This window comes from Vulpes vulpes, chromosome 8 (assembly GCF_048418805.1).
Source record: "Vulpes vulpes isolate BD-2025 chromosome 8, VulVul3, whole genome shotgun sequence".
Classification (NCBI taxonomy): domain Eukaryota; kingdom Metazoa; phylum Chordata; class Mammalia; order Carnivora; family Canidae; genus Vulpes; species Vulpes vulpes.
In genome coordinates, this window is record NC_132787.1 from 1,888,023 (window position 1) to 1,951,246 (window position 63,224).

Here is a 63,224-nt window from a genome sequence, read left to right on the forward strand (position 1 = left end):
AGGTGTCCCTCTAGCTCACTTTACTGTAAAAATACAGCATATAATAGAACATACAAAATATGTGTTAACAATTTATGTTATTGGTAAGGCCGGTCAGTAGTAGGCTATTAGTAGTTAAGTTTTGGGGGAATCAAAAGTTATATACTGATCTTTGACTGTGAGGGGGTTGGTGCCCCCAACCCTTGCATTCATAACATGTATTCATAATTCAGCATGTGTGCAAGCATGTGTCTAAAAGGGTGTCACTCATTTAGGTGTGTGTTAGAGTCTGCGTCCAACTCTATTTTGGGGCTTCTACTGGCTGTTCCCTGGTGATTCTAGGGTAGCCAAACCTGCTATAACGACAACAGGAAAGGGTTAGGAGTCCCTTCGGTGTAGGGCTGTCAGCAGGAGCCCGGCCCAGGAGGGTGGGCAGAGGGCAGCGGTGTGGAAGGGAGGCAGCTTCCTGAGGAGTAGGGGGATAGACGTCTTCCACACTGGCCAGTTTTCACTGTCTCTCCCCCTCACCCCATCCCACCCCCCAATCTTTCCCAAAGACCCCTAAGCATTAGAGAGAACTGAGGCAGGTTCCAGACTCAACCCCTCTAACCTAGAAATCCCACCCTGATACTTCTAGGGGAGGGAGGGAAGGGAGAGGTCCCTGTGGTTCAGCCCAGTCCTGGGGTTGAGAGATCAGAAAGGCACCATCCCACCCCTTCCTTCAGGGGCGTCCATCTCGGAGCTCAGCATCTGGGTGGCCATGGGCGGAGGCTGAGGGGCCCCCAGGGTGGTGGGGGGTGGTGGATAGAAACCAGATGCCTAGGGGGTTTATACTGGAAGGACCAGAGCCGCAGCCTCTACCCGCCCCTGCCACATGGCGCCTGGGTCTGGGCTGCCCCACCCCCTGGGAGGCTGGGCTGAGGGAGGCCTGCAAGGGTGGAGGCAGGTCCCTGGTCAGGGCTCCCAGTTGCTGCCCCTAGCCCCTGGAGGCGCTGGGAGGGGGCGTGGGGGTCTGGACCCAGGAATGCCAGGGCTTCAGCTGGGCAGCAGGACTGTCTTTAACAGGGGTGTGGAAGCAGTCAGGTCCCAGGGTCCCCAGGGAAGCAGCTGGGGGCTTCAGGCACCCCCCTGCCTGGCTGTGGCACCCACCTTTGCGGCGGGGAGGGCTGTGTGCAGCACCGGCCGCGTAACACACCAGGGGCCCTGGCTGGCATATTTCGGGAACCCTGCTCCTTCCTTTCCCTTCCCAGCACCCTGCCCCTTCCCAGGTCGGGGATGGGCCCCCAAGGTTGACCTTCTCTGCCGCCCACCTCCTCTCCCCAGCCCTGCACCTCCATTCATCCTGCCTTGTTTTCCATTCGGTCTCTTCCTTTCTCCCCCATTCTAGGCTGAGCTCCAACCCCTTCTCTCTCACCTGCCACCTCTTCCGGATGCTGGAGTCTAGACTTTTCTCTGCCTCAGTTGCCTGCCCGGTCTAAGGGGTCTCAGGCTCTTCCGCTGGCTGGGCAGTAATTTCCCCAAAGCTTCCCCTTCTTCCTAGCTTCCAAGTGGGGGGCCCTCCGGAAATCCATTTGGCACCTCAGCCTCAGATGCCCCCACCAGGGGGAGACTGGGAGGTCACGGGGACACCCCACCACGGGCACTTCCTCTTGGGCAGACGGGTGGGGTGGCCCGTGTAATCATCGGACACAATTATGCGCTATTTATACTCCATCCCCGCCCCCCACCTGCGCCGCTGCTTCACCCTCTGCCTCCTCCAGACCTGGCCAGGCCTCCGGCTACTTCCTCGGCCTTCCAAGCCATTGTCTCTATCTTTGCTCCTCCCGGCCTGTTTCTTTTCCTTTTCCTCCCCACCCCACCCCCGTGGTTTTTTTTTTTTTTTTTTTTTTTTAAAGCCAAGCACCTGGTCTAGTGTCGCCCTCTTGTCTCTTTCTCTTTTATGTCCCACAGCGTCTCTTCTGATTCTCTGGGGTTGTTCTATTTGTTCTCTGTGTCTCTGGGTCTTTCTGTTTTTTTTTCTTTCTTTCTCTTCCTTCCTTCCTTCCTTCCTTCCTTCCTTCCTTCCTTCCTTCTGTCCGTCTTTCCTTTCCTTTCCATTTGTCATTTACCCTGGTTCTCTAAGCCTTTCCCCAAATACTGGGCCCACATGGTTCCTTGGGGGGATTCACATCATGGGGCTGGAATCCAAATGCCTAGTCCTGAACTTTGATCCTGCCTGCTGGTTAAACTGTGCTTAGCACTCCCTGGACCTCCAGGTCTTCATCGGGGAGAGCAAGAGAGGCAGGGAAGTGGGCACTCGAGGAGAGAAAGTAAGGGAACTGTGCTGGGAAGTGAGGCGAGTGGAGGACAGGTCTCCGAGGGGTTGAGGGCTATGCTGGGGAATAAGCCGCAAAGCAACAGCAGCTGGCAGGGCCCCTCCGTGGGAGAGATGCCACCTTCCTTCTTATCTTCCCCACTTTGATGAGAAGTCACCGTTGGGAAGTCCTGCTGCAGCTCTAGCTTCAATTCTGCCTGCTGCAAGAGAGCACTGCTGCGTGGCGGTGAGAGAAGGAACCGGGAGCTCCCTCCCAGGAAAGCATGACCACTCAGAGGAAGAACCATCCAGCAAAGGATGGAGATTTGACGTGTGGCCAAGGGGAGCCTGGGGATGGTAACTGGCGAGGAATAATGGAGACCAGGGCTTATCTTCTTGGGAGTTAATCCAAAGGGGCTAGGCGGTTGGCACGGGCATGGATGAGTTGACCCGGTGACCTTCCACCTCCACCCTCACTCCTGCCCACCTCCAATTTTCTCAGAATCTGAAGATCCAGTGTCTGCCCCATAGAGTGAGGGAGGCCTGGGTGCTCCTTTCTAGGAGTGAAACTGAGGCAGGGGGAAGATTGGGGAACCCTTGAGCCTGTGCCAAGGCCAAGGCCTCTTCCACTCTGCACCCCTCCTCCAGGCCTGGCTCACTAACTAACCTACCTCAGTGACCCTAAAAGTTTAGGGAACTGAAGCCTCCACCCAGAGCAAGGCCTCCCTCCGGCCTCACATGTACACACACACACACACACACACACACACACACACACACACACGCCCCGTCCTCCCGATCTAGGGTGACTGGGGACGCAAGCATCTCTGTGGTCAGCCCGGGGTGTGTGTGTGTGTGTGTGTGTGTGTGTGTGTGTGTGTGGTGTGTCCACCTCTGGCGTGTCACTGTGCTCACTTGTGTGCGAGTGTGGCTGTGCTCGGTCAGGACCGCGGCCGTGGCCGTGTGGGCAGCACTGTGTGCGCGGACGTGTGCACGGATCATCCCGGGGCTGTCCGTGAGTGTGTGTGTCAGTGTGTTCCAGGCTCTCTGTGCGAGTGTCGTCCCCGATCCCCCATCCCCCCCCTGGATGTCTAATTAGTGGTTTGGGGTTTGTTCCTTTTCCCTCCTGCTCCTTCCCTGGGCGGCGCGGCCTCAGCAGCAGTAGGCGCGCGGCAGCAGAGGCAGCAGCAGCGGCAGCGGGGACTCTGGAGCAGAGGAGGACCCCGGATCGCGGCCCGAGTGGCACGGGAGCGGGGCTGGCCCGGGAGGGGAGCCCGGCCCCCCGGCGCGGGCCCGCAGGCCACCCCTCGCCCGCACGCCCCCCGCCAGAGCTGCGGGGAGGACAGCCCCAGGACGCCCGGCCCCGGCGCCCCCAGGTACCTGACCCGGGAGCCGGGGCCGCTGGGGGCGGGGTGTGGGACACCTGGGCCGCCGGCCCTCCCCGCCAGCAGCCCGCCGGGACCCCTGACAACGTGCCCCCCGCCCTACCTCCTCCTGCTTCCACCCCTTCCCCAGCCCGGCTTCTCCTCTCCCGCCCAGATCCCTTCTTTGGGGAGCTCAGCAAATGGAGCAGGAAATTTGGACCCTCTGCCTCCCTCTCTCGCCCTGCTCATTGGATCCGGAGCCTTCTCCGCTGGGAAAGCTGTAATTAGAGGGTGGATCCCTACAGACAGAGCACAGCCCCCCCACCCCCACCCCCCAGTCCCTTCTAACTTTAGATCTCTTCTCTCCCATTCTCCCATTCTCCCTCCCTCTCCCTCTCCCTCTCCCCGGCTCGGCTGGCTCTCTCCATCTGCCTGGCTCCTTGGGACCCGGTCCCCAGCCTCAGGATGGCGTCCTCCCTGCTTGAGGTAACTGTCCCCTCCTCCCCCCAGGACACCAGCGACAGTCCTACTGGCCCTAACCCCTGCCCGCCCCCACCTCCCAACTCACACAGACAGTGGCTGTGGTGCCTGTCACTTCCAGGGTCCCTCTGATGAGGAGAGGACAGGGCTCTGCAGGGAGCAGGGGGCAGGAGGGAGGGCGGGACAGAGGGGGCCGGGGTCAGAGAGCAGTCAGAGGAAGATGAGAGGGGTCAGGTCAGGAGAAGGCACGCACCTCCACCTCCGAGGTCCCCGCCTGCAGGCCAACCCTGAGGAGTGGACGGGGATGGAGAAAGGAGGAAGAGGAGGGGTGGGGGCAGCTCAGCCAAGAGTGGGGACAGCGAAGGAGAGGCTGGGGGGCGGGCACCAGGCAGCAAATGGGGACAGTGCCTTGGGGGCCCCGGGTCTGTCTCTGGGGAGCTCCTGGCCGAGCCTGAGCGGCAGCCGGTCTACCCTGTAGGTGGTCAGGGGCTGGGCCTCTGGCCCAGCGTGTGAGGGATCAGGTGAGCCCCGAGAGAAGGGAGCGGGCAGTGCTGTGCATGTGGGGGGGCTGGCCAGAGGAACCGGCCCGGGCCTGACGGGGAACCCAGGAGGAGGGCCAGGGTCTGAGGCCGCCTGCCCGGCTCACAAATATTTAGCTTTCAGCCAAAGACAAACTCAGCTCTATTTTGGGAGTGGGAGGCTCCAGGGCGGACTGGGCCACTTCCCCTACAGGCTGGGACCCCAGCCTTTGGCACTGGGGTTGGAGGGAACCAGGGTGCCACGGAGGTCAGGTTCGGGGTCAGGGGTTCCGGGGGACTCCAGGTGCGCAGTTGGAAAGGAAGGACTCGCAGGCCCTCGCGGCCACTCAGCACGGCCTGAGTTCTCTCTCCCTGCTTCTGGGTCGCTGACTCTGTTTCTCTGTCATCTCTGTCCTGCCCCGTCTGGGTCCTTCCACAGGAATTTGGAGCCAGAAAGCCCTCCCTTCAGGTCAAGCACCTTCAGTAGCCTTGAACGTTCCAGATTCCCTGGCCCCTCGGAAGCCCCCATCTCTGCTCCCGGTGCCCGAGCTCAGCCCCAGGGGTGACGGGCCAGACGGGAAGCCCACTCCTTGGGCCTGTGGGGGGGGTGGGGTGCGAGGTGGCGCGGGACCGCTGACCCCGCGTTCACTGGCCTGGGCCCAAGCATTAGCAGGAACACACGGCCTGCACGTGGGGCAGCCTTTGTGGGAGCGCAGGTGCGTATGTGCAGCGGCCCCTGAGCATCAGTGGTCCAGCGGCGAGCGGCAGCGGGTCAGGCTGCGTGGAGCGTCAGGGAGAGGCAGGCAAGCCGGGGGCATGGACGCGGCGGCCCTGGTCACGGCTCCGTCAGTCGGGCCCCCAGGTGTGCTGTACCTGCGCACCGAGGGCGGGCTGCTCGCCTGACATCCCCTCGTCCCCTCGCCAGGCCCCACGCCGAGCTCGCACTGACACGCTGCGGTTGGTCTGGAGGAAGCCTCGGGACGAGGTGCCTGGACGTCCTGGGGCCTCCGGGACAGGGGCAGTGTCAGTGGGCGTGGGCGCCGGGCCAGGGCTGCCAGCGTGGCACTGGGGCCCGGGGGAGGGGCCGGCCCAGGGGCCTGCAGGAGGGGCGCAGGACTGGGGTGGCACTTGGCAAGGGGAGCGCGCCCTGGAGTCTGGGTGTTGGTGTCCCTCACTGCCCGGGAGCTGGAGATGCCCCCGCACGAGGGCATCCAGCCCCTCCGCCTGGTGCTCCTGCTGTGGGGGCACTTAGGCCCTCATCCGTCCCCCTTGCCCACCCAGGGAGCCCTCTGCCCGAATGGGGGGGAGGGCCCTCTGGCGTCCCAAGAGGGACGCAGCTGCTGCCTGACGAGAGGCTCACCTGGGCGCCTGAGCTGCAGGGCGGGAGGCAGGAGGGAGCAGTGGTGAGGGCCGGGTGGGGATGGCAGCTGGAGGTGGGAGGACGGGCCGCGGGCGGAGGCTGGCGGCGGAGAGCTGGCGCTGGACCCTGGAACTCAGGTGCCCACGGGGAAGGCCAGCGGGCCCTCAGGTGGCTGTGAGCTCAGCAGGAGGTCCGCTGGGCACCCCGAGGCCCTGGGAAGAGGGGCCCCCTTCCCGGCACGTGTGGGGAGAGCTGGGACGGCCCCTTGCTCTTTCTCTGGAGAGTCCTTGTCAGTGCCTTAAGCCCTTTTATTGTGTTAGCAGAAGGTGGGGTGGAGGTAGGAGGGAAACAGCTGGAAGGCGGCCTCCTGGGCTCCTGGGCTCCTGGGCAGTCAGCTCCAGAGCATGTGGCCAGGCCTGGGGGCGCAGATGTGGGTCGCTCGCGGGTCGCCCGAGCAGCCGAGAAGGGACCTGAGGCTGTGGTGGACCTAGCCAGGTGCCCAGTTCTTGGCCTCCAGAACCGTCTGAGCGGGCCTGGCGCCTTGCCCCGCTTCCCTGCCCTCAGGGGCCCCGGGGCCTCGGCTCCAGGGCTGGGGTCTCCTGTCGGCCTGGGGCCGCTTGCCTTCTTTCACCCTCCTTCCCTCTCCCAGCTGGGTGGGGTCCCTGGGCTTGGCTGAGGCCCCTGTGGCCACAGTGTGAGGGCCGGGCGGGGGGGACGGCGTCGGCGTTTTTAAAAATAAACCGACCGCAGGGAAACCAATGGAGCCGGGCTGGGCCGGGGGGAGAAGCGGTCAGGGGGAGAGGGAGGGAGGAGTGGCCTGGTCTGGGGGTTTTCTGGGGCCCAGCATCATGGTGGTTTTCTCTTAGGTAGGAGAGCCGTCCTCCTCCTCCTCCCCCCCCTTTCTGTTTTCTTCCTCCTCTTTCCCTCTGTTTTCCTCCGCCTTCCTGGCCCAGGCTCTCTCCATCACCTCTTTGTCTGCTCTCCTCTCTCTCTCTGCCCTTTGTCTTTTCACCTTTCTGCTCTTTTGGGCCCCTGCCCATGTCTGCCCCTCATGCCAGTTTTCCTCTCTGTCCCGTCCCCCCCCACTCCCCACCCCCCGTGGCTTTTTTCCGTCTGTGCCTTTGCAGGGTCCTTTGCTCCTCCGGGCTCTGGGTCTCTGCCTCTCCCCTTTGCACTCTGTTTCTAACCTTTCTTTTCTTTTCTTTTAAAGATTTTATTTATTTATTCATGACAGACACAGAGAGAGGCAGAGACACAGGCGGAGGGAGAAGCAGGCTCCAGGTGGGGAGCCTGACGTGGGACTCGATCCCGGGACCCCGGGGTCACAACCTGAGCCAAAGGCAGATGCTCAACCGCTGAGCCCCCCAGGCGCCCCTGTTTTTACTTTTCTGCTAGAGTTTGACTCCTGCCCCATCAGCTACCCTGCCTCAGCTTACCCTCTGCTTGTGAGATCAGAGGCTCCTGGGAAACTGGGGAGGACACAGGGCTTTTCCCATAGCCAGATTTCAGGAAGGCTTTGGAGGCTCGAATTTGGGGGTCCGTGGGTCGAGGGGACAGGACTGCAGAAAGACGTGGTTGCACAGGGCAGCGGCAGGTTTGCCCTGGGGAGCAGTGCGGGAGTGCTGAGCGCACACACCCTCGCCACGGCCTGGCCCAGAAGCCCCAGACTGACCTGTAGGCCTGGTGCTCGGGTTCTGTCCCAGCTTTGCCGGGAAGGCACCAGGTACATCAGCTTTTGAGGATCCCGTCAGGGAACTGTGCGGGCTCAGCTGCTGGGGGGGGGGGGGCGGCATCCTTTTGGGTGGGATCCTCGATAATGGCTGCCTGTACCCGGGATTCCGGAGGGTACCTCCTGCTGGCCTGTCCTGGGGCTGACGGCGGGGGTGCCCCGAGCTCCCGGGGGAGGGGAATCTCAGGGTGGCCTGGTCTGGCAGGAGCAGCATGATGGGCAGGAGGGGCATTTCGTGTTTCTGAAAGAGCCCCGCGCCCCACATCTACGCGCCTGGAGAGGGACCAGCCACACGGGCCGCGCGTTAGGGGCCGCTGGACCTGGGGGGCTGTGGGCGGCCCTGAGCCAGGATCTGGGCCACCCCAGTTCCCGGCCCAGGGGCTGTGAGGACGTCGGGCCCCTCCAGCCTTCCCAAAGGGGGACCAGTCGGCTCCACAGAGCAGGAGGTGCCCACTGCCCGCTTGAAAGACATTCTTGCCTCAGCCACAGTCCTGGTTTGGCGGCGGCCCTGTTCCCTCTCAATGTCCCAGTGTCTCCGCGTCGCTTCCTCTTGCTCCCCAGCCCTCCAGTCCCTGCCAAGAGATTCCTTACCAGGGACATAGGCTGCGGCCTCAGGGAGACCCGGCCACTCGCTGCCTCGGTCAGGAGCTGGAGCGGGACAGGAAGTGGGCTCGGGGGTAAAGCTGAGAAACTCTGGGGGGGCAGCTGCCCCCTAATACTTCGCTTTCTTCCCATGTTCCTCTTTGAGTCTCAGCTTTTCTCCCCAAGTCTCTGACCACGGCCCCGGCTCTGAACCCAGTTCCAGGGGTAGGACCCCTAATTCTCACCTCACCTCGGTGCTGTGTCCGTCCCTGCGGCTGAATAGCCAAGAAGCGGCTCCTGTTCCTCTGAGGCCCAGCACCTCCCAGCAACTCCACAGTGGCCTCCTGCCTCTGCTTCCTGCCTCCAGCCTCTGCCTCTGCTTCCAGCCTCTACCTCTGCTTCCAGCCTCTACCTCCAGCCTCCTTGCCTCCGCCTCCACCCTCCAGCCTCCAGCCTCCTGCCTCCTTCCTCCAGTTGCTAGGCTGCCTCCAGACCTTGCTCCCCTCCCATGACTCTTTGGAGCTCTGCCCTGGGGCCCACTGCTCACCGGCCCCTCCACCCCTCCCTCCCATCCTCTTCCACTCTTCTTGGGCCCTTGGCTCTGCTCTCCCTCTGCAGAGTCTGCCTCCCTTCCCGCCTCTCCGCACCCCCCTAAGCAGCGCTTCCCTCTGCCCACAGGAGGAAGCTCACTATGGCTCCAGCCCCCTGGCCATGCTGACGGCAGCGTGCAGCAAATTTGGCGGCACCAGCCCCCTGCGGGACTCAACGACACTGGGCAAAGCAGGCGCAAAGAAGCCATACTCCGTGGGCAGTGACCTTTCAGCCCCCAAAACCATGGGGGACGCCTACCCAGCCCCCTTTTCAAGCACCAATGGGCTCCTCTCACCTGCAGGCAGTCCTCCTGCCCCCACCTCGGGCTATGCCAATGAGTACCCTCCTTTTTCTCACTCATTCCCTGGACCCACGGGCACCCAGGACCCCGGGCTACTAGTGCCCAAGGGCCACAGCTCTCCTGACTGCCTGCCCAGTGTCTACACCTCCCTGGACATGGCACATCCCTACGGCTCCTGGTACAAGGCAGGCATCCACGCTGGCATCTCGCCGGGCCCTGGCAACGCTCCTGCTCCCTGGTGGGACATGCACCCCGGGGGCAACTGGCTAGGTGGTGGGCAGGGCCAGGGTGATGGGCTGCAAGGGACACTGCCCGCGGGCCCCGCTCAGCCTCCGCTGAACCCCCAGCTGCCCACCTACCCGTCCGACTTTGCCCCCCTTAACCCGGCCCCCTACCCAGCTCCCCACCTCCTGCAGCCGGGGCCCCAGCACGTCTTGCCCCAAGACGTCTATAAGCCCAAGGCGGTGAGCAATAGCGGGCCGCTGGAGGGGGGCGGTGCGGCCAAAGCCCCCCGGGGGGCCGGCGCGGGGGGCGGCGGCTTCGGCGGCGGCGGGGCGGGCCGCTCCTCCTGCGACTGCCCCAACTGCCAGGAGCTCGAGCGCCTGGGCGCGGCGGCGGCGGGGCTGCGCAAGAAGCCCATCCACAGCTGCCACATCCCGGGCTGCGGCAAGGTGTACGGCAAGGCCTCGCACCTGAAGGCGCACCTGCGCTGGCACACGGGCGAGCGGCCCTTCGTGTGCAACTGGCTCTTCTGCGGCAAGCGCTTCACGCGCTCGGACGAGCTGGAGCGCCACGTGCGCACGCACACGCGGGAGAAGAAGTTCACCTGCCTGCTGTGCTCCAAGCGCTTCACCCGCAGCGACCACCTGAGCAAGCACCAGCGCACCCACGGCGAGCCGGGCCCCGGGCCCCCTGCCGGCGGCCCCAAGGACCTGGGGGAGGCGCGCGGCGCCGCGGAGGAGGAGGCCAGTCAGACGCCCCGGCCCCCCGCCTCCCCGGCGCCCCCAGAGAAAGCCCCCGAAGGCAGCCCCGAGCAGAGCAGCCTGCTGGAGATCTGAGCGGCCCCTCCCGGCCTCCCGCCCCCGCCGGCTCCGTGGACGCCGCTTGCCCTCACCCCCTGGGCCCCAGCACGCCGCCCTTGGGGCTCTTGCCAGCTGCCCCCGCCCGCCGGCCTGGGGACCCCCCAGCGCGCCAGAGCCCGTGCTGCAGACCCTGCTCCCAGGCCCTCACCTTGTGCCGACTTCTGTCCTCCGGCTTCCCAGCCCCCCCCAACACTCCCTCTGCTCCTATCGCACCGCCTCATTTCCCTTCCATCTGGGCTCCCCACACTTGCTCTCTCCATCCCACCAACTCCCTGGCAAGCCCCTTTCTGCTTCCCAAGCTTGTTTACCGCGATTGCTTAGCTTCCAGTCGTCCCAGCTTCTTATCCCACTTGCTTTCCATGCTCCAGAGCGTTTTGTTTGTTTGTTTTTGTTTTTACAAACATAATGATGATGATGATGATGATGATAATTTATTGCCCCCTGGTGGCCTCTTCATTAGGGGCCAGAGTTAGGGGGATTGGGGTTAGCGACCTGGCAGGGAGCAGGGTGCCAAGAGGGGGGCAGACCAGTGGGGATCTGATCCCAAAGATGGGGTGACCCCAGGGTCAGGGAGGCTGCCCCCGGGCCTGTATATTTAACCCCTATGTTCCCAGAGAAATGAATACTAATAATAATAATTCTATTTATCTAAGTTATGATGACAGGTCAGGTAGAGTGAGCTGGGGAGGGAAGGAGGTCCCGTTTCTGCTATGGAAACTGTAGCTAAGTGTATCTCTGTATAGAAAAAGCGTTAGTGGAGATCTTGTCAATAGAATTCCTATCATCAGGGTCTCAGTTAATGGGGTTTCTCTTTTAATAGAATCTCTGCTAATAGGGTTGGTTAGCTAGATCTCTGTTAAAGAGTTGATGGGGTGTCTCTCAATTAGGGATCCCTAATGTTCCCAGCCCCAGCCAGAAGCTGTGAAACCTCGAGTCCTATGGAGGGGAGGACTGGAATGTACCCCAGCTCCCTTGACCCCAGAGCAGGTTCTTTCCACTGCCCCTCCCCTGACACCATGACCCCATCAGGCTAATCCCCCGTTGCCATGGTTATGGAGAGCTTGCAGCTGCCATCCTAGACGCGCTCGTCGGGGAAGCCCACCTCACAGGAGGAGCACACTGGTTTGGAGGTGCGTCTCCTCAAGAATAGGCGGGAAGGCTTTCTCTGGGATCAGATTCAAATAAATCAAGTATTTATTGAGTGCCCATTCTGTCCGAGGCACTGCTAGGCTGGTGCCTAGAAGCCATGAGAAAGAAGAATTTATACAGCCAGGAGGACAGAGGTCCCCAAGCTGATTTGGGGTTGCATCCAGGGGCCCCCCCCAACCTGGGATTCCCAACGCTCCCGACTCCACCTCTGGTGACTTTTAAAGCCGCTTCGTGCCTTTGAATGCCTTTCCTGTGACTTTGGATCCTCCTTTTCTATCTCCTGCTCCCTCAAGGCCCCAAGTTAAAGGGTAAAAGCCGCTGGGGCTTGGGGAGAGGGTAATATTGTGGAAGGGAAAGGATCGTGCCCTCATGGAGTCTTTTTTTTTTATTATTATTATTATTATTTAATAAAAAGTTCGATTTTAAATTTTGTCCTGGTGAGAATGGAGGAGGAGGAGGGAAGAAGAGTGAGCCACGGGAGCCCTCCTCGGCACCTGGAGACTCCCACGGGCACCCCACGGGCACCCCACGGTGCCCACGGCGGGCGGGGTGGGGGGAGGGGGGCCGGGGGACAGCCGGGGGGGGGCGGGGGGACCGAGGGCTCCCCCCCCCCCCCCCCCCCCCCCCCGCTCGCCCCGGCCGGGCCCGGGCGGGTCGACGGCGGCGCGGCCCCAGGGGTCCCCAGGGCGGCCCCCGCCTGGCACGCAGCCGCCCCGCCCCGGGCTGCAATCAGCCGTGCCCGCCGCCGACCGGAGGGCGAACAAAAGCCACTCTGTGGCGGCGGCCCCGGGCCACAATAGGGCTTTGTGCGGCCCGGCCCCGGGCTCCCCCGCGGGGCTCCGTCCCCGGCCGGTCGGGGGCGCTGCGGGCGGGCTCGGGATGCTCCCCCCCTCCCCCCCGGGCCCCTGCGCTTCCTCGAAGGCGCTTCCAGGAGGGCGGGTCGGGGCCGGGGTCGGGGTCGGGGTCGGGGTCTCGGGCTGCCCCCCCCCCGCCGGGTGCGGACCCCCTGCCCTCGGGCCCCGCCTCGAAGGCGCTTCCAGGAGGGCGGGTCGGGGTCGGGGTCTCGGGATGCTCCCCCCCCCGGACCCCCTGCGCTCGGGCCCGCTTCGAAGGCGCTTCCAGGAGGGCGGGTCGGGGTCGGGGTCGGGGTCGGGGTCGGGGTCTCGGGCTGCCCCCCCCCCGCCGGGTGCGGACCCCCTGCCCTCGGGCCCCGCCTCGAAGGCGCTTCCAGGAGGGCGGGTCGGGGTCCGGGTCCCGGGCTGCCCCCCCCGTCGGGTGCGGATCCCCTGCCCTCGGGCCCCGCTTCCAAGGTGCAGAGGGCGCCCCTCCCCCCCGCCCCCCCCCCCGCCGCCGGGCCGGCTCCCCGGGACCCCGGGCCCCGCCTGTCCGGTGCCAGCCCCCGCCCGCCGCGGCCCCGCGGCCCCCTCCCTGCCTCCCTCCCCCCTCCCTGCCCTCCCCTCGGCCGCTTTCATCTTCCCCGGACTCCGCTTGGGGTTTGCTGGGTTCTGGGAGATAAAAACCGCCCCAAATAGCGGCGGCGCGCCGCCAGCACAAACAGGGCCGCCGGGCCGTGCGCCCGCTTGGCCGCTCCGCGCCGGGCGAGCTCCGGGCACCCGGGCTCCGGCGGCGCCCCCGCCTGTCCCGGCGGCCCGCCCCGCCCCGCCCCGCCCCGCCGCCGGCCGCGAGTCCCGGGCGTGGGTGCCGCTGTCCGGGGCCGCCGCGCCCCCTGGAGGCCGCGCGCAGGGCGCCAGGCGCGGGGTCGCCCCCAGGACCTGCGACCCCCGACGGCGCCCTGGAGGCGCGGCCCCGGCCTCCGCCCCGCCGGGCCCGGCAACCACCACACAACCTGCCGGTAAAAGTCAGGCCTCACCGAAGGGAGGTGCAAGCTGCGGCCCTGTCCGCAGTGATTTTTGGGGGGAGGTATCTGGGGTTGGATGGTGGCACCACTGAGCACAAACCGAAGCTGCGTGGAGGGTTCTCCGGGGCCCCCACTCACTGTCGGAGTCGGGGACTCCCTCCCTTCCTCCAAAGCCCGCATTAGCGCTCCCCCTTCCCCCCAACTTCTCAGCAAGTTACTCCCAACTACCCTGTTTATACTCGATGCTCCTTAAGCTTTCTGTGACTTTCCAGGAGACAGTGAACTAACCTAGAAAATTAAACCGGGGCTCCTCGAAATTTGGTCCGTGCAGTTATCCTGTGGGGGGGGGGGGGGGGGGCTCGTGGAAACACAGCTGAAGAGCTCCACCCCAGAACCTGCACTTTAGCAAGATCCCCCGGTGGGCCTGTGCTCAGGGACATTTGGGAAGTACCAGACTGCAGGAGCCCGTGGCTTGCTCCGTGTTAAGGGCATTTTCAGAGCAGCTTTCCGGAGCTTTCTTGTTTTCTGACCCCGGAATAATTCTCCTGGGAGCAACTTTTCATGCAGGAAGGAGGAGCACACCCAGCCCAAGAATGCTAAACTCAGGATGCACCCTAGGTTCTCCAACTAGACTGGCAACTCTTGGGAGTGGGGACTATGCCTTATACATTTCTGTGTCCCCAGAGCATGGTCCTTGGAATTGCTCATTTACCCTTGTTTAAATGAACAAACCAGGGCAGCCCAGGTGGCTCAGCGGTTTAGGGCCTGCCTTCAGCCCAGGGCCTGATCCTGGAGGTCCGGGATTGTGTCCAGCATCAGGCTCCCTGCATCGGGCCTGCTTCTCCCTCTGCCTGTGTCTCTGCCTCTGTCTGTGTGTCTCTCATGAATAAATAAATAAATAATAATAAGTAAATGAACAAACCAAAGCCCAAGGTGACTCTCTCTCCTGGGGTCATGGTGGGGTCGGCCCCCAAGGACCTGTGAACCCCGACTGTGCCCTGGGAGGCGCGGTCTGGCGACCACCCAGCGCACCAGGTTCACAGCAGGTCACCAGGTTCACGGCAGAGTTGTGCCCAATCAAGTGGTTGGTACTTACAACGTATTGAATGGCTTCATCTCCATTATCTCGTGTGGGAGACAACCAGGGGAAATAAGCAGGACTCTGCAAAAGTGAGGAGGCTGAGGCTCGAGGAATTCAGAGACTTCCCTAAAGTCACACGCCTGTGAGAAGAGGAGCCCTCATCCTGCATTCGACTTCCAGCTTTTGGAATCAATTTCCCTCTTCTTCCTCAAGATTTACTCATTTGAGACGGAGAGAGGAGAGAGTATACTCTAGTCCCAGACCGGGGTTGGGGAGAAGGGCGAAGGCAGAGGGAGGAACAGGCTCCCAGCGGATGGGGGAGTTCCAGGTGGGACCCGATGGTAGGATCCTCCGATCATGACCCCAGCGAAGGCCGACTCTTTACGGAGTCACCCAGGTACCCCTCTTTTTCTTTTTCTTCTTCTTTTTTAAAAAATATTTTATTTATTTATCCATGAGAGACACAGAGAGAGAGAGAGGCAGAGACACAGGCAGAAGGAGAAGCAGGCTCCATGCAGAGAGCCCGACGTGGGACTCGATCCCGGGTCTCCAGGGTCACGCCCTGGGCCCAAGGCAGGAGCTAAACCACCGAGTCACCCAGGTGCCCCTCTTTTTCTTTTTTTTTAAGATTTATTTTTTACGTGAAGTCTGCACACAACATGGGGCCAGAACTCAGCACTCTGAGATCGAGTCGAGGCTCCAACGACTCAGCCAGCCAAGCACCCAATCTCACTTTTATTCCTACACCGGAGCGCCTGGCTTTGGTATTTTTAGGTACAAAGTCCCTGCGCCTCTCCCTCCTCGAGGTGCTAGAACAGTACCTCGGGCTGGCTGTAAGGCTCATACACGCACTCTGCGGTAACACTCAGGGAATGTCACTTTTGCAGCTCACTCGCCCTTCCCGTTAACCCCGGGCCCGAGGCTTTGGAGGCGCGTCCCTGTCCCTCCAGGGTCTCCCGTGACGTCACTCCTCCCGGGGGCTCGCTCGGTCATTTCCTCCGGACGATGCACAGTCCTGCGAGGGTTTAATCAGACGCCTCCCTGAACGTGGCTTGTTTGCGGCTTTCCGAACGCGGAGGCGGAGTGGGGAGCTGTGCTGCGGCTTTCGGATCTGGGGGGGAGGCAGGCTCACCGAGGACCCCGACACCGCCGCTCCCGCCCTTCCCCAGCGCGAGCCCCGCCCCGCCGCGCTCCCTCCGGCCGCCAGGCGGCGCGCGAGGGCGCCCTGGGTGAGGGGCCGTCCGGGACTGCGCACGCGCACGCGGCCCGCGTTCCGCTTCCGCTCACTTCCGGCGAGTTTGGCAGCGCCGTTTGTCCCAGGCGGCTACCCGTAGGGATCCGAATCGAGCCCGGGAACTAGGACTTAGGGAGGCGGGATCCGGGAGCTCACCGGCTGCGGGCGTCCTCGGGACCGGCAGGATGTGCTCCCTGGGGCTGTTCCCGCCGCCGCCGCCCAGGGGTCAAGTCACCCTCTACGAGCACAATAACGAGTTGGCGACAGGCAGTAGCTATGAGAGTCCGCCTCCCGACTTCCGGGGCCAGGTGGCCGGGGCGAGGAGGGAGGGGGTCCGCGCGGGAGGGGGGCGGGGCGAGGAGGGGGGCGGGGCGAGGAGGGGGCGGGGCCCGCGGGAGGGGGCGGAGCGGGGAGGGGCGGGGCCGGGCGGAGAGGGGCGGGGCGAGGAGGAGGAGGGGCGGGGCCCGCGGGAGGGGGCGGGGCTGGGCGGGGGCGGAGCGAGAAGGGAGGGGGCCCGCGGGGGATGGGGCGGGGACCCGAGGGGGCAGGGCCGGGCGGGGAGGGGGTGGAGCGGGGGTACCGGAGGGGTCGGGGCCGGAGCGAAGAGGGAGGGGGCCCGCGGGGGCGGGGGCGGGGGGACCGGAGGGGGCGGGGCCGGGGCGGGGCCGGAGCGAGGAGGGAGGGGCCCGCGGGGGCGGGGGCGGGGGGACCGGAGGGGGCGGGGCCGGAGCGAGGAGAGAGGGGCCCGCGGGGGCGGGTCCCGGGGTATGGCCCGGGGTCGCAGGGCTCAGCCTGGCGGACGGGGAGCTGCCCGGCCGAGGCCTGAGACCCCAGGGGCTGGGATGCAGTGTAGGGCCGGGGTTGCAGGGTGAGGGAGGTTGAGCGGTTGTGGGGCGGGCCTAGAGGGAACGAGAGGATGGGGGGGCTTCAGGGGAACTGCTGAGCAGTTGGGGACTATCTGGGAGAGCTGGGGAGGCACAACCCGGAGCGTTTTTTCCCACGGCGATCCCGCGAAGGAAGAGGGAGAGAAACTGCTGTTTATTGAGCGTTTGGTGTGTAAGAGAGTCTGAGTCCGGTGTGCTTCGCCGATGCCCTAAGGGCCGATGATCACAGCAACTCCGTGAAATGGGCTGGTTTTGCAGATGAGAGAGCTAAGCTCCGCTTCCCTTTCCCACAAGGGCTGGGTTTGTGGGGATGGGAAACAGGCCTCTTACTCGTAGCCCAGCCGCGGTTTGGGGGTGGCCGGGAGTTCTGCAGCGATCGCAGGAGGAGACTGACTCGTTGTCCCCCCCTCGCACTCCTGGCCTATAGTGGATCAATCTTCCTGTGCTGAACCTGACCAAGGATCCCCTGAAGGCCCCTGGGAGGCTGGACCACGGCACAAGAACGGCCTTCATCCATCACCGCGAGCAAGTGTGGAAGAGATGCATCAACGTATGGTGAGATGTGGCAAAGGGTCTCCTGGACCCTGGTCTGCAGATCCTGGAGAAGATGGGGTCACCACCCCTCTGCCTCCGGCTGCCACGCCCTCTCTCGGTCTATGTCCGATGTCATTCACTGTAACAAATTAGTAGTCCTCCCTGGGGAACCTGTGGACAGTAGTTCATCTCCTCTCCAGGGACGTGCTTTGCTTTCTGGCATAAGCGAGCCTGCTCCCTGCCCCTTCTTCCGAACCTTAACCTGAAGCTCAGCAAGGTTAGGTATAACGTTGCAGCGCACGATCACATACTTAGGTCATTCAGTTAGCGCGTTTAGGAGTGGACCCCTACCGCCTGGATTCAGTTTGTGGCCATGTCACTCTTTAGCTGTGTGATTTTGGGTGAGGTACTTGATTAACTTGGTCCCTCACTTTCCTCATCTGTAAAATGGGACCCATTTTACAAGGTTGTAGTGATGACGAAATGAGTTAATAGATATAAAGCACTTAGAGAACAGTGCCTGGCACGTACCTATTAATCCCTTCCAGGATTAGTTATTATCACTGACACGTGTAGGATAAATTCCTACAAAGCCAGTAGGTGGCTTCAAAGGGGATATTCATTTGTAATTTTTTTTTTTTTAAGATTTTATTTGTTTATTCATGAGAGACACAGGCAGAGGGAGAAGCAGGCTCCCTGCAGGGAGCCGGACGTGGGCCTCAATCCTGGGACTCTGGGGTCAAGCCCTGAGCTGAAGGCAGATGCTCAACCGCTGAGCCCCCCAGGCGTCCCTTCATTTTCCATTTCAAACCTGCTTCTACCTTGTGTTTTTCCTCCCAAGGGATGGCCTTACCACTCATTCAGGAGTGAGTGGCTTGAGTGTAGGCTCTGGAGCCAACAGGCAGGTTGAATCCTGATGCTGCTCCTTCCTACTGAGATCACATTGATGATATTAACCTTTTCATGCTTCTGTTGTCTCATCTGAAAGTGCGAGTCTTGGCAAAACCTATTTTGCAGGGTTGTGATAGTGGTTGACTAGATAATGTGTGCGAAGCATCTAGGCCAGCCTTGGCGTACTGTGTGCAGTTTAACTGCTATAATTATTACCTAGGTGTTTCCCTTGATAGTATTCTTACTAATGTCTAATTGGCTGTCAAATTCTGTTCATTCTACTTCAACCTCTCAAATCTATCTGCTCTTCTCCAACCCTGTGGGTTCAGAGCACTTTGGTCTTTTTTCCAGACTTCTGAAGTAGCCTCTTCACCCATCTCCTACTCTCTGTTTTTGTGCTCCTCTAATTTTTAGTCATACTGATCTTTCTTTTTCTTTTTCTTTTTTTTTTAAGATTTTATTTATTTATCCATGAGAGATACAGAGAGAGAGAGGCAGAGACACAGGCAGAGGGAGAAGCAGGGTCCATGCGGGGAGAGATCTGATGCAGGACTCAGCCCAGGACCCCAGGATCATGCCCTGAGCCAAAGGCAGATGCTCAACCCCTGAGCCACCTAGGCCTCCCCCAAAGACTATATATATATATATATATATATATATATATATATATATATATATATATATATAATTTTTTAAGGGTTTTGTTTATTCATGAGACACACACACAGGCAGAGACACAGGCAGAGGGAGAAGCAGGCTCCATGCAGGGAGCCCGATGTGGGACTCGATCCTGGGACCCCAGGATCATGCGTTGGGCTGAAGGTGGCGCTAACCCGCTGAGCCACCCGGGCTGCCCGCTCTTATTTTTAATACGTTATTGAATGAGTATAACTTGTAGAGGGAGACGGAAGGGATCAGAGTAATCTGACTCACGGTTTCCTCTCATCAGGCGTGATATGGGCCTTTTTGGGGTGCTGAATGAAATTGCAAACTCGGAGGAGGAGGGTGAGTACTTCCTCTCTAGCTTTTTCTAGTTTTGTGGTTGGCATCTCCCCTTCATATTCTTCCTAACTCATCCCAGTGCCTCCTGGCCCAGGCCCTTTCCCTGTAGCCGTGTTTTTCCTGCCCCAGTTGTCTATGCTGGTGCCATCTTTTCTCCTCTCTGCCTACTTCCCATACCCCAGAGCCCGTGTCCCAGAGTATGGGGAATGTTTGCCCTTTCCCTGCTCGTTCCTTATCCAAGGGTGCTGGTGACAGCCCTGTGAATGGTTTAATCAGAGCTGCTTCCTCACCCCCACAGTGTTCGAGTGGGTGAAGACGGCATCCAGCTGGGCCCTGGCACTCTGTCGATGGGCCTCCTCCCTCCATGGGTCCCTGTTCCCCCATCTGTCCGTAAGTTTGGCTTCCTCCCCTGGCCCTCTGTGGCTGCCTCTCCTCCACTCCCACCCTCTTCCACTTCCCGCCCCTGAAGGTCAGGGTGGGGTGGGAAGACTGTAGAGGGTGGGCGGGGTCCAGCTCCCCTGTGGAACGTTGAGGGGCTGAGCTTTCGTCCCAGGCGTCCTCTATCCGCTTTGTTCTTACAGCTCAGGAGTGAAGATCTGATTGCTGAATTTGCCCAAGTCACAAACTGGTAAGTGTGCAAGCTCTGAGGCTTGTGTGGGACGGGAGTCCTTGGAGCTTCCCTGGAGAAGGAAGTCAAGGCAGAGAGCCCTCCCCACCCCTTTCCTGACTGTTACCCACATTCTCACTTCCGAAGAAAGAAATAAAAAGTGAAAACCAGTAATGGCCTCGTGAGAAAGGGAATCTGAGCCTCTGGGCTGGGGGATGGGTTCAGACTCCTCGTGCTCACTCCTGCCGCAGGTCCAGCTGCTGCTTGCGGGTCTTTGCCTGGCACCCCCACACCAACAAGTTTGCAGTGGCTCTGCTAGATGACTCAATCCGTGTGTACAACGCCAACAGGTATGTGCTCACCTGCTGGGCGGGCTCTGACTCTCTGTAAGTCAGTCTTCCTTCACCAGCCTTGGTTCCAGGACTTCTTGGAGGTTCCTGGGCCTGGCCCACAGCACCCCTTCTAGAACCAGGCTCGGGTTCTCTACAACTGACTTGGGGTGTCCTATTTCCAGATCTAACCTTTATCCTATCCTTCCGTCTCACAAGCCCCCGGGCCCTGGGTGGTCAGCCTTCTTCTCTTGGCCTTCCCACCTCAAGGGAGCTCCTGTCCCCTGAGCTGTAGTGTCGCTGCCTTGACCCAGGCCCTTCACCTTCACCACAGCACTATAGTCCCCTCCCTGAAGCACCGGTTGCAGCGGAACGTGGCCGCTCTGGCCTGGAAGCCCCTCAGTGCCTCTGTCTTGGCTGTGGCCTGCCAGACCTGCATTCTCATCTGGACCCTGGACCCCACCTCCTTGTCTACCCGGTGAGTCCCAGCAGCATCTGTCTTACCTTGAGGGTTGAGGCTTGTGGCCGTGTTAGCGGAGGTGGGCGGCCAGGTCTGGAAGTTCTTTATCTTCCCAGGGCTGTGGGAGAAGCCAGCATAAGGTCATTGTTGAGCTGCTGGGAATGTTGTAACGTAGAGAAACGGACAGAACTAGGAGCTTCTGGAATTGTGGGGACTGTGTATATGTGGATCATAGAGTAGGAAGACTGCTTTTTCCAGAGAACTGTCAGATGTAAAGGCAGTGGGGAAGGGAATTAATAAAGACATAAGTCAATGGGCAGCCCCGGTGGCACAGCGGTTTGGCGCCGCCTGCAGCCTGGGGTGTGATCCTGGAGACCCGGGATCGAGTCCCACGTCGGGCTCCCTGCATGGAGCCTGCTTCTCCCTCTGCCTGGGTCTCTGCCTCTCTCTCTCTCTCTGTGTCTATGAATAAATAAATAAAATCTTAAAAAAAAAAAAGGCATAAGTCAAAATCAAGGAAAATGGAAAAAGAATCCCTACAAGAACTAAGTAAATATAAAATCAGAAACTGGTCCTTTGGGGACACCTGGGTGGCTCAGTGGTTGAGCATCTGCCTCCGGCCCAGGGTGTGACCCGGGGGTCCTGGGATCAAGTCCCCGCGTCGGGCTCCCTGCGTGGAGCCTGCTTCTCCCTCTGCCTGTGTCTCTGCCTCTCTCTGTGTCTCTCAGGAATAAATACGTAAAACCTTAAAAAAAAAAAAAAAAACAATTAGTCTTTTAAATTATGGATAAAGAAGAAAACCTTTTGGCTAGCCTTGTTGGGGTAAAAGAGAAAAAGCACAATTTTTCAGAATGGGAAAGAAAAAATAACTGCAGATATGGAAGAAAATAGAATTAGAGAATATCAGACACAAGTTTAGACCTACAAATCGAAAATTGAAAGGAAATACTTGATTCTTTATCAAAATCTGTAACTAAATGGATTGTATAAGAAAATGGATGACCTCTACTACTAAAAAAAAAAAAAAAATGCCATGCTGAGATGACTTTATGAGAGTTCTCTCTTCAAAGAAAAGATAATCTCCATGTTGCTTGTTTAAAGTAGGCTCCGTGCCCAGGGCGTGTGGGGGTCGACTTCATGGCCCTGAGGTTCCAGTCACATGCTCTATGGACTGAGCCAGTCAGGCTCCCCTCCATGTTATTTGAATTAGACTAGACCACAGACAAATTTGGAAATGTTTAGAAATCAGGCTCTTGATTTTTTCCCTTTTAATAAAATTTGGCAAAATTTTAGATTTTTAGGATAGCTGCAAGGATAGTACAGAGTTTCCTATACCTGTCACCCAGTTCGACTACTGTTAACATCTTATGTTACCTTGTGACATTTGTCAAAACTAAGAAACTGCTGTTTGTACGTTATTAACTGAACTCAGACTTCAGATTTCACCAGTTTTTCCATTGATGTCCTCTTTCTGTTCCAGAATCCATCCTGATTTATTTTTATAAAGCTCAACCCTAAAACCCAAACCTGACAATTAATATAAGACAATATTTGAGCATAGATTTATAAATCCTAAAGAAAATACTAGTAAGTAGAGTCCAGAAGTGTGTGTATATTATTTTTTATTTATTTTTTTAAATTTATTTATGATAGAGAGAGAGAGAGGCAGAGACACAGGCAGCGGGAGAAGCAGGCTCCATGCACTGGGAGCCCGACGTGGGATTCGATCCCGGGTGTCTAGGACCGCGCCCTGGGCCAAAGGCAGGTCCCAAACCGCTGCGCCACCCAGGGATCCCTGTATATTATTTTTTAAAAATTTTATTTATTTATTCATGAGAGACCCAGAGAGAGAGAGAGAGAGAGGCAGAGGGATAAGCAGGCTCCATGCAGGGAGCTCAACGTGGGACTCAATCCCGGGACTCTAGGATCACGCCCTGGGCCAAAGGCAGGCACTAAACTGCTGAGCCACCCAGGCTGCCTCCAGAAGTGTGTGTGTGTGTGTGTGTATACACACACATTTTAAAGATTTAATTTATTTATGATAGACAGAGAGAGAGAGGGGCAGAGACACAGGAGGAGGGAGAAGCAGGCTCCATGCAGGGAGCCCAACGTGGGACTCGATCCGGGACTCCAGGATCACACCCTGGGCCAAAGGCAGGCACCAAACCGCTGAGCCACCCAGGGATCCCCCAGAAGTATATTTTTAAACAATCTTAACCAAGTAGGATTTTTCCAGAAAGTAGACTATTTGTCATTAGGAAATCTATTAACATGATTTATTACTTTAGAAAATTAAAGGAGAAAAATGCTTATATCCATAAATGCCCTTCTTAAAAAGCAGACTTTCTCGTTGAAAACAAAGTAAAATAGGAACACAAAGAGATGACCTAGGAGTATTTACTGAGAAAAAGTAAGAGTGCTCAGAATCAGCTACCAGGTCAGACAGTGAAATACGAGATACTAAAGGTATCGCTTCCAGTCCTGTCAAGATCAAGACAGAGATACATTATCACTGTTATTTTTATTTAAGGTTTTAAGTAATCTGTACACGGAGTGTGGGGCTCAAACTCACAACCCCAAGATCGATCACATGCTCTACCTCCTGAACCAGCCAGGTACCCCCCATTATCAGTTATTAATGTTATTTTTGGAGATTTTAGTGAATGCAGCAAGACAAGGAAAAAGGTTTAAGATTTTATACATTTATTATGAGAGACACAGAGAGAGGCAGAGACGCAGGCAGAGGGAGAAGCAGGCTCCATGCAGGGAGCCCGACGTGGGATTTGATCCCTGGAAAAAAATATTCTATTTCCAATGTGTAGTTACTGAGCTCCCTGAGAATGAGTGGTGAAATGTATTTAATCTACTAGAGCCCTGGAGAGAGTTGTGGGGGAACATTAAGCAAGGGCTGAGTAAGCGCAAGAGACACTGCCGGGACAGGAGTGTGTCGTCGTAGAAGTGTCAAATTAAGTGGACTGAAACCAGAATTCTGCTGGGTTTTATTTTTCTGAACTGGACAAAGTGATATGCTGAGTTTTTATTAAAGAATAAATGTGGGGCAGCCCGGGTGGCTCAGCGGTTTAGCGCCGCCTTCAGCCCAGGGCCTGATCCTGGAGACCCGGGATCAAGTCCCACGTTGGGTTCCCTGCATGGAGCCTGCTTCTCCCTCTGCCTGTGTCTCTGCCTCTCTCTCTCTCTCTCTCTGTGTGTGTCTCTTGTGGATAAAATCTCTAAAAAAAAAAATTAAAAAAAAATGTTTGGGGGATCCCTGGATGGCGCAGCGGTTTGGCGCCTGCCTTCGGCCCAGGGCGTGGTCCTGGAGACCCGGGATCGAGTCCCATGTTGGGCTCCCTACATGGGGCCTGCTTCTCCCCCTGCCTGTGTCTCTGCCTCTCTGTCTCTGTCTCTCCTGGATAAATAAATAAAATATTTTTTTTTTAAATGTTTGATAATATCCAGTACTAGCAAGACTAGGAAAGGGGTACTTTTTTTTCTAGGTGAAAAAACTGTATCGTGGTACAAACTTCTCAGAAAATTATTTGTTGGCATATTTAGTTTTTGAAAAGTGCAAGCCTTTTTTACCCCAAATTCTGGACACATAGTAACATGAGTTCATAAGGATATAGATAAAGGGAATATTTCTTGCAACGTTTTGTGACGTGTAGAACGTTACAAACAATTGAAACGTCCGTTCACGGAGACGGAGGGCACCCCTGAGGGTATGTGTTCGGGAGAGAGGCGGTGGAGCCACCGGGCACTGAGCCGGTCTCTGGGCCTGAAGAAGTGGCTGGGAAGCCCCCGGGGTTGTAGGTCCGGCCGGGTCCCTGGCTCTGGGGCGGTCACAGCTCGGGTCACAGCTCGGTCCGGCGGCTCTGGAGGCACAAGGCTGAGCCCCGCGCTGCATCCTTGGGACAAGCAGAAAACCCCGCAGGAGCAGGGGACTGTGACCGCAGCCGGGGAGGCAGGGTTTGCGGCCCAGGAGGCGGTGCTGGGAGCGTGTTTGGGGGCGCAGGCGCAGGCCGCAGGGTCGGGTGGCTCCGGGTGGCCCGGGTGGCCCTGGCCGGTGTCGTCTGCAGGCGACACTGGGCGCTCGCCCCATGCACTCGCTCCCGTCCGTGGGCCTCGTGGTGGGGACTGGGCGCCTCTTACTCTCTGGTTTGTCCTCCCCTCCGCGACCTCCACATCCCTCACGGAGACTGGAGGGGCTGCCGGCCTAAGTTGCGGGCGTTCCTGACCCCGTGTCCCCCGTGTCCCCTCGGCAGACCCTCTTCTGGTTGCGCCCAAGTGCTCGCTCACCCGGGGCACGCGCCCGTCACGAGCTTGGCCTGGGCGCCCAGCGGGGGACGGCTGCTGTCCGCGTCGCCCGTGGATGCTGCCATCCTGGTGAGTCGGTCCCCACCCCGTGGCCCCCGCGGGAGCAGCCTCCATCTGGGGGACATGGGGGCGGGTGTCCTGTGGGAGGAGAGGCTGCGCCCGGAGCGGCCGCGGAAACCGTCCCTCCTGGCCTGGGCGTCCCTCGGCCCCGAGACAGGACGGGGCGCGGGGTTTGCACCCTCACCCCCGGCCCCCCTGCCCCAGGTCTGGGAGGTCGCCACCGAGACCTGTGTGCCCCTTCCCTGGTTTCGGGGAGGCGGGGTCACCAACCTGCTCTGGTCCCCGGATGGCAGCAAAGTCCTGGCCACCACCCCTTCAGCTGTCTTCCGGTGAGTGGGGGGGGGATGACTGGACGGGGAGCCCCCAGCACGCCGAACCCCTGCCCTGTTCTCTCCCTCCGCCCGGGACTGGCGGAGGCAGGGACAGCGGCTTGGACCGCAGAGGCCCGAGGTCGTGACGCGCTTCTCCGGCGCAGGGTCTGGGAGGCGCAGATGTGGACCTGCGAGAGGTGGCCGACCCTCTCGGGGCGGTGTCAGGTGAGGGGGCCGGGCGCCCCAGCTGGTCTCCCGCGCCCCTTCCCGCGCCCCACACGCCAGTGACCCCGTGCTCTGCTGCCCGCCCCCAGACTGGCTGCTGGAGCCCGGACGGGAGCCGGCTGCTGTTCACCGTGCTGGGGGAGCCGCTCATCTACTCCCTGGCGTTCCCAGAGCGCGGCGGTGAGTCAGGGACCCCGAGCAGCTGCTCCGAGGGGCAAAGGGAAGTCGAGTCCGAGACCTGAGAGGCGTCGGGGCTTATGGGGGGGGGGCCGGGGAGACGCCTGGTTCCTGTACCCCAGAGCCGCTGCGCTTCTTGCAGGGGAAGGACAGGGGCGCGTTGGAGGCGCGAAGTCAGCCACCATCGTGGCCGACCTGTCGGAGACCACCGTGCAGACACCGGACGGAGAGGAAAGGTGAGCTCTGAGCTGGGGCAGAGGGAGGGGCAGGACGGGGTGGGGGGGGCAGGACGGGGTGGGGGGCATGCTGAGCCCTCCCGACTCTGCCTCACAGGCTCGGGGGAGAGGCGCACTCCATGGTCTGGGACCCCAGTGGGGAGCGGCTGGCCGTGCTCATGAAAGGTGAGTTGGGAGGGGCTTTGCCCAGGCCATAGCCCTCGCCCGGTTCGTGGAGGGTGTGTCGCGGAGGGTGCCCGCGTCCTGGTGCAGTTCTCTGCCCTGCCTGGGGTTCCGCCCCCGCCCGGGGTACCTCGCTATCGCACTCATTTTCCGTAGGAAATCCACGGGTCCAGGACGGTAAACCAGTCATCCTCCTCTTTCGCACTCGGAACAGCCCTGTGTTTGAGCTGCTTCCTTGGTAAGGGCCGCGCAGGGGGCAGGCCGTCGGGTGCGGGCTCCCTCCCAGCCTCCCCCCAACCCGCTCACCTCCTCCCCCAGTGGCATCATCCAGGGGGAACCCGGGGCCCAGGCGCAGCTCATCACGTTCCATCCTTCCTTCAACAAGGGGGCTCTGCTCAGCGTGGTGAGTAGACAGGCTGCTGGGCTTCTGGGGGAGGGGAGCCGAGGACAAAGGCTGCCCACCCCCCCACTTCCCCCCACCCCCATGTGGGCTCTGATGGGTCTTTCTTGTCCCCTGCAGTGCTGGTCCACAGGCCGAATCGCCCACATCCCTCTGTACTTTGTTAACGCCCAGTTCCCCCGCTTTAGCCCAGTGCTTGGCCGGACCCAGGAGCCCCCAGCTGGGGGCGGAGGCTCTACTCACGACCTGCCCCTCTTCACGGAGACGTCCCCAACCTCTGCCCCGTGGGACCCTCTCCCGGGGCCATCGCTTGGCCTGTCCCACTCCCCTCACTCCCACTTCTAATAATAATAAAAGTCCCTTCATTGTTTTCCACTGTTACGAGACTTTTTTTCAGGGAGTTGGACTGGGATCTAGTGAAGGAAAAAAAAGTGTGGATTTTGGGTTAAGATGGCTTTGTTGCTTTTTGTGATTTTGGGCAAGTTATTTAACTCTACGAACTGGGTGGTTTTCAGATGATTTGGAAAGCAAAGCAGAAAACACCTACCATAGGCTTTGGCATATAATAGATATTTCACTTTTCCCAAATTTTGGCAATTCCCCAAATGGTACAGGGCAATAATGGGGCAAGGACTTGATCAGTATGACACAGATGACATTTTATTGGGCTAAGGGGGGATTTGTGGGAGGCTGAGGTGCTGGGCGCTGGGCCAAGGTGGCACGGGCCATGCTCAAGGCACCTTCTCGGGTGCGGTGGCCACCAATGAAGCCGCTGGTGTGGACAAAGACGCAGCCAGGAATCCCACTGACCTGGTCCAGGGCCTCGTCCCGAAGACCCCGCCATGGCTCTGGCAGGGGCAGCCTACAAGTGAGAAGAGGAAGCTGGTGGGAGCAAGTGGAGGCCCTGGGGGGGGGGGGGGGGAGCATGGCAGGGGCCAAGGCTTGTGGCCCCCTCAGATAAGGTGGGACAGGCCTGAGGCCTGCAGGTGGTCCTTTAGGATCTTACCGGCTCTGGAACGAATGGGGCTCCTTGGGCACACACTGTACCCGCCACTGTCCGGCCTGGTCAGTGTAGATAACAAAGGCGACAGTCACCGGGGGAGAGAGCCCAGATTCCAGGTGGTAGAGGTGCTCCTTCCAGGGGCATCCACCTTTTGCCAGTTCCACGATCTCTCCACTTGGGTCCACCTGGAAGGGAGGCATGGCTGGAAGGTCAGGCTGGAAGTGGGAGCCCCACTAGCCGGCAGCCTGCCAGGGTCACTAAGCCACGAACCCCAGGGCCTGCCTGGGCCTGTACCTGGAATCGCTGGGCCAGGGCCTCCTGCACCAAGGCCCGGGCGGGCAGCCAGCTGTGCTGATAGAAGTCTACTCTCTGTAGAAATTCCTCTCGAACTAGGTCCATGGCGCGTTGGAACCCGGCCTGGGAATCGGGATCAGAACCATGGTGCTGGCCCCAACTTCCAGCGTGGCTAGGACTGGAGGAGGCGACCACTCATTTCCTCCCCCAAAGTACTCACGTGCCTCGTGGTCTCCCTCGTGGTCTCTGCCCCCGGGGCTCCCCTTACCTCGGTGTCTTGGTTGGGCTGGTTCCAGGTGGGGTTAAGTCTCGCAACCCGGGCACTCAGTGTGGTCGTCAGCACGTATCTAGGCTCTCCCTCTTCCCACTGGGAGATCCCATTGTCCACCGCATCCACCTCCTCCACGAAGTTCTCGTACATCTAAGGCAGCAGCAGGAGAAAATGCTCCAGGGCACCTACCATTTGCATCAAGTTTTATAGATTTCAAAGGATGGGCGCACCCACCAGTCTGCAACAACCCTGTGAGGGTCTCTCAACGTTCACCGGATGAAGAAAGGGGGAACTGGGGAGGTCAGCGGCTTTCGGTCAGATCTAATCGTGCTGGGCTGGAGTTCAGATAGCCTGACTTCTAGTCCAGCGCCCCCTCCACAAGCGCGCAAAGCCTAAGTCAAGGCCAGCACATGTGAGGAGGGGGCTGCTGACTTCGGAGCCAGGAAGGTCTCAAGTTCCAGGAGAGGCTCTGGGAGTGGATCCCCGTGGCCAGGACACGGTAAAGCTCCAGGTGGGCTGAGCAGGCTATTCAGTTGACCTGGTAAATGAGGCCCACGAGAGTCTGGCCGAACTAGAGTCAGGTGGGAGAGGGAGTGCTGGCCGAGACCTAGGAGCCGGGATGTGGTCCCAGGGCAGCCTGTGATGTGCCACATGGTGGGAGCCGGGGCTGCATCTCCCAAGGCCACAGAAATAGTAGGATAGTGCCTCAAGAGTCTGGGGGCAGAAAGGACACGGCACATCAGTGTTTCAGTGCTTGAAGCAGAACGGCCCTGCGTGTAGGCCTGTAACGGCAGCACGGCTGCGGTATGCGGGAAAGCGCTCCTCGGGAGAGCGGAGAAAGACTGCTTCCTGCCCAGCATCTTTTGGTCTGGACCCCAACCTGATGCTCAGTTAGAACTTGGGGTAATCTCTCCCTGCTTAGAAGCCCCTCAGCAGAAGGGAAAATTGACTGAGGCGGTCTAAAAACCATAGTATTCCCCAAACTCTGACCCTATGGTTCACATTTCTTCACCTCTTTGGATTGTACAAATGCTGTGTCACAGGAGGCAGAGGACAGGTGAGCTACGAGAGAACCGAACTCAACGGCCTCTGCAAAAGCCAGCATTGATGGAAACTGAAGCTTGACCTCTGAACTTCACAGGAGTGGGGGCAAGTCGGTGTCCTTAGAATCACGGATCTGACCTGCGTGCTGGAGCCACTAGCCCTATTCCCTTTCCTGTAGTAGAAGTGTGTGGAGCTGCTTGCAAAGCAAGCAGGGGGAGCCTGACGATACTTTCTTCCCCCCCCACCCCCACCCGGCCACCCCTCCTGACGATACTTTCATAATCAAATCCTTCCCAGCTCAACTTCCGATGCGGGGGTCCAAGATCTGCCCCCCTCACCTTCAGGGAGCCAGAACCTCAAGCCAGGTGCTTCCCAAAACCAGCTGCCTCCTCTATTACCAAGCTGTTGAACCATCATTTTTTATGATGGCCGATCAAGAAAAGGACCGCGAAACACTGCTTTATGGTTTTCAAAGCCCTTCCCTAAACTACCTCACCTTCTCAGAGGTGAAAAGGCAAGCCTGACTGAGGGAGACGGTGCTGGGCCAGCTCTGGGCCAGGAGTCCTGACCTGAGGCCCAGTCCTGCCGAGTGCCACTCCCAGCTACTGGAGATGCTTTCACGGGTCATCTCTGTCCTTGGGTCCCCACCTTGTCATAGATGGTGCCCACCATGCTGTCCTCTTCGCTGGTGCCCAGCAACTGGGCCAGCAGCTTGTGCCCGAAGTGCAGATAGACGAGTCCCGCACTGCTCAGCTTGGTCTGCCACCGCTTCCCAGGAGACAGGGAGCTCATGGTCTCTGTGAAAGATCTGAGGAGCACGGGGAGGCAGGGCTGAGGCAGAGCTGCCCCAGTGAACCCACAACTCTGTGTGTGTGTGTGTGTGTGTGTGTGCGTGTGCATAGGCACGGGGGGGGGGGGGGGGTGCTGGAGAATGCTCAGGAGTCGGGAGGAGAGCGCCTGGCTGCGGGGGCTTCAGCTTTTCCATGGGGATCAACACGGACCTCAGCTTGGAGTCTGTTCATGCTTTCATTTGACAATGCTGAATTCACTGCTCTCTACATGCCAGGCTTTGTGTTTTACACATCAGGGATAGAGCAAACCCTGAGACCATGTCCCTGCCTTCAAGTTCACCTACTACCGGCAGACACGCATGCACACCACCAAGCTAATGCTCTCGGTAGGTTATAAACAAGGCAATGGGGGTGGGGTGAGAAGAGCGACTTCAGGTCATTCCTAAAATATGAATTAGGTGTTCGCCGGCCAGACAAAAGGCGAAGGAGAAAAGGCATCGCAGGCAGAGGGACCAACACGTATAATGGCCGAGGCAGGTCTCTACACGGAACTGCAAGAGAGGCAGCTTGGGTGTGACGAGTGGCAAAAAAAAAAAAAAAAAAAAAAGCTAGAAGGGTAAGCAAGGGCCAGATAGATCATGGCAGGCCTCGTCCACTATATAGAAGAGTCTGGTAGTAGGGAACCTAAGAACTTGAGCGGACAAGCTCAGGGTTTGGCGCTGTGCCAGGCAGCATGCGGAAATGCAGACCACCTGCAGTGCTGGCAGGGGTGAGAAAGGTAGACACCTGAATTCTACTGATACGACAGTTCTTAGGGAAGCAGAAGCTACAGCCGTAATTTCTAAATACCCATCCATCAAAATCACCTAGAGCTTATTTTTTTGTGCTTTTTATTAGAGTATATAAAAAATGTCTATAAGGCATAAAAATGAATACAGAATAAACCCCCAGATAAAAATCCAAAAAGCAAAACTAAACTACTGAAGATGTGCTAAACTACACAGTAAACGGGGGTATGATGAACACAGAATGAAGGACACGGCCTACTTCTGGGGAGGCCAGGGCATGGGACAGGGAAGAAGTGCCTGCGTACTGGGGCGAATATAATGGTAACCTTCCAGTGCTCAGGCTGGGAGACTGGCCGCTGGGTGTTCATTACATGCTTTATATTCCAAAAGCGTTGGGGTGCCTGGTGGCTCAGTCGGTTAAGCGTCCCGCTCTGGGCCGAAGGCGCCACTAAACCGGGGAGCCACCCGGGCTGCCCCAGTCCTCTGATTTCCAGATGGGAGGGCGTGGGCAGAGTTTTAGGAAGTATAAGCCCTGGGGCAGGCGGGTGCTGCTGTGAACCTGCACACAGGAAAGGCTCAAGTTCCTTTGAAAAGGAGGAGGAATGGGCGGCCCGGGGGGCTCAGCGGTTTAGCGCCGCCTTCGGCCCAGGGTGGGACCCCGGGGTCCTGGGATCGAGTCCCGCGTCGGGCTCCCCGCATGGAACCTGCTTCTCCCCCTGCCTGTGTCTCTGCCTCTCATGAATCAATAAAAAGAAAAAAGAAGACGGAGGAGGAGGTGGGTGACTCACTGCGGGAGCGCGATGCGCTGGGGGCCGGAGGGCGGGAGGCCCCCCCGGAAAGGACGCTCTCCCGTGTCGGAGCACAGGTGAAGCGCTGACCTGACGGGGTGCGGCCCGCGGGCCGTGGGTCTCGGCTCCCTCGGGCCCTCGGGGCCCTCGGGGTCGAGGTCAGGGCGAGGGCGCCGGGGCACTGACCTCTGGTGATGGTCGTACCGGTGCCTCTGAGGGTCGTACTCGCCACCCACGTCTACCACCACGTCACAAGCTGCCAGTTTCTCGGGGTCCCGGGTCCGCACAATCTCCGCATCCTGCGGGGCACAGGAGGTGAGGGGGCGGCCAGGGTCCCGCAGGCGGGGAGCCCGGGGGCGGGGCGGGGCGCGACCCGGCCGTACCCGGTACTCGGGCAGGAGGCGCAGCAGCGCGCACGCCAGCGCCTCGTCGCAGTGGAAGGTGCCGTCGTGCGTCCCGATTCGGGCCGGCGCCATGAGGCCGCCGCGGGGTCGCTTCGGTGGCGGGGCGGGCTCCGCGCGGAGCATCCGGGGTCCGGGCTGCGCGGGGGGCGGCGGCCGCAGCAGCCGCAGGAGGAGAGCGCGCGGGAAGCCGCGGCCCATGCGGCCTCCGGGGCCCGCGGGTCACGACCCGGAAGGGGAGGCGTCGCGCAGCCGCACTTCCGCCGCAGGACGTTCCCACGGCAACGGGCCCGCCCGCCCGGCCCCGCCCCCCGCCTCGAGACGCGCAGTGCCGGGCGGGGCCGCAGCACCCCCGCCCCGCCCCCCCGCGCACCTCCAGCCTCCGCGGAAAGCACCGACACCAACATTGGGCCCCGCGGGCACGTTTATTAGCAAGAAGCAAGCCCCTCCCGTCCTGGGCCCCGGGAAGCCACGCCCACAAAGTCCCAGCTCCCGCCGCAGGGGCACTTGGCCCGTTTCTGAACCGTTTCTGAACCGAGCTTTCAGGCCTTGGCCGTCGCCTGAGTTGCTCCCAGGGCTGTGAGCTGCTGAATCTTCTGGCTCATCATCTCCATGACAGCTGTGGGGGGGAAAAGAGGAGTCAGATCTTGGTCTGAAGCTTGAGTGGAGAACCCAGAGTTAGGAACCGTGAGAAAAAAAAACACTGAGGACTGCCTGGGGCGTGCAGTCGGATACGTGTGGTACCCCTGGTTTGGGCTCAGGTCCTGATCTCACGGTACTGAGAGGAGCCCCCTGCCTGGCTCTGTGCTCAGTGTGGAGTCGGCTTAAGACTCTACCTTCCCCCTCTCCCCACCATGCTCAGGCACTCTCTCTCTCAAATACATTTTTTTTTTTTTAAGAATATTTTATTTATGTGACACAGAGAGCTCAGGCATGAGTGGGATGGGGGACCAGCAGAGGGAGAAGAAGACTCCCTGCAGAGCAGGAAGCCCAACACAAGGCTCGATCCCAGAACCCTGGATTCATGACCTGGGCTGAAAGCAGATGTTTAACCAACTGAGCCACCCAGGCACCTGTCAAATAAATAAATCTTTAAAAACACCAAAAACTGGGCAGCCCGAGTGTTCAGTGGTTTAGCACCGTCTTCAGCCCACAGTGTGATCCTGGATACTCAGGATTGAGTCCCACATCGGGCTCCCTGCATGGAGCCTGCTTCTCCCTCTGCCTGTGTCTGCCTCTCTCTCTGTCTCATGAATAAGTAAACAAAATCTTTAAAAAAAAAAAAAAAAAAAAACTACTTTTAACAGTGATCCACTGTGGGACATATTCACACAAACAAATTTACACTCTACAATGTGTCAGTAAATATGGTAACCAGTGGGACATAAAAATGAATACAGTATTAAAAGAGTCAAACATAACCATGGATAAGATGTTCACCTTTAGAACAATGGTTCTCAATCCTGACTGTAACAGAATTACCTGGGGAGTTTTTTAAAAAAACACCGATCCTCTAGAATTCCCCCCCCAGGTTGATTTAATTGGTTTGGATTGGACATGGGCTTCCTTTTTAAACTTCCTGGGTTATTCTAATGTGTAGCCAGCATTGCAATGGTTAGTACTTAGTTAATAGGGCTGTATTTCCTTCCTGTCTATTCATTTACACGTATCATCTCCTTCATTCCATCCCCATTAAATAGGAACACCCAAGAACAAAGATACGATTTCCTTCCTCTAAATTTCTCTAGCACCCAACTGTGCAATCTACAGATAGTGGGTATGCAATGCAAAGAATCTAGAGATCACATCTAGACACCAAAGGGAAAGACATGGTTTTAATCTAGCAAAGGGGACACCCCCAGTTCACACTGGAATCCATGCCCTTCATCATGGTAGAAAGGGTGAAGAGGTGCCCCAGGCCAACCTTACCCTGTTTCATGGCATGCTTCTCCTGCAGAGCTGGTTGGATTTTCTCCATTTGCTTCGTAAGAAAGTCTATCTTCCTCTTGAAAAAGTCCTTGGCATCCTCCGCTGTCTGCAAAGTCAGAGGTGAATGAAGGGCTAAGAGGAGACCCCATGTTGCACTCTAGGTCTTCCCCTAAACTTCCTTTCCCTGCTCAGAGGGGCATCATGTGGTTATTTCCACTCACCTTTTCTACATAGTAGCCTGTTCCCACATCGATGAGTACATGTTCCACATCATGTAGCTTCCCAGGGACATACATCTAAGAAGCAAGGATTAAGGGAAAACTAGCCCAGCAGGAGTGTCACCATTGCCCGTCAGCTAGCCTGCTTGGCCTTTTTTTCTAAAAAGTTACAAGCCACAAGGACTGAAGAATCTGGAGGCCTCAGAACTATACCTATACATTCCGAATGGGAAAGGACAGAGAAGTTGGATCCTTATGGAGAAAATGGCATATGCCACAACACTCTCTTGCCCTGATCCCATCTCCCGTCCTCCAAGCAGTTCTTACACTTCCTCCCACTACTTCCCCCAGAAGAACTAGACACAACGATGTTTTCCTACTGATGTACAGTAGTAAGAGTGATAAAAAGCTGGCCTCACTTTCCATCAACAGTCCCAATCGTGAAATCACTAGCTAATTCCTAATGGATTAAATGCTCACTATTTAGCCGGCCCCTACTACACTACTTCTCTATTTCTTTTTTAGCCTGTCTGTTCTCCAAATATAGCTTACAGATGCCCTACTGCCCTACCTTACTCATTCAAGGAAAACACCGAACCGGCAGCCACAATCCAGGTTTCTTGGTAATAAGAATTTAGAAATAAGAGCTACAGTTAAGCCAAAACTGAGGATTCATAAACAGAGCCAACCCTCTTTGTTTCTGTACCCTGCAATTCTTCCATCGTTTATGTCTTCTAAGTCATTAGTAGAAGCGTAAGCCCACCTGTTTCGCCTTCCTATTAGAGGACACTCTCAAACAGCAAAGGGAAATAATCGCACCTCGATTCTGCATATGCCTTGGTGCTCGCAAGGCATTAGCTGGATGCTAACCCCAGGTTAGGAGAGGTACAAACAGTGTATAGTGCGTGTTCTCAGGATTATGGGAACGCTCTGCAGTAATCAAAAAGGAATCCCATCCTTTTCCTCCCTCCCTCTCTCTCTCTCTCTCTCTCTTTCTTTCTTTCCAAGAGGGAGGAGACACAAAAGGAGAGAGCTAGCAGGATATAGCAGTTTCTGTGGAAAGGATACAGAACTCGTCAGTGGGACGAGTAGTTCTTTCCCTGTGAAAGCAATTAAGACAAACAACTGGGGAAGGTGAAGACGTTACAGAGCGTTCCGAGGCGGCAGGGGCGGTAAGACAGAATTAAGAACAGAAACGGGGACAACAGCGGAGGAACGTCCGGCACATTCCAGGCCTGGACAGCCGACCCGAGAGGGCTCCCAGCGGGGCACGGGGCGGAGAAGACGGCTGTCTCGTCGCGCCTGGGGAGGGGCCGGCTCGCCGCGCGCCTACCCCGTACCCTCGTTGTTCTTGTTGAGCACGTGCAGACAGTCCTTGGCTTCCACGTACTTGGTCTGCACCACCTTGAGCTGCGCGATGGACGTGGACAGGAACTCCACTTCCTACGGAGGACGGGAGACGCGGTGAGGTGGGGGCTGGAGGGAGAGAGAGAGAGAGAGACAGAGAGAGAGAGGCGCCGCCGCGGGTCCACGGGGCTGCGACGGGGGCGGCTTCTCCCCGGGGACGCGAGGGCAGGACGCACGCGGGGCGGCTGTGGGGCGTCTCGGCCGCCCGTCCACACCTGGTCCAGCTGGTTCTTGAGCATCTCTAGCTGCGGCAGGTTCAGCTCCGTGATGTTAACCGACTGCGCCATGTCGGGAAGGAGGACCGGCGGGGCGGAAGCGGCGCTCTAGCCGCCCCCTGCGCCTCTCTATGGCCGCGCGCCGAGGCCGCGCTGCGCCGCCGTCTCTGTGGCCCCCGCGCGGGAGGAGGGGCCGCGGCCTCTGCGGGCTGGACCCGCTTCGCGGGAGCGTGCGCCGTTCTCGCGGGACCTCCGCGGCCCGGCGCCGTGACGTGGGCCCGACAGGACCCCGGCCTCGACCCCGGCCTCCGGGAGCTGAGGGAGCTGAGGCCGGGCCCGTCGCCCTCCGCGCGGCCCGGCCCTGCGTGCTGGCGGCGGTCCCGCCTCGGGCTCCCCCTCACTCCCGCGCTGTCTCTCAAAGAAAACTTTTTTTTTAATTTTAAGATTTTATTTATTTGTTCATGACAGACACAGAGAGAGAGAGGCCGAGACCCAGGCAGAGGGAGAAGCAGGCTCCACGCGGGACTCGATCTCGTGACCCGGGGTCACGCCCTGGGCCCAAGGCGGCGCTAACCGCTGAGCCACCAGGGCGTCCCTCGCAAAGAAAATCTTTCTTTTTTTTTCCTCTCAGAAAATCTTAAAAGTCCCCCACGCACAGCGGCAGCCTGGCACAGCAATGCGTGGTGCTGCGCGTGGGTGCTGGGAACCCAGCGAACCTCAGGCGAGGGCCCGGGAAGTCGCCTCGGGTCGTGGGCCTGGGCCCGTGAGGCGGGGGAGTCTGAGGAGAGAATGGGGACGCAGCTCCCGAGTGCGGCACAGAGGGCACAGCGTTCACTCATCAAAACGGCGTTTTGCCAGGAGCCCGCAGAGTGGGGGATGCTGTGCTCCCCGGAACTCAACGGTCCGGCTGGGGGAGAAAAAGTAGGCCCACAGGATCCCGGAGGGTGCGCTGCTGAAGCTCCCGACCAGTGTGACAGAAGAATGTGGGGACAGGGCCTCCTCAGCACCCACGCGGGAGGGGGACGGGCGGCCCGGGGCCCAGCCCAGGGCGTGACCCTGGAGACCCGGGATCCAGTCCTGCATCCGGCTCCCCGCGTGGAGCCTGCTTCTCCCTCTGCCTGGGTCTCTGCCTCTCTGTGCGTCTGTCGTGAGTAAAAATAAATAAAGATAAAATTAATAAAAAGCTCCCGGCGCTCCCAGGATAGGGGAAGGCCCGCGGGGGAGGGGGGGGACCGCTGGCGCCGCCCTCTCCCCCTCCCCGGAGGCTGTCCCCACTGAGGCTTTGAGCCTGCTCTCCTTCAGCTTTGTCCGGGGCGCCAGGCCGGGCCAGCTTCGCCCTGTGCTTTCGCCTCCTCCCCACAGTCTCAGACTTGAACCCCTGCAGGGTTCTCCCCCCTTCCACCACGCAGTGGGATGAACCACACGGAACAGGGTTTAAGTATTACAACTTTATTACATTAAGGTTAAGTCAAAGGGAAATGTTTCATATAAAACACTGAGAAAAATCACTTAAAATATCTAAGAGGATGTGGAACTGTCATGTGGCTCCTGAGGGCGCTCGGGCAGCTCCAGGGGGTCACCGCAGGCAGACGGGCAAGCCGTACGCCACAGGCGCAGCCCCAATAAGATGCTTGAGTCGGGGAGCCTGGCGGGCCTGGTTGACGTAGTACAGAAGCGGGGCTCCTGGGCCTGCCCGCAGCCAGCCCTGCAGCAGAGCCTCCGTGTAGCGGTCAATGTCTCGGTCAGTCACGTCCCAGAGATTACCCAGAAACAGGGGACTGGGAAGAGACAAGGAAGAGCTGCAGTGAGGGCCGTAAAACGGAACACGCGGGCAAACGCGACCGCTGATGGTGGGTGAGCACAGCGGAGTGAGCCAGTGGGAAGTGCCTGGTCCACAGTTCCAGGAGGGCAGGGGAGGGCAGAGGCTCGAGGCCCCCGCATGCCAGAGAACTAGAACGGGAGGAGAGTGGGGCATTGGGGTTCAGGCTGGGGAAGGAACCTGGGGCAGGCCCTAGATGGGCCCTCAAGACTCACCAGCCGGCCATGATGTACTTGAGCACGATGCCAGCTCCCTCCAGGCTCCCGTGGACAGCCAGGGCCGCGCTGCTGCAGCCGAACAGCAGGGCCACCGCCCGGCAGCTCAGCCGGAGGACGGCCTGTCCGTCCAGGAAGCGGGCCCCAGCCCCGTGCCCTGCATAGCTAAGGCAGAGGGACGGGGGATGAGTCTGACCCAGCAGTACCCGGCCTCGGCCATGTCTTCAGGGGCGTCCTTTAAGGCCCCACAGCAGGCCACGGCGATACCCCCGCCCCCGTGCCTGCCTTAAGCACTCACATATATAAGTCGCGCTCCGTCAAGGCCGCCTGTATTTGTTCTGCGCTTGGCATTTCCCCAACCACGCCTTTCCAGCCAGCTTCGCTGCAGAGAAAAGGTAGGGATTAGAATTGGGGTCAGCGGGCCATTTTGGCGGCTGCTGTTGGGGTCGTCCCGCATCTAAGGCAGGAAGATGGTGGCCACAAAGAAGACGAGAAAGTCGCTGGAGTCGATCAACTCTAGGCTCCAACCGGTTATGAAAAGTGGAAAGTACGTGCTGGGGTACAAGCAGACCCTGAAAATGATCAGACACAGCAAAGCGAAACTGGTCATCCTGGCCAACAACTGCCCGGCTTTGAGGAAATCTGAAATAGGATACTACGCCCTGTTGGCCAGAACTGGTGTCCATCACTACAGCGGCAGTAAGACTGGATTGGGCACAGCATGTGGGAAATGCTACAGAGTATGCACACTGGCCATCATGGATCCAGGGGATTCTGATATCATCAGAAGCTTGCCAGAACAGACGGGTGGAAAGTAAATCACGCAAAATTTTTCTTTAATAAAACTGGCCAGAGGGATCCCTGGGTGGCGCAGCGGTTTGGCGCCTGCCTTTGGCCCAGGGCGCAATCCTGGAGACCCGGGATCGAATCCCACATCGGGCTCCCGGTGCATGGAGCCTGCTTCTCCCTCTGCCTGTGTCTCTGCCTCTCTCTCTCTCTCTGTGTGACTATCATAAATAAATAAAAATTAAAAAAAAAAAAAAAAAAAAAAAAGTTTAAAACTGGCCAGAGCTTTTTTTTGGTTTAAAAAAAAAAAAAAAAAGAAAGAAAGAACTGGGGTCAGCAGAGGGAATACCAGGAGAAGATGGGCTGCAACACGTGATTCTGGAGGTGAAAAGGGCATACTGCCCCTCTACGTTGTCTCTACCCGCCCCCAGCCCCTCTTTTACTCTTATCCCACTGACCTGCTAAAATTGGCTCGAAATTGCTCCTCTGTGCTGGACAGGTTATTGTGAGGGTTCAGGACATAGAAGGTATTGCGTGGATCCACCCCTTGGCTTAGCACTGACGAGGCCCCAGACTGAGGAGAAGACACTGGTGGTCAGGACCCTGGTCTGGCTCAACCTTCAGCAAACTCCAAAGCCCTTTCACGAATGAGCCACTGGTCCCTAAGACCCATTCCTGTCTCCCGAGACCTCCCCTCGATCATCAGTCATTCCTCACCCCCTGAACCCCACCTCTTTGATGATGGAGTAACTGAGCAGGAAGCGGAAGGAGGGCAGCCGAGTGACGGACAGCGCCCGGAGGCTGGGCATGCTCTCCCATGGCAGCTTTTGCAGGTCCTGGGCAGAAAGCACACATGGATTACTCTCCCTAGCCAGGATGCACAAGCGTCGGGAGGGGCATGAGGGGGGAGTCGGTGCCCACCGCCCACCAGACACCACCCCTCCAGCCCTAGCTCCTTACCTTGTCTAGCACTAAGACAAGGTGCCTGTTGCTTGGTACCGTCTGACCTTGCAGACGTCCTACGGCCTCACTCAGAAGCTCCTGGGCTCGTTCTGGCCGGGCTGGGCACAGCCCATAGGCCAGAGTCTGAATGTCCTCGGGAGCAAGGGTACTGGCACTGTGGAGCATGATCTGCAGGGGAACGTGGTCGGTGAGCGCCACGGCTCCCACCTCCAGTTACGATGGCATGTGGGCAAGAATTCAGTTGAGCTCCATCCCCTCCCTGATGTCTCCACTCACTTTCAGCAGAGCTGGGTCAGGATATTTCCAGCCACATTCCTGCAGCAACTCTTGTAGGCGGGAGGCCTCCTGTGCAGGGCCAGGGTCGTCGCTGGCTGGTAGCAACAGTCCCCTCCAGCAGCCCAACACATGCTTCTCCAGGGAAGTGATGAGAGCCTGAATGAGGAAGAACAGATCCTCCAGTCAGAGGAGTGGAGTCTCTTGGCCCCCCGGACACCAACATTTTGGATATGAAGAAATGGGGTTTCTAACGTGTGTATTTGTCTTGCGTTATTTTCCTGCCAGTTAAAAAGGTAAGAACCTAGAGGAACGCCTGGGTGGCTCAGTCGGTTAAGCATCTGACTCTTGATTTCGGCTCAGGTCATGATCTCAGGATCTCCCTGGGTTGGGCTCTGCACTGGGTGTGGAGCCTGCTTGAGATTCCCTCTCTCTCCCAGGGCACCTGGGTGGTGCAGCTGGTTAAGCATCTGACTCTTGGTTTCGGCTCACGTCGATCTGATCTCAGGGTCGTGAGACGGTGAGACGGAGCCCCGCATCGGGCACTACTTAAGATGCTCTCTCTCCCTCTACCCCCCTTCCCCTCTTCTCTCCCCCTCAAAAAAAAAAAAAAAAAAAGGCAAGAAGCTAGAAATATTTTTCATTTGCTGATACTTTGAGGACAGATGATATTATTTATTGCATATCACCACGTTTTGACAAATGCAAACAGGCAGGCAATGAAAGCTAAACCCAGGAAGCTGACACTTGGGCTTATATTCCTTTCCCTGTATATATCTTTTTTTTTTTATCCATGAGAGACAGAGAGAGAGAGAGACACAGGCATAGGGAGAAGCAGGCTCCCTAAGGGGAGCCTGACGTGGGACTCGAACCCGGGACTCCCGGGTCACGCCCTGAGCTGAAGGCAGACACTCAACCGCTGAGCCCCCCAGGCGTCCCTCCTTGTTATGTGTCTCTAAACGTTCTGGTACCACTGCACCTTCAGGTTTTGGGCTCCTGTTTACAGTCTTTCCCAGGTGACATCATTTTTAAATTTAGGCCTATGTTTCCAGAAAGGACGACTTGAGGAAACTCAGCATTGGCCCGTGACAGAAACACCCCCCCATCCCCTGCCCCGAGAGAGAAGATACTGATATCCCAGGGCCGCTCCCAGGGCAGGCCTGACCTGACTCCACCTTGGGGACACACACCTCCATCCTGTGGTCCAGTTCTAGCCTCCCGGTCCACCATTCTCGTTTGTCTGTACAGTTGCTGTTCTCCTTCTGTTCCTTCTGGATGGTGTCGAACTCTTTCAGGGCTGAGCTCAGAGGAAGCTTGGGGAGATGGGATTGTGAGCTTTCTGCTGGTCCTCGGGATCACCGTCTCTCCATCCCCCGGCCACAGAATGTGAGCAGCCGGACCAGCAGCCCACCCCAGCCCAACTCTGCTTGCCGACCCAGGAAACCTACCTTGCTCTGGGCAGTGGGGATCTGCACAGTGACTGGGGGATTGTCTTTTTCCAGCCGGGTCAGCAGCAGGGTGTTGCCCACAGTTCCAGGCTGGAGCGTGGCCAGAGCCAACACACACACAGTCACCCCTGACACACAGAGCATACCCAGGGTCATTTCGGCTCTCACGAGGAATTCCCTTCTCTATGCTCTGCACTCAATTCCTAGCCGTCACTAAGACAACTCCCAACAACTCCAAGAACTCCTTCCTCGTCACAAGAGTTCAAGGAGCTCTCCCTTGCCCTAACGGCCTCCTGTGGCCACAGACCACATCTCGTACTTCTTTGTGTCCCTCCGAGAAACAGAGGGAGGCATGCAAATCACCTGCTAACATGTTTTCCATGAGCACAGGGAGACTCTGGACACCTGAACTTAGCCCTGAAGAAAGGCACTGAATGTGCTATTAACTCAAAACTGAGGTTAAAGGAGGGAAAAAAAAAAAAAGACCTTCAGATTTAGGGTATTTGTCTCTGGTGAAAGTAACAAAATGACTAATCAATGAGAAAGTATGAACGTCCTTCCATAAACGTCACAGATCTATGTTAACTAATGCCTTAAGCTCCTTCACCTAACTCCTTAATAAGAGGCAGACAGGGACAGAAGAGCCAGCCGAAGCCTGCGGCCATACCCCTGGGGATGAGCGCCAGGCGCTCCTGGAAACTCTCCTTCTCGGGCTCAGGGAATTGACCGGAACCCGAAGCCCCGAAGGAAAAGAGGTGCTGGATGCGGGCCAGGGGGACATCTCCAGGCTTCTCCTCCAGGCTCAGCCTCTGTAGCTCCTCTGCCATTTCGAGTGATCCCCGGTGCTTCTGGGCCTTGCTGCGGGCAACACAAGCACGGGTGACTTCTCCCTCCTCCAAAACCCGGAGCCTCCTTCCTGTCTGCCCCGGCAAGGGCCTCGGGGACTCACCTGAGCTGCCTGTGGAGGTGGGTGAGCAGTTGGTGGCGACAGGTGATGGACACAGACTCGGTGACGAGGCAGGCAGTGGCACAGGGATCCCGGTGGCCCAAGCACAAAGCCAGGATGCGGCAGAGATGAGCATAGAGCCCACTCGGAGGGCAGTGACTCACCCCACGGAAAGCAACGGTCAGCAAGTCACAGATGGAATCCAGGGTGGACACACCTACAGGAAGTTGGAGTACTTGCTGTAGAGGAGTCCTGTACCTCTTAGCTGGTTGAACTTTCCACGAAAGTTCCAGCTTTCCAAGGCCCTACCTCCTCTCCCACTTGGATAATAAAAGCTATTGGGACGCCTGGGGGTGGTGCTCAGTGGTTGAGCATCTATCTGCCTTTGGCCCAGGGTGTGACCCCGGGGTCCTGGGATCGAGTCCAGCATCAGGCTTCCCACAGGGAGCCTGCTTCTCCCTCTGCCTGTGTCTCTGCCTCTTTCTGTCTCATGAATAAATAAAATCTTAAAATCTTAAAAAAGAAAAGCTATCATTTATGAAGGGCAACGTGCCAAGTGGGATGATACGTGACTCACATCAACTCACTCCATCTTCCCAAACCCCATTTTATAGGTAAAGTAAATAGCAGCTCAGAGAGGCAGAGTGACTTGTGCACAGCTAGTGGAGACTGCAGGGATTGAAACCCAGGTTCCAAGGCGACCAGATGTAGATGGGGATCCACAGACAGAACCGTGGACAGACTAGAAGGGCATGAGGATCAAGAGCCCCAGAGGCTTGCCCTCTCCAAGTGACCAGACCGCTGTAGTCAGCGTATTCACCAATGGCTGTAGGGGCTGAGGGGAGCCGGAGCCGAGGACCGAAGTCCTTGTCTCTCTCGTCTGGGCGTGGGACGGGCAGCTCCTCTTTGCTGGAATCACGTCTCAACACCTCACATTCGCCTATGGCCGTGTCAGGTCCTGGAGCGGGTGCCTTCCCATCTGAGGAGAGAACGGGACTTTTTGTATTTCCTTCCTCCTGCCATCCCCTTTGTCCTTTCTAGGATCCAGTCCCAGAGCCAGGAAAAAACCTTTATTTCTGTATTGTCTTTGGCACCAGTTCTTTCTTGTGCTTCGGTCCTGGAGTAACCCCCTAAAAATGTACGTGCCTTCTCCCTTCCCCCAATGCCATCGTACCTAAGGTAGAGTCTTCTCCATCAGAGCCCCTAAGCATCTCAAAGCTCAGTTCCATCTGGTCGTCAGTCATTTCCTCCGCAGGGATGGTCCTCATGATCTCAGGGCCCAGCTCTTCACGGTGCCCTGGTGTCACCTTCTTGGCCCTCTGGCTCCTGCCACTGAGGCCAGGGCGCCGGGGGGCATTAGCTGGGGCTGCCACCGAAACAGTCTTCAAGCCCGAGCCCTTCCTGGCCCGGCCCCGGCCCCGGGAAGCAGTGCCCCGTCTCTTGGGCCCCTCTGCAAGCTGTGCCTCAACTGAGACCGGGTCTTCCAAGTCACTGTCATCGCTGAAGTTCACCTGGGATGGGCGGGAAAGACAGAAGGGCCAAGGGCCTCAGTGACAAGACTGCGCCAGCAGGGGGCACTGCAGAGGCGCTATCGCAGAGGCCTTTGGGGCGCACGGACACCCACCACAGACACCCACCACGCTTCATCTAGGGCAGGGAGCTCGATCTAGGGCAGGACTCGGGTGTGCAAGGAGGGAGAGGAGGAGGGAACAGAAGCTGAGGAAGGATGAAAAGGGAAAGGAACCAGAGAGTCAAGGAAAGCAGCTTCTGTCTGAAACAAAGGACTGTCCTGTAGAAGATGCAGGATCCTGCAGGCAACAGCAAAGCTAACAGTCCCACTGGGCCCTGGGAAGCTATCCCACGGAGACACCTGCTCTGCAGAATTCTCCAGAACCACCCACCTGACCCCAACACCGGCGAGCCACGGTCCCACCTCACCTTGAGTCGCGTCTGGACCCTCTGTTGTACCCTGGGGGCCTTGGGAACCTCAGGCTTGCTCTTTGTAGAGGGGACTTCCTCAAACACGGTGAAAGGGACACGAGGGCCTGCCTGCCTGGCCTGGCCCCGGGGCTTAGGTGTGCAGGGCAGTCCTCCTTTCAGAGAGGTGTTACGGAGGGACGGGGTGCAAGAGGCCGCCTGTGGATGCTCTCTTCCAGAATGTTTTTGACTCCGAGGCTTAGACGGCTCTGAGCCTGGGGGCGATTTCACGGACGGGGGCTGCCAGCCCCAGGAGCTTGCAAAAAGTTGGGCCGCGCAACAGTTGAGGGCAGCCAGCTTTGCCAGGGCCCGAACCCAGAGCAGGCTGGCTCGCCAAGGCTCCAGGTGGGGCACCCGCGCTGCCACAAACCTCAGTGCCGACTGCAGGACCTTCCCCAGGCTCTTGTTTGACGGGCGGCTCAGCCCCTCCAGTGCCAGCTGTGTGTAGGCCTGAGCCAGGATCTCATCCAGAAGCCTCGGGACAGGGGACAGGGGTGCTTTGTGATTCAGGGAAGCCTGCAGAGCTTGGGTGAGGCGCTCGGTGGCTGCAGGGCATCCGTTCAGCACAGCCTGCAGCAGATCCAGACCCTGGGCCTGATGGCCCGTGGCCAGCCGCACCCTCGCGGTGACCAATGCCCAGCGCAGACAGACTGCCGAGAGGACAGGGCTGGCACAGAGGAGGCAGTCACACGTGGGCAGGTGGGTCAGGAAGCCGGTGCTGGGCGGGGGCCTCACCTTCAGGATAGGGGAAGAGTTAGTAGAAGGCGCTACGGGGCCAGGCTCCTTGGCCACAGTGGCTACCAGCTCCAGAGCAGGGCCTCTGAGGAAGGGCTCCTCTTCTGGAAGCTCCGGAGGACGGTGGGCCTGGGCCTGCTGCTTGCCCTTCTGCAGGTGCACCTTCTTCACAGAGTCCAGGGGCTGGGCTAGTCCCCCAAAGTCTGGGAAGAGTGGAACCAGAATTACACAACTGGGAGAAGTCATACCAAGGGCTTCCTGAGCCACCCCGGGGCCCAACTCCCTAACATCGGTGTGATTTACTAACTACTTCTCCTGGTTACTGTGCAAACATACTAAATGTTAATATGGCTTATTATTTTTTTCAATAAAATCCCATTCCACATGGATTAACAGAGCCCACAAAGCCCCCATCCCTGCAGGTGAAGCGGCTGCGTGGCTCAGGATGGCAGGCTGGTGCCAGGAGGCCCATGTCTCAATCCTGGCTCCTGCCCCCTCGAGGCCCATGATCCTGGCCCCAAACACTGAATTTCTCAACTTCCTCATTTTACAAATGAAAAAAAAAAAAAAATCTATGTGTCTACCTGACTTTCCAGGTTTTTGTGTGGGTCAAATGAAATACTAGAGGTAAAAGTGGTTGGTAAGAAAAAAATGTACCACAAATAAGCGATTTTGTTATTAACTTAGGCCCTCCGAGGACGCTACATTTGTGCTGTCCATGAGGCTGCTGAGCACATGAAACGCGGCAAGCGGCTGAGGAAATGAATTTGAAATTTTATTTAAATGAATTGTAAACAGGCAGCAGCGCCTGGCTGGCTAGGCTGATGGAGCATGCGACTCTTGATCTCAGAGTCGTGAGTTCGAGCCCCACATGCTGGCCATGGAGCCTACTTAAAAAAATTTTTTTAATTAAAAAATAAAATTTAAGAACACCTAGGTGGCTCAGTGGTTGAGCGTTTGGCTTCGGCTCAGGCTGTGATCCCAGGATCCTGGGATCGAGTCCTGCATCAGGCTCCCCACAGGGAGCCTGCTTCTCCCTCTGCCTGTGTCTCTGCCTCTCTCTGTGTCTCATAAATGAATAAATAAAATCTTAAAAAAATTTAAATAGCCAAAATGTATTAATGTGGAAAACTAGAGCCAGGAAGGGTTCATCATGGACAAGCCACCTGAAGGAGGGAGACCAGTGGTCTGACTTTAGAAGGAGGAGCTTCGCCCCGGGGACCAGAGGTCAGTCTCTGATTTCCCAGGCACCACACACTGACCACCGCCCGTGGCACAGCTGCTCACCTGTGCAAGACTCCAGCAAGAACAGAACCTGCTGCAGGTCCGACTGGCAGAGGTCGAGGTCGTTGCGCGCCAGCTCCAGCTCCGCCTTCAGCACCAGGAACAGGGCGCACCTGGGAGAGGAGGGGACAACCCACCCTCGCAAGCCTGTTTGCTGGGTCTGCCTCTCGGCCCCTCTCACAGGCGGAGCCACGGCGGTCTCCTGCCTCTGAAAGGCCTTTCCTGCCTCCAGCTGACTTCATGGCTCCCTGGGAGAAAAACCCTCTATGCTGCTTTGTCATCCCAAGTCATCCTTGCTCACGAGGACAGGATTTCTCAAATGGCAATCCGCAAAAAAGAAAAAAAAAAGTCTGTGGCAAAGAGATTTAGGGAAACACGGTATGTTCGCCATCTCCCTTCTGGAGAGTTACAGCACAGATTAGCCTGTTTAAGGACGTGAAAAGTCCTACGGGATGTGAACATGTGCAGGCCGCACTCCCTTAGCCACGGAACACGTTCTCCCAGCCCATCCAGGACGTGCTCGTCAGTGGGAGAGTGTGGGCACCCGGGGTCCAGCGGGTGGGCACCCGGGTTCTGGCCTCAGCCTCCCGCCCCGTACTCACTGGCGTGGCATCTGCAGCTTCGTCGTGAGTTTCAGGGCCTCCAAGCAAAAGGCCTTGGCTTCGCTCACGCTGCCCAGCTGGCCCAGGCGGGAGACCAGCCTCTCTGAGCAGCTCAGCACCTCGGTCAGAACCTGCCACTTCTGAACCAGATTTTCCCCTGTAGCGAAGGAGAGACGGGCCCACCGTCACTGGGCTGCAGCCCGGCTCCTGGCGGCCGCCCGCACCCTCAGGCTCCGGTTCCCTGCCTCAGGCTCACCGGAGTCCAGGAACGGGGTCTCCACAGCTGCCTTCTGCGTCGAGAGCAAGTCGCTGCCCATGAGCAGGAGGATGATGCTTCGGAGGAGCTTATGCGAGTCGATGAGTGCGATCTCGGGCGTCTGCCAGCCTGTGCAGGGCGGGGACAGGACGGGAGATGCAGCAGCCGTGACTGCCACCACCTGCTAAGGCTCGCGGCCGCTCCTCCTGTGCCCAGAGCCCTTTCCCTCTGGCCGCACAGGGCCTCAGGTCCCCCGTCAGAAGAGCATTCTAGCCAACAGACGCTCACACATCGCCCCGGGCCTGCGCTGGCCCCGGCTGTGTGGACAAAGGCTCGGGACGAGCCTGGCGAGACTAACCACGTGATCTGACCACGAAGGCCCAGGCCAGCGCCCACCCTGCCTCGTCACCTTGGGTGCAGAGCTGCTCCCGCAGGGGGGCCGGCAGGCTGTGTGACGAGAGGCCGAGGTAGCAGGCCACCAGCTGCAGGGCCTGGACACGCAGCAGATACCAGGCCTTGGACGGCCGCTGGAGGGCGGGGTCCCGGAGCACAGACAGCAGCAGAGCGGCGCCCTCGGGCACCTGGGGGGCAGGAGGGAGCGAAGTGCCATCAGCCACGGAGAGCCTGGGACGCCCCGGGGACCCTCCGGCCTGGGCCTCGCTTTTGAGAACGATCACGACCACGGAGAAGACCAGTCTGACGGGGCTCGTGCGGTCAGCCAGTCCCACCGCGGGGTCCTGAGGAGCCTCGGGGCTTCCGCGCCCCACCTGATTCCCACCCTAGGCTCCAGCGCCTGCCCAAGACCGCGGTCATCCCAGTTTCTAGTCACGGGGCCAGACGGCGCGACTGAGGAAACCGGGAGAGAAGGGGCGGGTGGCGCGTCTCCTAGAGGAGCGCGGGGGACACTCCATGGCGGGGGTGGGGTGCCAAGGCTGGGAAACAGCGGCCTCTCAGGGTCAGGGGTCCTCGCTGAGCTCCAGGGCAATCTCAGAAGCCGGACAAGAATCACGAAAACCCTGGAACCCTCCCATTACCTGGGAATGCTGGGGATCGAGAAAGTGAGATATACCTTCTGGTGAACACAGTAGAGGTGACTTCGAAGCAGGTCACAGGTCAGCGAAAGGAGCAAGTACGTGTCAGTGGTGTGATCCAGAAGCTTCAGGCTGGCGTCTGCCTTTTCCAGGTGCAGCTAAGGAATAACCGTGGGGCGTGTGAGCACGCTGGCGAGGAGAGGCCGCCAGACTTCACATTTAAGTGGAGTAAAACACTTGCAAGTGAGATGCAGACACATACAACCGAATAGGATTTCAAATATTATAACCTACACGAGACTTATTCATTCACTCACTAAAACGTTGTTAGCATTTTCCCGTTAACCCCTACGCTAGAAACACAAGCTGAGGAAGAAGCAAGCAGGAGGCATCCCTGGGGGGCTCAGCGGTTGAGCGTCTGCCTTGGGCTCAGGGCGTGATCCTAGGGTCCCGGGATCGAATCCCGCATCTGGCTCCCTGCATGGAGCCTGCTTCTCCCTCTGCCTGTGTCTTTTATTTATTTTTTATTTTATTATTATTATTTTTTTAACTGCCTGCGTCTCTGCCTCTCTCTGTCTCATGAATAAATAAATAATATCTTAAAAAAAAAAAAAAAAAAAAAAGGAAGCAAGAAGCAGGACCTAGGGTGCCTGGCTGGCTCAGTCAGGGGAGTGTGGGACTCCTGATCTGTGGCTTATGAGTTCCAGCCCCACACTGGGTGTGGAGATTACTTTAAAATATTAAAGGGGCTCCTGGGTGGCTCAGTCAATTAAACATCTTGATTTTGGCTCAGGTCATGATCTCAAGGTCTTGAGATTGAGCCCCACATTGGGCTCCACACTGGGTTTGGAGCCTGCTTAAGATTCTATTCTCTCTCTCCCTCTGTCCCTCCTCCCACCCAAAATATATATATATATTTTTTTTTTTTAATTAAGAAAAAAAGCAAGCAAGACTTTCCATCCAATAGCTTTCCATCCAATGGGATGCAGGCACACTGTGTGATCAAGATACGTGGGGACCCAGGGAAAGTAGAGGATTTTGCCCTTGAAGAAGACGATGTATAAAGTACTTCATGAAGGAAGGGCGATCGAGCTAGGCCTTGAAAAGAAAGTAGAAGTCGGCTGGATGAACAATGAGGGTGGGGAGGTGCATTCAGGGTGGAGGAGCTGACACAACCACAGAGGGAGGCACATACAAGGCTGTATAGTAACTGGTGCGGATGGACGTCCGTCCCACGGGGGGTGGGGGAGCAAGGGAAAGCGAGCCAGGTGTGCAACACTGAGCAAAGAGTGTAGACAGCATCCTTCGGGTAATGAAGAAACCAATGAAATCCCATCAGCAGGAAGAAAGACAAGACCAGATCTGTGCCTAAGAAGATCATGTCAGCAGCAGTTAGAAGACCAAGTGCAGGAGGGAGAAGCTGGGGGCAGGGAGCCCAGCTAGGCGGTGGCAGCACAGTCCTACACGAGCAGAGAGCGACCAGGGCAAACGGCGGGGAAATACAGGATTAGCGGCCTATTCCTGGGGCAGGATCTGTATGACTTAGTGAACAATGCTTTGGCGGTGAGAAGGAAAGACGCTTCCTCTTCCCACAGCTGCCTCCCAACCACTCCACGCTTTACGATCTTCCAGCAGGAAGTGGTGGTCGAAGGCAGGGAAGATGGCCCTTCAGTATCTTATCTTCTCAGGGAAAAAATGGGTTCCTAAAGCTGGATCCTGCCTGCAGCTCCAGGCTTGGCTGGCTGGGTGCTCACCTGGGCATAGCTGGGACAGCCGAGCGTCAGGAGCAGCTGGGTAGTGTGGCAGGAGGAGCCAGCTGCCTTTGCGTGGTCTTCCAACCTCTGGGAGACGATCCAAACAAGCTGGAGGACCTCCAGGGCCTGCAGGGGCTGGTCGGCCAGAAGTGGGAAGTTTACCCGGGTCCTGTTCAAACCTCCATGTTTACCCTCAGCTCCCCAGCCCTTTGAGACCTTGATCCAACCTCAGAGCCTGGATGGAGTGTGGCTACACACAGAGTAACCCTCCGCCGCCCTCAAGGAGCCTGAGATGAGAGCTTACCACCAATTACCCTCCTGTCTGAAAGCTTAGGTGCCAGTCAACATCAACAGCTGGGATTTACTGAGAGCTTATTATGGACCAGAACCGTGCTAAGAGGTTTCCATGAGGGTGGGGGCATGGGCAACATCGGAGAAGGGGATCCAGACGCACAAACTTCCAGTTATAAAATAGATTTAAGTCACAGGGATGGGACGCCTGGGTGGGTCAGCGGTTGAACGTCTGCCTTTGGCTCAGGTCATGATCCCAGGTCCGGGGATTGAGCCTCACATTGGGCTCTCCGCGTGGAGCCTGCTTCCTCCTCTGCCTGTATCTCTGCCTCTCTCTCTGTGTGTCTCTCATGAATAAATAAAATATTTTTTTTTTAATATTTTATTTATTTAATCATGAGAGACACAGAGAGAGAGAGAGGGGCAGAGGGAGAAGCAGGCTCCATGCTGGGAGCCTGATGTAGGACTTGATCCCGTGACTCCAGGATCACACCCTGGACCAAAGGCAGGTGCTAAACCACTGAACCACCCAGGCGTCCCAAATAAAATCTAAAAAAAAAAAGTCACAGGGATGAAAAGTACGGCATAGGGAATATAGTTAATAATATTGTGATAATGTTGCATGGTGACCACACCCATGGTGATGAGCACTGAGTAATATATGGAATTGCCAAATCACCATGTTGTACACCTGAAAAGAATATAATGTATGTCATTTATATTTCAATTAAAAAAAATTTGAAGGAGTATCTGGCTGGCTCAGTTGGAAGAACATGGGGCTCTTGATCTTGACTTGAGGTCATGAGCTGGAGCCCCACGTTGGGTGTGGAGAGTGCTAAAAAAAAAAAAAAAAAAAAAAACAACAAAAAAAAACTTGAAACTTCAAAAGTCTCATAATAGGGATGCCTGAGTGGCTTGGCAGTTGAGCGTCTGAGGGCGTGATCCTGGAGACCTGGGATCGCGTCCCACGTCGGGCCCCCTGCAGGGAGCCTGCTTCTCCCTCTGCCTGTGTCTCTGCCTCTCTCTCTCTGTCTCTCATGAATAAATAAAATCTTAAAAAAAAAAAAAAAGTCTCATAATAAAAATATCAGACTGTCAAAAAAAAAAAAGAGGTTCACGTGCATCAAGCCACTCAGTCTTCACAGTGCCTCTAACCTAACCTGAACTGTATAGAGGATTATAGCCTAAAAGATTACGAATAACATGGGTTCAGCAACTTGTCCAAGTTCACAGCACAGGTGTGGGGTAGAGCCAGGACTCACTCAGGTCCAGGGCTGAGGCAGCTTCCCACAGTCCTCAAACTAGAAATATAGCCTGATAATGGCCACAGTAACAAAGGTCCTCGACGTGCAATGTTCTTTTTTTGGAGGTTCCATAAGTGGCGTCCACGGAAGAGCTTCAGGGAGTCTGTGAAACGGCCTGACACCGCATGTAAAAGTGTAACACTGGGCCTCTAAGTATCTCTGTATGTTTGAGTACAGGGGCCTCAAACTATCTAAGCATTAATAAAGTTATTGCTGACATTTGAATATTGCACTTGGGCACAACATGGGTTATCTCGCTGAGTGCTGACGACACGGTCCTCGTGGTACTATTGTACTATTCCTGTCCTCATTTTAGAGAGATAAGGACTCTGGGCTTAGGAAGTTAAGTCACGTGCCAAGGCGAGTTACTCATAAAGGATGGAGCTTGGATTTCAACTCAGGGAGGCTGGTGGGAGAGCCCAACTGGGTTACATGGTTTCTCAGCAGCTACCAGGCCAAAGAAGGGGAAAGAAAGAGCTGGGCTTCTAGGCCGTATTAGCACCCTGCCCCGTTACCTTTGCCGCCAGCTGATAGAGGGCTGCTAGGGTCTGCAGCGAGGCCAACGTCTGCTGGAGACAACGGACAGCAGGCGCCTGTGCCTTCGTAAGCACCTCCTTCCACAGGGCCAGGGCTTGGTCCAGGCATTTGGACTGAGCTAGGAGTCAGAAGACAGGGACCAGCCATTCTCTCAGAGTGGGCTAGCTGGGGAGAGCGCAGCCTTCTTCAGAACATCCTCTGCCCTCTGTGCCCACCCCCAACCCTCCGGGCCCACCTCTCCCCTACCCAGGGTCCCCATTTTGCTCGCAGGAAGCCACAGAGGAGCCCGTATCCCACCACACCACATTCAGAGCCCTCACCAGCATCTGCAGCGAGGTTGAAGGCGATGTTACTGTACAGGAAGCGGTCTTCCTGCAGTTTATCTTCATAGTTCAGGTCATTGACTTCAAATTCCTCCAGGTTATTAGGGGCCTGGGCTCTCCGATCCCGCTCGATACCCTGGATGGGGAGATTACGATGAAAAGCAGGGCTGGCACCAGCTTACCATGGCCCTGGGGAGAACAGGCCCTGTACCCAGTTCTGTGCAGAGCCACACTTGCCTCCTGCATCTTGGCCTCCAGAGTGCAGATGTAGAGCCACAGCAGGGCCTGTGCTTTATCATCTAGAAGCTGATCCTGGACCTGGGTCTCGGGCCTCACAGACTCTAGAAGCTGCAGGGCTTCCTGGATAGCATCCAGGGCAGAGCTGGAGGGAGAGGGGGCACTGAAGCCGGGCCCACGACACGTACCTGCCACAGCATCCTGGGAAGGGCCTTCTGCAGGACAGCCAGCCCCACCCTATGAATGAGCTCCTGTGGCCACAGGAGTGACCACAGCAGATGCTCAGGGACGCAGAAAGGGCAACAGCCGTTGAAGAGGGCAAGAGGACCTAGGGCAAGAAGCAAGGGTGGCATCCCCAGCCATGCCTCCTCACCAGTTGGTCTGCTGGGCAAAGTCGTGGTAGCAGAGCACCTGAGCCAGTTCCACCAGATGGGTGGCTCGAGCCCAGGCCCCAGCCGGTGTCTCCTCAGGGCTCAGTTCCAACAGGTCACAGATGACGTTGAACCGCTCCTGCCCCGTGTCCGCTCGCACAGCCTTATAGGCCTGCAGCTCTTCCCTCAGCAGGAAGACCAGGGTCTCCGGGTCCCAGGCACTCAGGCTGTCTCGCAGGGTCCTGAGAGAAGGCAGGCCCAGCCCCAGGTCAGGGAGCCTGCGAACCATGAAGCCTGCGCCCCGTGCCAAAGAGTCCCAGCCTTAGCTTGCTGTGAGCTTGCAAAGTTTCCAGTCATGGAAGCAAGAGCACTGCCTGTGGCCCCTGTTCCCCCAGCACCCAGCACAGCAGCTGGCAAACAGCAGGCGCTTGACGAATAACAGTGAATATCAGTGCTTTTGCCAGACGGGAGGATGAACAGGACCGTGAATCCCAAATGCCAGCCCGAGCCAGCGAGCAAACAGGGTTGTCCCTCTCCCCGCCTCACCTCAGCTGTAGCTCCTTGTCTCCTGCTCTGGCTGCATCCATCTTGATCCGAACCCAGAAGGTGACTGGCTCAGCCATGTGCTGGGGGCCACAGGGCCGCAGGGCCGCCAGCCACAAAGTCACCATCGTGCAGCCCTGGGCCTGCTTACCCAGTTTCTTCAAACTCTCTCCGTGCAGCCGGAAGCATCTGTGCAACTGACCGGAGAAAACAGACCAAACTGCAGGGAGGAACCAATGAGGCTGCAACAATGGGCAGGCGGGCAGGGGCCTGCACAGGGGCCACCACAAGGTGGGCCTCCGCCCCAAGCCGCCCCAAGCCGGTCGAGGCAGAAGAGGCCTTCCACTAAATACCCGGGGGCTGCAACCTGAGGCTTCAAGCCCAGCCCACCCCCATACTTATGTTCCCGCCCCTGAACACCTGCTCCTCCTCCTGCAACCCCTCTCCCCGCAGGTCAGCGCCTTCTCCTCAGTCGGAAATGCCAGGCCCTCCTGGACTGTTCTCCCTTCCTCACAGCCCGTCACTCGCCAGATTAATCCCGGAATCCTCAAGCTCATTGGCTTCACCCCATCCCTCAGGAAGCTAGTCCAGACGCCCACCCTCTCCCGCCGAGGCCACCAGAGCGGTGCGGGTGCCCAGTGTTGTCCTTGCACCCCGTTCATTCGCCCCCACAATGCCAGAGAAACCCCAAATGCTAATCTGATATCATGCCTTCCCTTGAATCCTTGAGCGGCTCATCGACCTCACTCACGATGAAACCCCAGGCCCTCCAAAAAAAAAAAAAAACAAAAAAACAAAAAAACAAAAAAACCCCAGGCCCTCCACCACCCATCGCGCCTGCCAATCTAGCCAACCCGTCACTTCACGGGTATCCTGGGGGTGGCTGTCACTCTGGTTACTTAAAGGACCTCCTAGGGGAACTTTGAAGATATCCAGATGCCTGGGTTCCAGCACCAGAGATTCTGTTGCAATCAGCTTGAGGCTAATTCAGGTGATTCTCATGTGCAACCACCCAGGTTGAGAACCACCAACTTGGGACATGGTTTAATATAAAAAGTGAGACAATTAAAAAAAAATTAGAAACAGTACAAGTGAGGCATGGAACACACTGCCCCCCAGTACTGGTGCCAACACATGGCTCCTAACACCCTACTCCAAGGCTGAGCTCTGGCCGGGCTCTTTCATGCTGCTCAGGACACCCACAGAACCTCCCTTCCTGCCCTCCTACCTTCTCAGGAGGCAACTCAGGATAGGTGCCCAGCTTCGCCAAGCCCAGGTGCTGACAGAGGGGCTCAGAGATGGCACAGGCCTCGGCGTACAGCTTGTGACTATAGAAGCTGTAGGCCAAGTTACTGGTGTAGGAGGCTGCAGGTGAGAGAGAGCAGTTGTCAGGAGGACACTTCCCCCTGCTCCTCCTGTTGGAGAGGCGGTAGGGGGCAGCTCAACCTTGGTGGGCTCAGCAGCCGCCAGGTCAGACAGGAACCCCTGTCTGGGGGGCAGCTCTCCCCTTCCTGCCGCAAGTCACTCCATGACCTCGTTCCAGTAAAGCAAACCCACACCTGCCAGCCCCTCGGCCCGTGTCTTTAAGAGCGGAGTCCTCATTCCCACACAGGGTTCATCTCACCTCGCAGGCCAATTTTTGTTTTCATCTTGCTCTAAAGGGCAGCATTTTGGGGGACACACGCTGGCCTGTCCCTTACCTCCTTCTCCTGCCCTCACTCCTCGGAAGCCACACTAGTAGTCTCCTTACTATTCCTTGAACACACCAGACCAGTTCCTGCTCAGGGCTTTGGCCTGACATCCTCCAGGGATGGTGTCCTTTTCCGGGTGTCTACATGGTCAATTTCATCCCAGTCTCCAAGTTTTGCTCATGTCACCCTCTCAATGCGGCCTACGCTGACCACCCTACCTTAAACAGGAACTTGCCCCTTCATCCACCCTGAACTCCTAATGCCCGTTCTTATCCTGCTCTACTATTCCTTTCCTGCCATATCCGATCACTTGCTAACATATTGATAATTATTCTATTGCTTATCATCATTCTCCCCCAACTGGAATGTGGCTCCGTGAAGGCAGGGACCTTTCGTTTACTGATATACCCGAGTACTCAGGACAGTGCTTAGCACATGGTAGGTACTCAATAGGTATTTGTTGGATGAATAAAATTTTCCTAAATTTTAGTTTATACCGCTTCCTGGCTACTAACATAGATGGTTGGGGGGAAATTCAGTCTTCAATATTCTGGGAAGAATTCTCATGCTAGTAATTTTTGTGACTCCTGATCATATTTTCATCTCAATGGGAAGGTTCAACCACTGACTATATGAATATGAAAAGTTCTCTGAAACCTTCCAATGACTGAACTCATTGGGTTTGTAGAATTTAAACTAATGAGCCACACTTTTTATAAAATGAGGGGGAAATGTATTATAAAATATTAAAATAGACAAAACCAATCTATGCTGTAGGGAGAATGGTTGCTGTTGGGGTGGGGAGAGATCTCAAAAAGTGAGGCAGAAGGACGGATTTCCTAGGGTCTAAGTCATGCTCTTACTTGACCTAGATGGTTACAAAGTATGTTCACTTTGTAAAAAAATCCATCAAACCATACATTTATGATCTTAGCACTTTTCTGTCTGTTCATGTCAACCAAAGGGTGGGGAGAAGTACATATGCTTGGCTTATATATACACAGTCTATCTCTAGAACCATACCTAAAAAATGGTTAATAATTGCCTCTGCAGAGGGGAACCTGTTGACTAGGACTATGAGTGGGAAGGGGACTTTTGATTTTGAGTCCTTTTGTGCAGTTTGATTTTTAAAGCATTTTCACGTTTGTTTTTTAAGTTATAAATGTTCTTTAAAACTTAAACACAGGGCAGCCCGGGTGGCTCAGCGGTTTAGTGCTGCCTTCAGCCCAGGATGTGATCCTGGAGATCCGGGATCGAGGCCCACGTCGGGCCCCTTGCATGGAGCCTGCTTCTCCCTCTGCCTGTGTCCCTGCCTCTCTCTCTGTGTCTCTCATGAATAAATAAAATCTTTAAACAAAAAAAAACAAACTTAAACATATAAGGGGCACCTGGGTGCCTCAATGGGTTAAGCGTCTGCCTTTGGCTCCGGTTATGATCCCAGGGTCTTGGGATCCCTGCATTGGGCTCCTTGCTCAGTGCGGAGTCTGCTCCTCCCTCTCCTTTTGCCCTATCTCTGCTTCCTGCTGGTGCTCTCTCTCGCAAAAAAATAAAATCTTGAAAAAAAATTTAAACATCTAGAAAGGTCATAAAGTCACATATCAGGTATAAACCTTTTCTTTTTTTCTTTCTTTTTTTTTAAAGATTTCATTTGGGCAGCCCAGGTGGCTCAGCGGTTTACAGCCGCCTTCAGCCCAGGGCGTGATCCTGGAGACCCAGGATCAAGTCCCACGTCGGGCTCCCTGCATGGAGCCTGTTCCTCCCTCTGCCTGTGTCTATGCCTCTTTCTCTCTCTCACTGTGTCTCTCATGAAAAATAAATAAAAATTTTTAAAAATGTCATGCTTAAAATCAAAATAAAAAAAATAAAGATTTCATTTATTTATTCATGAGAGACACAGAGAGAGGCAGAGACACAGGCAGAGGGAGAAGCAGGCTCCATGCAGGGAGCCCGACGTGGGACTCATCCCGGGACTCCAGGATCAGGCCCTGGGCCAAAGGCAGGCGCTAAACCGCTGAGCCACCCAGGGATCCCTGGGTACAAACCTTTTCATGAAAGCAACACCAAATCATATTGCAAAGTCAATGGGGAAAACCTTGTATCTGCTATTATAAGTTAACCTCATTACTTCTCTACTGCTGTTAAATGTAGGGTCACTCGGACTTCTAATCATTTTTTTCCACTGCCTCCTCAAGCCACAAGGAGCCCCCACGGTAGTCAGAACCATCCAGCAAATGCTATTTGTCTGCCTAGTGAGCGACGAGCCTCCCCCGTGCATCTGGGCCCCAGGACACTAACCAGTCATGCCCAGGTAGTCAGTCAGCTCTTGGCCTGACAGGCTCTGCGAGACCTCCAGCATCCAGGCCACAGTAGATTTGCAACTTTCCACTAGCTGGGCCAGGTCAGCCACGTGAGCTACCTGAAGAGATAACAAGGGCTTGAGGGTGAGAGGTGACATCAACCCCACCCCGAAGCCAAAGCCAAAGCCACCCCAAAGCTCTACAAGGGCAGTTGAGCAACCCCGGGCCCCAGGACCGTGCAGGTTTTTTGACTCCCAGACTGTACCTGACAGCCTTGCGCAAAGTCATAAACCACTACAGTGTAGAGATGAAGTCCCTGAAACTGCATCTGGATTAAAGACTGCCGCTGCTTGGAGGAGTCCCCACCGACCTGAGGAAGGAAAGGGTTGGTTTGAGGGGCAGAGACAAAGCATGAGCTCCACGCTGAAGACCGGCCCAGAGTCCTGGAAAGCTGACTCGGCCCAGAAAATAGGAAGAAGAACATTAGAAGGGACGCCTGGGGGGCTCAGGGGTTGAGCATCTGCCTTTGTCTCAGGGCATGACCCCCGGGTCCTGGGATCGAGTCCCATATCAGGTTCCCTGCATGGAGCCTGCTTCTCCCTCTGCGTGTCTCTCATGGATACATAAATAATATCTTTGTTTTAATTTATTTAAATAAAGGACATTAGGAGAGCCCATTGCCTTCTCAGGGTAGACTAGGCTACTGACCTGCAGGCTAGGCATATCCAGAGAATGGCTTACCAAGGAGGGAGCCAAGGCATTCAGATCTTACCAAAGACCCTAGCCTGACAGTCTACAGAACCACATTCCCAACCCACCTCGAGGGTCTTTAACTTACACCGTCCTGCAGCTGCCGGATGAGAGAATAGTAGCCCCCGAGAAAAGCAAAGAGACCCAGAACAGCATCAGGTCCATAGCGCCTCTTGATGCCTCGCTCCAGGGCTGAGAGGAAGAACTGGCAGCTGTGACACAATGCCCGCAGGGGGGATGATGGGACCTCCACGCTGTTGTTCAGGATAGTTGATGCCGTGATCAGAAGCTTGGCCAGGGCCTGAGGTTCTCCCTCCCCGGTCTGTAGCAGTTCAACCGCAAGCTGGCATAACTGGAGGCTGGGGGCCAAATCGGTGTTCCTTATGTATTCGTGGGCCTTCTCCACTACCCTGGTAGCCTTGGCATGGTGGCAGCTCCAGCAGAGGCGACGGCAGTGTTCCAGGGTGAGTTCCAAGAGACAGAGGGCCCTCTGGGGAGAGAGAGGACCAGGAGGACCCCCTCCCTCACCCACCAAGGCTTTGATCACATGCCTGGAGAGCAGGTCATCTAGGAAATCAGCATCTGCTTCATTCAGACCATGCCCAGTGGCATCAAATAGCTGATGGGCAACTGCCACTCGATAGGCTGTTGGAGAAGCGAAGTAGGGAACTTCACAAGGGGTACTTTCATCCTCCAAGAGCACCAGAAAACTCAAGGCCTTCAGCCGAGCCGAGAATGCAGCCCGCTGATCCTCCAGGCCTTCTGCCGCCTTCCAAAGCAGAGAAAAGCTGCCGCGGGCCACAGCCTCATAGTCCTGGGGAGCAGCTTGGCGAGAGCACTGCACCAAACAGGCATGGAGGGGCTGCGCGAATCGAAGTGTGGCCTCTGGGATTCCCTGTGTGGCAATGTTCCGAAGAAAGATGAAGAGAATTCGTTCCAGGTAGAGGGGTGAGCGCTGGGGGGTGAACACCACGTAGCCGTCGCAAGCCAGCTCTGCCAGGTCCAGCAGACTCTCCAGGTGCCTAGGGCAAGCCAGCCTGGCCGTCAGCTGCTTGTTGCAAGCCCTCAAGATGGCATCACAAGCTCGTCTCCTCTCGGCATCAGATCGGCAGCTGGGTGAACCAGCTGGAAGCTTGGACAGGAACTCCTAAGACGAGAGGAACGTGTGATTGGGACTATCGAGGTAGGGAAAGAGAACTAGCCATGGGGTTGCTCAGGAGGGGATCTCCGATTAACCTGTTTCTTAAACAAGACAAGAACAAAACAGCTCATCTTGAAAAGCCAGGTGTACCCAGAACCAGACAGCAGCCCTACCTTCAAGTCAGGCAGCAATTCTTCAGCCTCCTTTGGGTTGCTTAGCAAGGTCCCAAAGTCGATTCCTTTGAAGCTTCTCATGGCGTGGGAGAGCTAGGGGAAAGGAGAAGGATTAGAGGAGGCGGAGAAGATTCAGAATGGAGCTAAAGGAAGGCCAGGAGAAGGGCGTGAAGGCTGCGGAAGGGGGGTGGGGGGGAGGCAAAGAATCCCATCAGAAATCCTGTCGGGAGGGGCGCCTGACTGTGTCAGTTGGTGGAACATGATTCCTGATCTGCGGGTCGTGAGTTCGAGCCCCACGATAGGTGTAGAGTTTACCTTTTGAAAAAAGGAAAAAAAAAAAAAAAGAGGAAAGAAATCCCATCGTGGGGAAAAGCCCATGCCAGGACAGTGGGCTCCCGCTATAAACCGACGCTTCCGCTTTCCTCCTCGGGTGGCTCCCGGGCCTCACGCCGCAGCCCATCACCCCAAGCCCCATGCCCGAGGCCTGCACCGAGCTCCGCGCCCGCCAGGACGCCCCGAGGTCCACCCGACCTTCCCCCGCGGGGCCGCCCCGCCTCTCCCTCCAGCCAGCTCCGTGGACCCCACCTCACCGGGGCGCGAACACACGCCCACGAGTCGCTCCAGGCCTCACTGCCCCACAGGTCGCCTCCTTCCCAGGCCCAGGACTAGCCCGCCCGGGCGAGCGCTCAGCAAGAATCCCAGGACGCGACCTTCGTTTTCCGCGCCAGCCCCTCCTTTCAAATATCCCCACTGACCAATCAGCGAGAGCTTTGCGACGCCGACGTGCCGCGCGGCGCGGTGGGAATTGTAGTTTACCCGCTGCGCTGCGCCGGCACGTGACGCCGGCCGCGGGGCCGTGCTGCTGTGGGCGTTAAGGCCTCTTGGGGGCGCGGGTTTCCCCACTTTTTCGGGCCGAGGCCGCGATCCCCACCTGCCCGTCGCTTAGTGGCTATCGGGAGCGCCAGCTCTCTGCCTCCTTCTCTTTATCTTCAGAGCTCAGAAAGAGTTTAAATTTCAAGAGAGAGAAATAGGCTAGACAACAAAAAGCACTTACTTGGAAATTCATGCGGTTTGGGTTACTGGGAAAATAGGGCGTAGCCCTTCCTGGAATTCTGTAGAATCTTCCGAGGGCACTGACAGGAGGTCCAGGGCTCCAACAAGCACCTGAGAACATGCTCCCCATCACCGGCCATCAGGGAAAAACAAACCCAAACCACCATGAGATCCCACCTCGCCCCAGTGAGAATGGGGAAAATTAACAAGATGGGAAACCACACATGTTGGGGAGGATGCAGAGAAAGGGGAACCCTCCTGCACTGTGGGTGGGAATGTGAACTGGTGCAGCCACTCTGGAAAACTGGAGGTTCCTCAAAGAGTTAAAAATAGAGCTGCCCTGCAACCCAGCAATTGCACTGCTGGGGATTTACCCCAAAGATCCAGATGCAGTGAAACGCTGGGACACCTGCACCCCGATGTTTCTAGCAGCAATGTCCACAGTAGCCAAACTGTGGAAGGAGCCTCGGTGTCCATCCAAAGATGAATGGATAAAGAAGATGCGGCCTATGTGTACAATGGAATATTAGAAACAACAAATACCCACCGTTTGCTTCAACATGGATGGAACTGGAGGGTATGATGCTGAGTGAAGTAAGTCAATCAAAGAAGGACAAACATTATACGGTCTCATTTATTTGGGGAATATAAAAATTAGTGAAAGCGAATAAAGGGAAAGGAGAGAAAATGAGTGAAAATATCAGTGAGGGAGACAAAACATAAGAGCCACCTAACTCTGGGAAATGAACAAGGGGTGGTGGAAAGGGAGGTGGGCGGGGGGGTGGGGGTGACTGGGTGACGGGCACTGAGGGGGGTACTTGGCGGGATGAGCACTGGGTGTTATGCTATATGCTGGCAAATTGAATTCCAATTAAAAAAAAAAAAAGAAAAGAAAAGAAAAAAGGAGTTCCAGGGCTGCTTCCAGCTCTCTGCCTTCCAGCCTTGCTCTTTACATCAATTCCAGCAGATGCATTGTGTGAGGATCCAGCGCTCCTTGGTGGGGGAGGGAGGGGGGAGGGTTAAGGGAAACCGTATTCACTGGGGTATTTCACCGTCTTTAATAGCTCAGGTTTGTTAAGTACTACTCCAAACGTGCAGATTCGCTTGGCCCTCCGCCAAAGAACTCATTTCTAAACTCTGGTCTTCCAATTCACTTTTTCCTGATGGCCTCTACTGAATAACTCGTCCTTATCTATCATCATCTGGCTCGCTGGCTTGCTTGCTTGCTTGAAAGTTTTTTTTTTTTTTTTTGATTTTTATTTATTTATGATAGTCACAGAGAGAGAGAGAGAGGCAGAGATACAGGCAGAGGGAGAAGCAGGCTCCATGCACTGGGAGCCCGACGTGGGACCCGATCCCGGGTCTCCAGGATCGCGCCCTGGGCCAAAGGCAAGCGCCAAACCACTGCGCCACCCAGGGATCCCCTTGCTTGAAAGTTTTATTCAAGTGATCTCTACACCCAAGGTGAGGCTTGAACCCAGGACCCCGAGATCAAGATTGGCATGTTCTTCTGACTGAGCCAGCCGTGCACCCCAATCATCGTCTTGATTCATCATCATCTTCGTCATCATCAACCTCTTTTAGGGGCTCGGAATCTAGCAGAGAAGACTATTCTAAAAAACAAAGATAAGGACATCACCAAAGAATCTCAGTGTTGACTAATAATACTAATGTTGGTGCAAAATTACGTTATAGGCATTACATACCTATCTCCATAGGGTGAGGGACCCAACAGAGGTTTTGTCTTCCTAAATGACCAGTGAATACATCAATTCTCACACTACTCATTTCTTCTTGTTTATACCTTAGCAATCAGTGCCTATTTACATGTGTGTAGGGAGTGTTCTAGGCCTTTCTTCCTATGTATTTATTACATCTACTTGATTCTACACTCCTTGAGGGAGGGCAGAGAATTTATCCTTTTTTATTCCTCTTCTTCTTCTTTTTTTTTTTTATTCCTCTTCTTCTTAAAGAGGTAGGAAGTTCCTTAAGTATTAAGATATTGATAATTATATTTTTTAAAGATTTTATTTATTTATTCATGATAGACTCACACACACAGAGGCAGAGACACAGGCAGAGGGAGAAGCAGGCTTCAGGCAGGGAGCCCGACGTGGGACTCGATCCCAGGACCCCAGGATCACGCCCCAAGCCAAAGGCAGACGGTCAACTGCTGAGCCACCAAGGTGTCCCTGATAAATATCTTAGATAAATATCTCAAGATATTGATAAATATCTGTGATAAATACTGACCAGTATGAACGTGAGTCACAAAATTCAATCCCTCACCTGAAGCCCTAGCCTATAGAGACAGCACAGGATGATGGAAAGAACTTAGAATTTGAGTCTGGAGAGAGGAGGGGGATTCTAGTCCCAGTTCCATTTTATGTGTCTGGGAAATGGGGATAGTAACATTACTACTACCCAGGGCTTCTGCCGGCCTCCAATAGAATAGCCTGGAAATGCTTTCCACAGGCTGTAACAATGTTTTGCAGCCACTAAAGAAGTATGTCTTGTATGTACTGACAAATAAAGATGTCAGGTGCATGAATGACTCTATTGTCTTCCCGAGGATTTTAATTGTTTTAACAGAAAACCGAGATACATTGTTATGTAAAAAAGTTGCAGATGAGCACGATTCAACACTTTGATTCAATTTTTAAAAAAGATTTATTTTAGAGAGAGAGAAAGAGCAAGCGCAGGAGCACACGAGCACATGAGAGCACAAGGGGAACACATGGGAGCACGTGGCAGAGAGGGGCAGAGGGAGAGGGTCTTAAGCAGAGTCTGCACTAAGCATGGAGGCCAATATGGGGCTTGATCTCAGGACCCTGAGATCACAACCTGAGCTGAAACCAAGAGTCAGACACTTAACTGATTGTGCCACCCAGGTGCCCCCGATTCAATTTTTATTAAAAACAGAAACAGGGACGCCTGGGGGGCTCAGTGGTTGAGCGTCTGCCTTCAGCTCAGGGCATGACCCTGGAGGCCTGGGATCGAGTCCCACATCGGGCTCCCTGCATGGAGCCTGCTTCTCCCTCTGCCTGTGTCTCTCATGAATAAATAATAAAATCTTAAAAAA

General features: G+C 56.8%; 5 protein-coding genes and 1 pseudogene across 8 annotated transcripts; 3 read left to right on the forward strand and 3 right to left on the reverse strand.

Annotated features, from left to right (window-relative positions):
- Nucleotides 1-3,519: 3,519 nt before the first annotated feature.
- On the forward strand, nucleotides 3,520-11,855 carry SP7 (Sp7 transcription factor). Of its 2 annotated transcripts, XR_012002851.1 has the most exons (4): nucleotides 3,520-3,648; nucleotides 4,095-4,122; nucleotides 8,984-11,409; nucleotides 11,509-11,855. XR_012002851.1 is itself a non-coding variant. In XM_026000410.2 (3 exons), exons 2-3 carry the CDS (start codon nucleotides 4,102-4,104, stop codon nucleotides 10,253-10,255), a joined length of 1,293 nt encoding a protein of 430 aa, XP_025856195.2. In that variant the 5' UTR covers nucleotides 3,520-3,648; nucleotides 4,095-4,101; the 3' UTR covers nucleotides 10,256-11,855. The 2 variants fall into 2 exon arrangements, 1 of the variants encoding a protein (XP_025856195.2); XM_026000410.2 differs by having other exon boundaries at nucleotides 8,984-11,855.
- A 3,786-nt stretch (nucleotides 11,856-15,641) lies between these two features.
- Nucleotides 15,642-26,563, forward strand: AAAS (aladin WD repeat nucleoporin). 2 transcript variants are annotated; one of them, XM_026000406.2, is made up of 16 exons: nucleotides 15,642-15,909; nucleotides 16,913-17,040; nucleotides 18,860-18,915; nucleotides 19,211-19,302; nucleotides 19,494-19,540; nucleotides 19,771-19,869; nucleotides 20,183-20,326; nucleotides 24,571-24,691; nucleotides 24,887-25,011; nucleotides 25,158-25,218; nucleotides 25,308-25,398; nucleotides 25,538-25,631; nucleotides 25,729-25,796; nucleotides 25,950-26,031; nucleotides 26,112-26,196; nucleotides 26,314-26,563. In XM_026000406.2, the coding sequence occupies exons 1-16, from the start codon at nucleotides 15,787-15,789 to the stop codon at nucleotides 26,536-26,538; spliced, it is 1,641 nt and encodes a 546-aa protein (XP_025856191.2). In that variant the 5' UTR covers nucleotides 15,642-15,786; the 3' UTR covers nucleotides 26,539-26,563. The 2 variants fall into 2 exon arrangements, with proteins under 2 accessions (XP_025856191.2, XP_025856192.2); XM_026000407.2 differs by lacking the exon at nucleotides 15,642-15,909 and adding an exon at nucleotides 16,364-16,653.
- Nucleotides 26,564-26,831: 268 nt separating this feature from the next.
- Nucleotides 26,832-31,774, reverse strand: MYG1 (MYG1 exonuclease). Its single transcript, XM_026000408.2, has 7 exons — nucleotides 31,556-31,774; nucleotides 31,359-31,471; nucleotides 29,454-29,613; nucleotides 27,759-27,911; nucleotides 27,491-27,613; nucleotides 27,200-27,381; nucleotides 26,832-27,055 (listed from the first exon to the last, which is right to left on the reverse strand). The coding sequence occupies exons 1-7, from the start codon at nucleotides 31,772-31,774 to the stop codon at nucleotides 26,854-26,856; spliced, it is 1,152 nt and encodes a 383-aa protein (XP_025856193.2). The 3' UTR covers nucleotides 26,832-26,853.
- A 205-nt stretch (nucleotides 31,775-31,979) lies between these two features.
- Nucleotides 31,980-35,739, reverse strand: PFDN5 (prefoldin subunit 5). Of its 2 annotated transcripts, none has more exons than XM_026000405.2 (6): nucleotides 35,343-35,739; nucleotides 35,061-35,163; nucleotides 34,789-34,820; nucleotides 33,724-33,798; nucleotides 33,503-33,608; nucleotides 31,980-32,192 (listed from the first exon to the last, which is right to left on the reverse strand). In XM_026000405.2, the coding sequence occupies exons 1-6, from the start codon at nucleotides 35,412-35,414 to the stop codon at nucleotides 32,116-32,118; spliced, it is 465 nt and encodes a 154-aa protein (XP_025856190.2). In that variant the 5' UTR covers nucleotides 35,415-35,739; the 3' UTR covers nucleotides 31,980-32,115. The 2 variants fall into 2 exon arrangements, with proteins under 2 accessions (XP_025856190.2, XP_072621288.1); XM_072765187.1 differs by having other exon boundaries at nucleotides 35,304-35,466.
- A 1,036-nt stretch (nucleotides 35,740-36,775) lies between these two features.
- On the reverse strand, nucleotides 36,776-59,863 carry ESPL1 (extra spindle pole bodies like 1, separase). Its single transcript, XM_072765189.1, has 31 exons — nucleotides 59,680-59,863; nucleotides 59,090-59,182; nucleotides 57,864-58,922; nucleotides 57,291-57,395; nucleotides 57,024-57,144; nucleotides 54,266-54,402; nucleotides 53,041-53,234; nucleotides 52,497-52,736; nucleotides 52,124-52,268; nucleotides 51,884-52,022; nucleotides 51,542-51,681; nucleotides 49,432-49,566; nucleotides 47,716-47,835; nucleotides 47,056-47,227; nucleotides 46,647-46,775; nucleotides 46,391-46,547; nucleotides 45,792-45,901; nucleotides 43,731-44,707; nucleotides 42,967-43,303; nucleotides 42,613-42,771; nucleotides 41,796-42,009; nucleotides 41,514-41,704; nucleotides 40,847-40,974; nucleotides 40,589-40,711; nucleotides 39,402-39,557; nucleotides 39,123-39,293; nucleotides 38,894-38,998; nucleotides 38,621-38,736; nucleotides 37,675-37,758; nucleotides 37,377-37,541; nucleotides 36,776-37,120 (listed from the first exon to the last, which is right to left on the reverse strand). The coding sequence occupies exons 2-31, from the start codon at nucleotides 59,168-59,170 to the stop codon at nucleotides 36,919-36,921; spliced, it is 6,312 nt and encodes a 2,103-aa protein (XP_072621290.1). The 5' UTR covers nucleotides 59,171-59,182; nucleotides 59,680-59,863; the 3' UTR covers nucleotides 36,776-36,918.
- On the forward strand, nucleotides 37,799-38,196 carry LOC112921174 (large ribosomal subunit protein eL30 pseudogene; annotated as a pseudogene).
- Nucleotides 59,864-63,224: the final 3,361 nt, after the last annotated feature.

Bases quoted from the DNA above. Each gene is read 5' to 3' on its own strand.
- ESPL1 (XM_072765189.1), bottom strand. From the start codon at position 59,170: ATGAGAAGCTTCAAAGGAATCGACTTTGGGACCTTGCTAAGCAACCCA. The intron at 46,776-47,055 runs GTGACGAGGCAG...CGCCCTGCACAG, and splicing joins GGAGCAGCTCTGCACCCAAG to GCTGGCAGACGCCCGAGATC. The intron at 37,121-37,376 runs GTGAGTCTTGAG...GTCTCTTCCCAG, and splicing joins AAGTACATCATGGCCGGCTG to TCCCCTGTTTCTGGGTAATC.
- MYG1 (XM_026000408.2), bottom strand. From the start codon at position 31,774: ATGGGCCGCGGCTTCCCGCGCGCTCTCCTCCTGCGGCTGCTGCGGCCG. The intron at 31,472-31,555 runs GTACGGCCGGGT...TGTGCCCCGCAG, and splicing joins GCCTCCTGCCCGAGTACCGG to GATGCGGAGATTGTGCGGAC. The intron at 27,382-27,490 runs GTACAGGCCCAG...CCTCCCTTCCAG, and splicing joins CCCTGGCCCAGCGATTCCAG to GTGGACCCAAGTGGAGAGAT.
- PFDN5 (XM_072765187.1), bottom strand. From the start codon at position 35,414: ATGGCGCAGTCGGTTAACATCACGGAGCTGAACCTGCCGCAGCTAGAG. The intron at 33,799-34,788 runs GTATCCTTTCCA...CTTGCTTCTTAG, and splicing joins TCGTCCCACTGACGAGTTCT to ATGTATGTCCCTGGGAAGCT. The intron at 32,193-33,502 runs GTAAGGTTGGCC...TCCCCCCCACAG, and splicing joins GAAGCATGCCATGAAACAGG to CTGTCATGGAGATGATGAGC.
- SP7 (XM_026000410.2), top strand. From the start codon at position 4,102: ATGGCGTCCTCCCTGCTTGAG. The intron at 4,123-8,983 runs GTAACTGTCCCC...CTCTGCCCACAG, and splicing joins TGGCGTCCTCCCTGCTTGAG to GAGGAAGCTCACTATGGCTC.
- AAAS (XM_026000406.2), top strand. From the start codon at position 15,787: ATGTGCTCCCTGGGGCTGTTCCCGCCGCCGCCGCCCAGGGGTCAAGTC. The intron at 19,541-19,770 runs GTAAGTGTGCAA...CTCCTGCCGCAG, and splicing joins TTTGCCCAAGTCACAAACTG to GTCCAGCTGCTGCTTGCGGG. The intron at 25,399-25,537 runs GTGAGTCAGGGA...CGCTTCTTGCAG, and splicing joins GGCGTTCCCAGAGCGCGGCG to GGGAAGGACAGGGGCGCGTT.